The following is a 65,720-nucleotide window of genomic DNA, read 5'->3' as shown; positions in this document are numbered from 1 at the left end:
CCATGCGACAAGTCAAAAAAAAATTTTTTTTAAAATTTCTATCATGTCATAAGGACTCAATTAAACAAAAATATATAGTATAAAGATTAAATTGAACAAAATTGAGATGTTGAGGGACTAAATTGAAAAAAATATTTGAAAAATATAAATTTTTAGGTAGATTATTGATATGCTTATTAATAAGCTAAATATTTTCTTACATGATTATTTGATTCTAGAATATGTAAATTAATGTATATTTTTTACAAAAATTAAGTTTAAATACTCCTTCTATAAAAAAATTTTGAAAAAAATTTCATACTTGAAGTCAAATTTAGATGAAAAACTTATATTACATTAACATAAAATAATATAAAATGACTAAATAATTTTTTTCTTTTATTTATAATAGTATAAAAATTAAAATTTATTTGATTTAGTTTTTAATTTGAGCTAAAGTCAAATTAGCAAAATATGTTGATTTAGTTTTTTCGTTTAAAAAAAATGAAGAACGGAGATATAGAGTTAGCGATAATTATAAAAATAATTCTTCATTTTGACTTGCTTAAGTTGGACATAACAAATCTCTTATTACAACCATAGAATTTGAGCTCTACTTTTTAATTTTTTATTTATTTTTTATGTTTTTATTTTGTTTAATATTTCAAGTTATATTTTTTAAATTGAAATTTCTTATATTAAACACTGCATTTATGGTTGATAAAGTTAAATATAACTGTAAATATTTGTACCATTTTATTTTATTAAAAAAATTTTGTAGATCCAAATTATAATTTAAATTTAAATTTAGCATAATTTGATTGTGATATTGAATTTCAATAAAATCATTTTATTAGAAATTTTGAGTAAATTTAAATAAAAGGTAAATTAGATGAGAGTTAAATAATTGCATAAGAATGAGTATTTGTAAATTGTAAAAGTTGCAATTAAATCAACATATTTTGCTAATTTGAGTAAATTTAAATAAAAGATAAATTGGGTAAGAGTTAAATAATTTCAAAAGAATGTGTTTTCGAAAATTGTGAAAGTTGTAACTAAATCAACATATTTAGTCATTTTATATTATTTTATTTTAACGTAATGCAAGTTATTCATCTAAATTTGACTTTAGGTATAAAAATTTTTTAATTTTTTTTTATAGAAGGAGAATTCAAACTTAATTTTTGTAAGAAAGATAAATTAATTTACATATTTTAGAATCAAATAATCAAGTAAGAAAATATATATATTTTTTAACACTATAAATCTTTTACACTTAAATATTTGACTTATTAATAAGCATATCAATAATCTACTTAAAGATTTGTACTTTTCAAATTTTTTTTTAATTTATCCCTCAACATTTCAGATTTGTTCAATTTAATCCACGTACTATATATTTTTATTCAATTTAGTCCTTATGATGTGACATAATTTTTAAAATTTTTTTTTTTAATTTGTCGCATAGCACTAACATGTCAGCATTATCATATCATCATATAGTGCCAAGTCGTATTGCCACGTTATCACTTGGTAACACGTGGCATGCCGCATCATTATCTCAAAGCCACATCATCAAAATGTGATATGATAATGCTGACATCATCCTTTAATGGTAAAATTGGATGCTGTTAGGAGGGAGGGACTAAATTAACATAATTCTCAAAATTAAGAGACTAAATTACTTTAATTTTAAATATAGGGACTAAATTGAACAAAATTGAAAAGTATAGAAACTAGAGGGGTTTTTGACCATATATATAAAAAATAGTAATCATATTCCTTGTAATATGATATTATTTAAACTTGAGTAATAATTTAAAAGTTTTATTATGTAAATATATTAATGACATATCATTAATAATTTAAATAACAATAATATATTATAAATAAAAAGTTTGATTCCTAACGTTAACAAAATTTTACATATTTAATTATATATTATATACTATATAATATATAATCGGGTTCGGATATTGGGTACCTAAGGGCTGCTACCCGAACCTGACACGAGTAGTAAAATTGCTATCTGAACTCACCTTAAACACAAATATAAGGTACCCTAACTTTATATAATCGGGTTGGGTACTCGTGGGTACCTTGTTATGGGGTACCCATTACTATCCCCAGGGGCGGAGGGTAAGTCGACAATGGGGGGTCCATTAAAATTTTTAAAAATATTTATTTCTTATATATATTTTATTAATGGCTCCTTCAAATTTTTTAGAAATTTTTATTTATTATATATTATTAATGGTCCACTCAAAATAAATTTTTTATTTAATAATTAATAAAAATAAAAAAATAAAACAACCTCACAAACTTGTATAATTTTACCTTAATTTAAGTTTCTCTACACCTCTTTCTCTTTTTCTTTTTCTTTTTCTTTTTCTCTTCTTTTTTTTTTTTTGTATTTTATTTCTTTTCTAGTAACTCACCATAGAAACACACCTTATTCTTAAAAAGAGATTTATGATCTTATGAGTTTGGAAAAAGAAAGACAGAAATCACTCACCATCATTGTGTAAAATTAAGATGAGGTAAAGTTTTCTTTTACCTTTTTCTTTCTATTTATATTATTTAACTATTATGTGAAATCTTGTATTTCATATTTAATTATTTATATTTTATTCTTTATAGTTTTATGTTTTATTTTTAAGTTTAAATATAAATAAATAAGAGTATTGAATGATGAATTTGAGGTAGGTATCTATACTTAGCATTCAGAAGCATTTTGTGTAAAATTTACTGATACCCAAGCTAAGGTACTGATGCTTATAGCTTAAAACATTGAAAATGCTTCTTTTTTAACTTAATTTGATGCCAAATACTCAGACATTTCAAAAGTAAATGCAAGGGAGGTTTAAAACTTATTTAAACAAGTTCAAAAACAATTCAAACAAGTTCAAAAACTATTCAAATAAGTTCAAAACTCATTTAAACAATATCAAACTCATTCAAGCAATTTTGAAACTTTTCACATGGAAACACTTAGGCACTTCAAAAGCAAATATATAAGAGTTTTTAACATTAATAAATTAAGTTCAAAAACTCATTCAAACCATTTCAAAAATTATTAAAACAAGTTCAAAGATCATTCAAACAATTTTGATAATTTTTTCACATGGAAATACTTCGTACTTAAAAAGCAAATATATAGAATTTTTTAACATTAATAAATTAAGTTCAAAAACTCATTTAAACCACTTCAAAAATTATTTAAATAAGTTTAAAGATTATTCAAGCAATTTTGATAATTTTTATCATTTTAAAAGTATAATCGTTATAAACCTAATAAAGCTAACACATTGGTTATGGTTACACTTTTTAGAGTGCACCCTTAACTTAAAGCAATAGATTTTTCACCTCTATCTGTAATTTTTTTACAACCAAAGATAAAAAACGTTGTAGTGGGATGATTTGTCGTAGAAGCTTAGAAAGAAACCTAAACATGTATAATAAAAAAAATTGAACAAATCTTATTATAAATTAAAAATAATAATATAGGCAACATGAAAAAATATATATATATCAAAATCATGAAAATGACAATGTGTTATGATCCTACATAGTAGGGGTTGCATTATTAAATAATTATTTCTTTAATTTCTTAGCTTTATCAATTTTGATGTTTTATCTTTAAGATTAGATTTCATTTTGTTTCTATTTTAGGCTTTGGTGATACGATAGGAGTAGTACTTGTCTTATTTTTTTATGAAGTCTATAAATGCAAAACTTACAATTTGATGTAATTCAAGTTGAATGCAAATAAAATTATCTAATGTTGAGTTCCTTTATTTAAGAACACTTTTGCTATTCCAATGTTTTTACTTTGTGTAAGTCCTTTGCACAGTTTCACCATAGCTATTGTTAAGAAGCCTAAAAGAGGTAAAATGTTAGGAAAAAGTAGACAACATATAGACCATATTAAGTTGGTATCATTGCTAGGTTAATGCGTCATGGGATTGAAACTTTAGCATAAATCTGTGTCGTACTTAAGGCTTGTGTATGAAAGCCTAAGCAAGCCTAATTGTAATTCTAATACGAAAGCATAAATTAAAGAAAAAGATATGTGAGAAATACAGTATTATTCCCAACGGCCCAATAGCTTAATTCCTAGAGTAACTTAACTACCCAAGTTGGTAGTATTACACAAGAGGTCCAACACAAGTAGACAAACTCATACCTGCACAGCCCACAAGGGCACGGGCCTTGCGTGCCAAGCTCACTCATCTGCCTCACTCTGCATAGCCTATTATTTTGGGCCTCATGCTATCCAATCCTTCTAGCATCTTATGCACATAGCAAGCCTTATTCGCTATTGGCTTGATGATGTCCTAGGTTATGCTTGTCACTGATTTGTGAGCAGTGACAAATGAAAGATCAATGAATCAACAAACTCAAAGAAGGCATGGTCAAATTTATAAGAGATGTGAAAGAGATGTTTATTGATAACTCTATGATGTAGAGTTTTTTTATCTTAATTTTGGAGATTGATTTGCTATACTTCGTGAGTTTTATCATAAATTTTAAGAGTTTGTAAGTATACATTTAATTTTAGTTAATTATATTGGATAAATTGAATTTAGAATAATTTAGGCTAAAGCTAGTAGTTAAATTGCTTAAGAAACCTACCATTAATTAAATTATGCTTTTGTAGGTGTGCCTTGAATAAGGTTGTCTAACTAAAGTAAGAGAATGCATTCTTAGTTCAGACTTTTATTGCCAATGTTGAGGTATTTCAAACATATCTCCCATTACAAAAGTTCATATGATATGATTCTTAGACCATCGAAAAGCTAAGAGTTAGATTTATAAACTCATATTTACCACTTAACCCAGTTCTACATGTAAAAGGGTCAAAATTCATGTTGAAGTCAGATTTAGCACATCTGAGCCTAAGAATTCAAGGAAAAGTCTTCGAGTTATGGCCCCCATCTTCTAGGTCGTAGCCTACTAGCATCCAGAAGATGCTTTAGCATCTCGAGCTGTAGCCCCCAATAAGAAAAATTAAAAAAAAATTATTAAGGCTTGACGTTACGACCCCCAATATAGAGCCAAGATTTTTAGTAAATTTTGACTTTTATTTCGACTTGGTTTCCAGGCCTATTTAAGCACTCTTTTAGAGCACAAGTTAGAATGACTTAAGCAAGATTTTTTTGAAGAAAAAGAGGCATTGAAGCTAACAAGAAAACAAGGAATTAAAGGAAAAAGAATTATGGATCATCAATCTTTAAATCATTAGAGTTTTTTTTTCCTTTCATTTTATTTTTACTTTCTTGTTTAGATTTGATGTTTATTATTTTTTGGATGATGTTTTTAGACATTATAGTTAACTAAAATTTTAATCTAGAATCATAATTGAACCCAATGCATAATTTGAGTTTTTAATATTCTTTCTTACTTATGATTGATAATGTTTGAGTTGTTTATTTCAATCCTATTGTTAATTCTTTTAATTGAACTGGCTACCAATTAGATTGATTTAGAAACCTAAATGAAACTAGAAAAGAAAGTTTAGTGTAAGCTTAGATGAAATAACATATGATAAATATCAATTGTATGAGATGATTGATTTGATTTGCATGTAGGTTAGAAATGCACTTATAAGCCATATGTAACCAAGATTAGAGTCGGTACTTAATAAGTCTTTCTTAATTTCAATTTGCATAGGAATAAAGTAAATTGGTTAAGTTAGGTATTTTTATAAAAACATCGAAAAAGACTTATAAAAGATTTAAAACTCTAGGTTAATAACTTAGACTTATCTAGTAAGTGAATGAAGAATAAAAAAAATTCAAAAGAAACGTTGATGGGATATTGTGGTTCTAGGCTTATGATTTATTTATTTTAATTAGTTTTTTTGCAAGTTTTATTTTAGCTTAGTTTAGTTTTAGTTCTTTAATTTTCTACATCCGTATATGTGTCTGAATAAAATTAAGGTGTGACAAGTTTAGTACTTAACTAATTAAAAATTAAAACAAATTCTCTATGGGAATGATACCCTACTTCATCATTATATGACTTATTTGCGATATGTGTATTTGTGTGAAAAATCAAACAGCAAGTTATTGGCACCATTGCTAAGAAGTTTGATTTTTAATTCTTTTTTGTTAATATTAATACCAAGTATCTTTAATCTTACTTCAAACTTTTTCTTTGTTTGTAGGTACTTTTAGTCGTTATATATGAAGAGCCTAAAATTTGGTAATATTTTTTTATCCAAAAATCAAAAAGACTTTTAAATATCTTAAGAGGGAAAACCACAAACTTCAACTTAAATCAACATCATGACTGACCAATAAGGGGAAGAGACCAAGTCCTTGAGGGAATACACTATCTTGCTTGTAAAAGTTCTCCACCGCAATATCCAAAGACCTACCATTCAAACTAAAAACTTTGAAATTAAGCTAGCAATTATTCAAATGAATTAGACTTTTGTTCAATTTGGGGGACTACTAAATGACAATCCTAATGCCCATATTGTGAATTTTTTAGAGATTTGTGATAATTTTAAAGCTAATAATGTTACTGATGATGCCATATGATTGAGGCTTTTCCCATTTTCATTCAGAGATATTGTGAAAAGTTGGTTGAATTCACTTCTAATTAGTGTTATCATTATCTAGGATGATTTGGCTTAGAATTCTTGACAAAATTCTTTCCAGCAACTCTGGCAGCAAATATACGAAATGACATCACATCTTTTGTGCAACAAGATTCTGAATCACTAAACGAGTCTTGGGAGAGATACAAAGATTTGCTTAAAAAGCGTTCTCACCATGGATTACCAAAATGGTTGCAAGTTCAGATTTTTTATAATGGTTTGTTAGGACCAATTAGAACCATCATTGATGCCGAAGCTGAAGGAGCAGTTATGAGTAAATCCATTGATAAGGCTTAAAATTTGCTTGAAGAGATGGCTTCAAATAACTATTGGTGGCGATCCGAAAAATTGGGTATAAGAAAAGTTGTTGGAATTCATAAGCTTGATGCAATAAATACGATTACTGCACAATTGGCCACTATCACAAAGAAAATTGATAATTTGAGCGTTAATGTTGTTTAGGACCTTCTTGTGACTTGTGAGCTTTATGGAGAAAGACATTCTATTGATAGGTGCCCCATCTATACTGAATCTGTTCAATTTGTTGAAAATAGGCAGTGGAAAAATAATCTTTATTCCAACCATCATAATCCTGGTTGAAGGAATAGTCTTAATTTCTCATGAAGTAACAACCAAGGATCTTCATCAGTATCTAAACCAAATTTTCCTTATAGATCTCCCCCTAGAGCTCCTATGCCAAATAAAGAGCTTACTATGGAAGAGATGTTCATGCAATTCATGGCAAAGAATGATTCTTACATGGCAAAGAATGATGCCATCATTCAAAGTCAAGCAACCAGCATTCAAAGTCAAGCGGAACCAATCCAAAATCTAAGACACAAATGAGTCAACTTGCTACTGCCATCAATTATAGACTTCAGGATATTCTTCCTTGCAGTACTAACCCTAATTCAATAAGAGAAGGAAAAAAACATTGTAAGGCAATAACTCTTCATAGTGGTAAAGAGGTAAGTGGTAAGGATTTAAATTCTAAAATATTAATTAATCTACTAAAACAAAAATTGAAAAGCTACTGCAAAAGAAGTTTTCATTGAAAATTCTGTTAAAAAATTTAAGGAAAAATCACAAATAAAACTTGCACCAACACCTCAACCACCTTTTCTTCAACGTTTGTCAAAAGCAAAAACTTGACAAACAATTCTAGAGATTTATTACTGTATTGAAAAAGTTGCACATTAATATTCCTTTTGTTAAAGGTCTGGAACAAATACCAAGTTATGTGAAATGTTTGAAAAACATTTTGTCTAAAAAGAGGAAATTGGGTGAGTTTAAAACTGTTACATTTACTGAGGAGTGTTGTGTCATAATTTAGAATAAGCTTCCATCAAGGCTTAATGATCCAAGTAGTTTTACTATTCCTTGCACAATTGGTGCTTTTTGTTTTATTAAAAGTTTTGCGATATGGGTGCAAGTATAAATTTGATACCGCTGTCCCTTTATCGAAAACTTGGTTTTAGAGAGATTAAGCTAACTTTTGTGACTTTATAACTTGCCAATAGATCCTTACGTACCCTTGTGGTATTATGAAAGATGTTTTGATAAAAGTTGGTAAGTTTATTTTTTTAGTACATTTTATTATACTTGACATGGAAGAAGATCATGAAATATTGATCATTTTTGGGAGACCATTCTTACACACTGCTAGAGCTCTTATTGAAGTGGAAAAAGGTAAGTTTTTCTTAACATTTAATTTTTTTAGGGCTTTAAAATTTTCCAATGAGCATGATAAGTGTTTTTCAATTAATGTGGTGGAAAGTATTACTAATAATGTGTTTATTAAGAATTGTTCTAATAATCCACTTGAAACATCTTTGATTTTTCTTATGATATTATTGATGAAAAAGTTCTTGAATATGCTAATTATTTGGATGCTATATCACAGTTCCCAAAATCTTAATTTGAGTCTTTGGAATTATCTACTTTAACTTCTCCAGCCAAGTCTTCCATTGAAAAAACTTGCACACTTGAGCTCAAGCCATTACTTAATCATCTAAGGTATATAGTTTTAGGAAATTCATCTATATTACCAATTTTTTTCCTTTTTCTAATGTGCAAGAAAACAAACTTTGTCACGTTTTGAGAGAATACAGGAAAGCAATTAGGTGGACCATTATCGACATCAAAAGAATTAGTCCATCGATTTGCATGCGCAAAATTCTTTTGAAAGAAAACCACGAGGCAACCATTGAACATCAACGTCGGTTAAATTTGATAATGAAAGAGGTGGTAAAGAAAAAAATTATCAAGTGGCTAGATGCAGGTATTATCTATCCTATTTCTGATAATTCATGGGTAAGTCTACTCCAATATGTGCCAAAAAAAGTGATATGACTGTAATTTCTAATCAAAATAATGAGCTTATTCCTATTAGAACTATGACTGGTTGGAGGGTATGTATGGACTATAGAATATTAAACAAAGCCATTAAAAAAGATAACTTTTCACTACCTTTTATTGATAAAATGCTTGATAGACTAGTAGGTATGGATTTTTTTACTTTTTGGATGGTTATTCTAGTTATAATTGAATGGTCATTGCTCTTGCAAACCAAGAAAAAACCACCTTTACTTTCCCTTATGGCATTTTTCTTTCTGGAGAATGCCTTTGGGGTTTTGTAATGCGCCAGCCACTTTCAGAGATGTATGATGGCAATTTTCTCTAATATGGTTGAAAAATGCTTAGAAGTATTTATGCATGATTTTTCAGTTTTGGTGATAATTTTGATGATTGTTTATTTAATCTTGTTAGAATACTTAAAAGATATAAAGAAACTAATTTAGTTTTAAATTGAGAAAAATGCTACTTTATGGTGCAAGAAGGCATAGTCCTTGGACACTGAGTTTCTAACAAAGGTTCGAAAGTAGACAAAGCAAAAATTGGGAAAAGGTATTCATAGTTTTTTGGGACATGCTAGATTTTATAAGAAATTTATTAGAGATTTTTGTAAAATTTTTAAACTACTTTGCAATTTGTTGGAAAAGATACTCCTTTTAATTTTAATGATGTTGGCCATGATGCTTTTGTGGAATTGAAAAAGAGATTAATTTTTGCTCTTATTATCATTGTTCCAAATTGGAATCTTTCTTTTGAATTACTAAAATAATTGAGCATTCCTTTCTTGTATAATACTTCTTCATTCTTGGAATTTTTGCATCTTCTTAGAAATATTTTTTCACTTTTACATCGTGGGACAAGACTCATGTTCTCCATTAAAATATTTTGAAATATATGATTGTCCTTTGATGCTTCAAGAAAAGCCTTGCAAGTTAGTTTAGCATTGTTGAAATCATTAACTAAATCGGAGGTCACATGTGTAAGAATCTTTACCAACACCTCCATTGGAAGATATTGAATATTACTGCATTTTTTGTTCATTGAGAGCAATGCAAAAAGTGATAAATGAAGCTAAGAAGAAAGTAATGCAAAAACATTATTCTTTGTGCATTGAACTTACTTCAACCTTTGGACTTCCTAATTTGACATTTTTTAAAAGATGGGGACATTTTAGATTCAGATTTTAAAAGTTCTGTCTTTTCAATTATAAACATTTCATAGTCTTTTAATTAGACACAATTAACATGTCATTTATTGCAATTATAAGTTCCAAAAGCCAAATAAAATAAGAAGCAAATTGTGAGAAATGTTTAACCTCATAAACCCATTTCAAAACTAATCTTCAATATAAAGTTAACTATTTTTAAAAGTAAAGCTTTTTTCAGAAATAACCTTTTACCTCATGAACACCCAAACGTTCAAATAAAAGAACTAAGTAATTCGAAAACCCAAACAAAATAAATTTAATTAAAGCAAAATAGGAATAAGTAGTCAAAGTTCACACTTCATAGGTTTAGAACTCACTCGATTTCATTTTGTACTCATTCTTCTTGAATTTTGTTTCTCTTAGCTTTATTTTACCTGCAAAACTTATTGCTAGTTGATTTTTTCTATCCAAATTTCTGTGGATGATTTTTTTATTCTAAGCAATAAAAGGGAAGAACAAATAACCAATGCTTCATTTTTGAAACAGGACCAATATAGAATAACGTGTAATAACAGTGTTTATTCAGGCCTGGTGTGTAACAACCTTAGTTGTTGGCATGGTGTGTAGCGACATTTGGTATTATACGTGTGTCGTGTAACAACTGAACTCAACTTGTAACAATGCATTATATAGGCATGGCATGTAACAACACATTAAATTGGGATTGCATATAGCAACAATTGCCTATCAAGGCATGGTATGTAACAACTGTTTATAAAACTTTTAGAGCTTGCTTGGGCTAATAATATTGAGAAACAATACTTAATTTTGTCTTACATATTACCCTTCGTTTATTTACCCTATAAGCAAAAGGATTTTAGTTGCAATGAGAAACTAGAAAAACAAGCAGATGAAAAATCAAGTCACTCAATTACTAGATAACAAACAAAAAATTTGCACGTAAGAAATTGCATGACATACCATTCCTTTTTAATTAAACATTTTTACTAGTTCTATACAAAACTACTCTAAGATATTTGCATATTTTGAGGAGAAGTTCACACAAATTAAAATACTATGAACGAGTTAAGTTTTATTAATCATTAACAAGTTAACATAATGGACATGGCTCACACATTTAGTTAAGTGGAGCCACTGTCTTCATCTATAAGACACCCTATGTTCTTAAACATTGTCTTTTGTATTAGACAAGTACTGAGTATGTGATCGGTTTGTCTACAAGTTGAACATGCTTTTAGTTGTTGTCATCGAGGAGGCATTGATTGACTTAAAAATGGTGCCAGATTTGTGGATGGAACAATAAATGTCATTGGGCAATGTTGTTTATTATGACCGTAGCTTTTGCATTGTGAACATCTTCGTGGTCGATTGGCTTCCATAATCGATGAAATCCTTCTCCTCCTAGGTCGTCCCTGCTTGGCCTTATCAAGGTGGTGGGAAAATGATGATTTCTTTCACATTAAGGGGGATATCCCAATCATTAGAATGCCCAATAAGGCAAATGGACACAACATAACTCTTCACCAAATAGGTAGTCTTGTAGTAGTCCAAGCAGAAATCAATAACTTGACGTTTGCACTTACAGTGCAGCAATGAAGTCACAGTTGAAGCACAATGTAAAATTTAAGTTCATTACAAATTAAATAAGAAACATGGAAGTTTGTACCTTATTGTCGCAATGACATGGCTATAGAGCAATAGATCGATCTGGAACTCACAACATGAACACGTCTTCATGGACAAGTTTACTAGTCCATCATCCCTTCCACTTTTAACTTCAAACTCCAATTGATCAATAAGTTTAACTAGAAAGTGATGTGCTTCATTGAAACGTGTGCTTAACTATTTGGTAGCCCAAGGGCTAAAAGGCGTGGTCACCTTGATGGCCTCCTTATATCGGACATGGATCCAACATTGGACCATGTCTTTAATGAACTTGATTAGAATGGTGATTATCATTTTTCTTTCATGCTTTAAGCACAAGTTAACACATTCTGTAATGTTGCATGTCATGAGTTGGTATCATCTTATTGGTACCATCTCTTAGGGCCTATTCTCATAAGACCGAAGTGGGCTCCAATATGAATCTACTTCAATTGGTTCATATGTTTGTTGAACTTGGATACCTTGTAGCAATTTCGAGCAAAGGTGAAAATTGTTGAAACGTCATCATGCTTGAACTTGTTTTTGAAGTTTTTCTTCAAGCAGTAGCCTCATAGACCGTAGTACGCATCTGGGTGCGTGTTTTGGATTGCCTTCTTAATGCCAAGATGCTAATTAGAAATGAACATTATGTTTTCGGGACAACTAACCACATGACATGGTTTGGTTAAAAACCACGTCTATAAGTCTTCATCCTTAATGTTGGCCCAATGCCAAATGCAACAAAGTATACGCACTTGTTCACATCCTTATAGATAACAACAAACAGAACACCATTGAACCTGCCTTTCAGATGTGTGGCATCAATACCAATTACAAATTATATTACAGCCCGTACAACTAAAAATAATACTTGAATCATTGTGCCTCATCAATAGCCATAATCGTAACTATACTAGAATTTTTACATTCCAACATATAAAAATATGAGGGCAGGAGTTGGAATGACTTTTTTGAGAGATCTAAAACAAGCATTTTTGCATACACCTTCATTTACCAAGCCTTTCCATACAAACATTCCAATCCCCATTGAACCCTCATCTCACCAATTATGACCTTAGGTTTCAATGCTACTTTATTAGCTTGAAGCTTGGGAGACATAAGTTCATCAATTATTCTCATACTTGTTGTTCAAAACTACCTTGCAAACCATCGATAGTACATGTGTGTACCTTGTGGAAAGTACGAACTATAATTGTCAATTAGAATTCTACTACACAAGTATACATATCGAATAGATAGTTTATAAGCAAGCAAAGTATTGATCTCACAGAGAATTGATCTAAAATTTTACTAAGCACTAAAATTAGAACAATTTAGATTTATTCAAATAATTAAAATTTGAATTCTAATTAAACTAAAAAGTACTTAACTAAGACTAATTTAATTAAAAATTAAAGCAACAAGATAATTGGGTAAAAAGCAAATCAAGTAAGCCTAGGATTACAATATCCCTCACACTTTATCTAAATCTTACATTTCTTCCTTAACTTATTTCAATGGGTTGAATTGCCAACTTAGAATTTTTAATTATTTATAAGGGTCTCCCGACTCGTCTTATAAAAATATCTATTTTAACCAAAACATTATATCCCTATGTAAATTGAAATTAAAAACAAATTTATTGAGTTCAGGCTCTCATCTAGCTACATATAGCATATAGGTATATTTCTATCCTATACACAAATCAATTAATATGATTATATGCTATCCCAATTTTAGTCTACACTAAACTCTCTTTCCCAAGTTTGTTTAAGTTCCTAAATCAATTTAATTGGTGGCCAAGCAATTAAAAGCATTAAGAACATTTGGGAATAAACAATTCAATTCCATTGAAAATAAACAAGAAAGAGATTAAAAATTCAGATTACATGTGAGTTTAGTTGCAATCTTAGAAATATAGTTTAGTTTATAATATCAAATAAAACTTCATCTAAAGAAAATTAGCCATTAATCCAAATTAAAGAAAATAAAAAAAATAAAGCAGAAAGAGAAAACTAATAACTGAAGCTTTGTGATCTTCATTCTCTTTTTAATTCTCTTACTTTTCTTACTTTGTTTTTGGCTCTTTTTCTCCACAGAAATTGCTTACTATCTTTTCCCAGAAACCTCTTAAAAAAGGCCCCTTAAATAGCCTCCAAAAGCCCTAGCTTCAAAAATCCTATAAACTTGTTATTTTTTAAAAATATGTTGAGCCCTATGGCTCTCGTTTCCCAGAGCCACGGCTTTCAAAGATTCTGTCTCAATTCTATGCTTCTGGTGCAATACTTTCAATTTAACAAAGATTTCGGCCACTTTTCAATTAGAACTGGAAAAAGTGATAAACATAAAAGTTGTAGCCTTACCTCTTAACTTTCTAATAATCTAAAAGTCATGTCATTTGGACTTTTTTTATGGGAGATATGCTTGAAAAACCAAAATATATGCAAACAAAACACTAGCCCATTATGCACCTTTCTTCACCAATTGAAAATTTTTTTTATCCTACTCTTACAAAAACATAAAAATAAATATAAATATCATAAAACTAACATTATTAACTTAAAATAAATATTCAAACATAAATTAAATTAAACTAATAAAATAACTAAAAGCACCTAAATCCAATCTTAAATCTAGTTTAACTTATTTTAATTAGGATTTAATCTCCCATTCAATATATGTATTTGATGCACACATCAATAATCTCTTTCAAGTAACTTGGCTACACACACAACGAACTTGCATGCCTTGTCTTTATAAGTAACCTCAAAATGAGCGTAACATGATCTTTTAACTATTATCTTGAACTAGTCTTTTAGCGCTAACATGTTCAAAGCTTGTTTCAATTCAACCTTGGAAGAAAACATTTTTCCTTGGTACAAGCAATCATCGTTGATGTGGACTCCTCAATGGTAATTGTTTGGAAGGAGAACATATCTGCACCCGAAATAAGTCATGTACGATATACCCTTACATTTACCTTTTCCTGATTATTATCATCAGGTAATGTCTCAAGCGAACGAATCTCATTGTCACCAACGATGGGGCTATTGTATATGTGATCATTACATCGAAAATCTCCTAAATCTACAACTCTAGTATGTTTTGTATCACCTTTAACATGATTGCAACATGAAATGTCACTATCGTCACCCTAGTTATCCTTTAAACTTTCATCATACTTGCCATCAGGCCTACCATCAGAATCGTCATCAAAGTTATCTTCACTAACGAGAAACCGATCGTTTTCACCTTGATCAGATGTAGTGTCGTCCTCGAACATCGCAATGTCATTTGAAAATGGCATTAGACCCTTTACAGTATCACTCGACGATTGCATTGGTTGAATAGAAGCAAGTAATTGGTTTGATGTACATGTTTAGTAGACTTGTGTAGCCAATTGTTGTCAAAATGTCATGTGTGTACTAAGTTACATGAACTCTTGTGAATACATCCATGGTTATTGCCATTGTTGTGGGTTAGGGACGAGATAGTGTGGTATATATGAAGTAGTGTAAATCTGAATCTAATTGAGGTGATTATCATGTTCGGTAGCTTGTTCATGTGGCATAACATTTGTATGTCATTCCTTAACAGTGACATACACTACTGAAACATTCTTCTGCTTTAGCAAAATTAATGTAACATCCTCGTTATCCTTGATAACTAGGTGTGATAACTCTCCGAGTATACTGATCAATGCATGTAGCTCGATTTCATGATTCTGTAAGTTTACCTTAACAGCATCTTCAACCAGTTTTGTCAAGCTCGTAAACAACAAATCACTCCTAACCCCTCACATTCATGACTCACCATCCTTGTAAATGCCATTGACCCAATAATCATTGTGTCTTATCATAAGTCACACACGTCGTTAAAGTTTTTAAAAAATAAATGTCAAAATCAATTTATCAAAAAGTTGTTACATACCACGTTCTAAAATTTTGGTACATGCCATGTTGAAAACATGTTGTTCTTACACGTTATGTTCAAAGAAATTTTGTAGGTTGGTCGTTGATACTACCATTTGCCACCTTACAAAATTTGATTTTTATCTCATGTTGGATTCCAGGTAAACTAAGCTTGCCTTTTAATATTATGATATGTTTTTTCTATCTAATACTAGTTTTTTCATCGTCATACAAGATATGGTAATGAATGGGTTGGCTTTTCCTTATATAACAAAAAAATTTATTTTCAAACCCATTCATTGCCAAGTATTGTATGATGAAAACAAGTTTATTACAAACAGTTTGCAAGTACTTACAAACAATTTATGTTACATGTAATTGGTTTACATCTTTCTCTATAATTTGCAAAATCAAATCAATTTATCAACAAGTTGCTATACGTCATGTTGGAAAAAAGTTGTTATATGTTATGTTGAAAAAAAAAGTTATTACACATATATTGAAAGAAAAGTTGTTACATTTACATGTTATGTTCAAAACAATTTTGCTACACGTCATGTTCATAAACAACTTGCTACACGCTGTTTTGAAAAAAAAAATTCTATACGCCATTTTCAAACAAAAATTTATACGCATCAAGTTCAAATATTTTGCTACATGCCATGTATAAACAAATTTTACTACGCGCCACGTACTAAAACATTTTGTTACATGTCATGCCATGTTCAATAGATTTTTACATGCCAACTGCATTAAAGTTGTTACATGCAAGCATGGCGTGTAACAACTTTGAGTAGTGCTCTAATTCACAGACAACGTTCAGAAATAAATAGAGTAAGTTTTCCATCAATTTTGGAGTTTTGAGAATGTAAAATAATAAACTCAAAAATATTCCTTAATATCATCTCTACTCTTTGGTTTATAAATCGATGGCAATATGACGAGATGGCCAGAGATAGACTAGAAAGCGATGGTAATGGTGATAAAATTATAGAGAGCTAAGGAAGCTGAGAGACTTAGATGGTGAGAGAAAGTTGAGAAAGCATTTAATTTGTTTGGATAACGAGAAAGAGAAATTAGGAACTTAATTTGTCTGAAACAGTTTTAATGACATTTTTGTTATCTAATGGTTAAAATTGGATAAAAACAAGTAACTTTATATTAAACACTATTTTTGAAGTGGATTTACAAAGTTAACTATTTTCTCACAATTTGTTCTTGCTTCTATTTGTAAACTTGTATTGGAGCATCTAAGAAAGTGATTTTCTATGTCAAACATGCTCAAGCTCAGCTTGTTTTCTTTCAAGTGTGTTTTCATAAACAAAAGCATTCATATGGTTTCACAAAGATTTAAAGAACATTTGGAGGTTTAGCTATTTCTTAAAAAGACGAGTGTTACAGTGGACTGGAACAACCTTGTAGCTTAAGGTAACAATTAACAGATGAAGTAGAATTATATGCTTCGTGGCCATTCCCTGGCCCTACAAAGCGCTTTTCCACTTTTAAGCTCCAATTAGCCATCAAGATTCAAGAACAGCTCATGGTATCCTTGTTTATTTGCCTTTGCCCATTACATAGTTTCATATATTTTTTAAGGCATTTTTAGTTATATTCCGGTGGCTTTTGGTTAGCTCAAAAATTTGAATTACTAATTAAGTGTGCCACCCAAGGTACCGCACACAATAAATTTGGTCTGTTGTTGCTTTGTACCCACACCACAAAAACCCAATGTTGTTTTTAATTGAACTTTTACCCTAAACTTAACGAAAAAGAGTAAAGAGCAAGCATTTCAGCCATTTTATACTATAATATCACATTTAATCAAAATTTTATATTTTTAATTTTAAATTAAATAAATTTTTATAATTAATAATTAATTATTATTAATTAAAATATTACTTAATATTTTATATCATGTAATGTTAACGTAATATGTTGACATATAATAATGATAAGATGTAGCTTGTTGAGAATGACATGTCCATACATAATTTTTCATGATCTATGCCAGTGCTACATCATCTTTATATGGTATAAAATAATAAATGATATTTTAGTTAATAATAATAATAATAATTAATCTATTATTATTCATAAAGAGTTTATTTGATTTAAAATAAAAATAAAAAAATTTAATTACAAATTACTATTTTTAAAAAAAATTTCAAATAGTTTAAAATTTTTATAAATATTATATTTTATTTTCAACTAAAAATAATGTTTACATAAAACTAATTATAAATTTCACTCAATTGTGAATTTATATATGAGACTGTCAAACAACTCTTCCATATAATTTATTTAATTTGTAGAAAGGAGAAACCAAAATTTCCTTTATTTAACATAACTGATACCCCTAAAAAAAATTGCACTATAAAACCCTAAACCTCCATAACAGAAGAAAATAAAGAAAGAAGCCTAAAAAAAGAACGGATCCCTTTGTATTCTATGCTATGCACTCTCTTTTCTACTCTCCGCCGTTCCATTTCTTCCTCTTCTTCTCAGCCAGCTCTCTGCCTCCTCTCTAAACCCTCCTCCTCCTCTCTCCGCCTCTTCTCCGCCTTGACCATGGCTTCTTCTCATCCCAAAGACGAAGCCTATCTCAACCTAGTCATCGAGAAGCGCATCAAAATCTTCCAATCCCTCCAGTCTCAACAGCAATCTCATCTTCAGTCCCTTCCGCACGAACTAATCAAGATCACTTTGCGTGATGGGTCAGTTAAGGAAGGGAAGAAATGGGTTTCATCCCCTATGGATATTGCCCAGGGAATTTCCAAGAGTTTGGCTGCCAATGCCTTGATTTCTTCGGTCAATGGCGTTTTGTGGGATATGAATAGGCCTTTGGAAGGTGACTGTGAGCTTAAGATTTTCACTTTTGATAGCGATGAAGGTCGTGATACTTTTTGGCACTCTAGCGCTCACATTCTTGGTCAGGTAAAATGGGAATTTTTTATCTGTTTGTTTTCATTTCATTCTTTGGTTGTTTGGTTTTTTTTGGGGGATAACTTGCTTATTTGGATTGCTGGTTATGCAGTCTCTTGAGAGCATATATGGTTGCAAACTATGCATTGGGCCTTGTACCACAAGAGGGGAGGTATGTTAGTAGCTTGAGTCTTTGTTATGTTGGAAAAATGCTTCTTTGTACACAACTTTGTCTCTTAGAATTATATGATATTTATAAAAATTTGCACATCCGATAACATTTTTGTTCCCTGCACGCATTTGATACCTTTGTGGTGTAGCATATGCTAGTATGATATTTTTTAAAAAAAACAAGATTTTCTCTGTCTTGGTATGCGAATTTTGGAGAATTGGCGAAGAGATTCAATGATATTTCATATAGTTGGCTTTAGTAGGGATGAAGCATTAAGGATTGTCATCATTGAAAATACTGTGTTTATTAGCTTGTATGTTCCATATCAGTTTGATTATTCACTTAAGCAGGCATTTGAAGATAATTTTGTGGTTTTAATTACCATTTGTTTTTTAGTTCTTTTCATCTTGATCCTCATGTTGGTTACCAATATTTATTAGTTATGAATTTACCTTCTTACAAGATGGTAATGTGGTGTTACAGGGTTTCTATTATGATTCATTTTATGGTGAATTGGGCTTGAATGAGGATCACTTCAAGCAAATTGAAGCTAGGGCATTGAAAGCTGTTGCGGTATTATTAATCTTCCTAAATGAGCGACTTCTTGCTTCTGATTGTTTTATCTATGATCACATTAAACCCGTATCCATGTTCATTTGGTGTTTATACAGTGATTTTATTTTCTATGTTCCACTGCTTCATGTTGAGTTAGTGCATATTGTAACACTTTTGGACTAGTCAGCTCATACCTGTTTCAAGGAAAAGCCAGAAGTTTTAAAATCATATTATGAATGTTGAGCCGTGGTTGTTTATGTTATTTTTCATGCTCCTATTAATTGGGAATTTTGCTAGTGGTAAAACTCTTATTTCATGGTAGATTCGTTTTTTCTTTTTGGTATCTTGATGCAGGAAAAACAACCTTTTGAGCGCATCGAAGTGACAAGGGAACAAGCCATTGAGATCTTTTCTGAGAATAATTTTAAGGCAAGTTGAGTGGTGTTATTTTCAATTTTTCATATTAATTGAACTGATTCCTTTGTATGCATATGTTTTCCCATTGTACTAATCTCTGCATTGATATTTTTATGATCAGGTTGAGATTATCAATGATTTGCCTGCAGACAAAACTATTACAATATACAGATGTGGACCCTTGGTTGATCTGTGTCGTGGGCCTCATATTCCCAATACATCCTTTGTGAAGGCATTTGCATGTTTGAAGGTGAATACGTGATATATCAAAGTTATGTTTTGGAGATATATGGATTAATCTTCACCACCATTTCCTGGTTTACTCACGAATTTTAATCTTCAGGCTTCATCAGCTTACTGGAGGGGAAACAAAGATCGTGAGAGTTTACAAAGAGTTTATGGGATATCTTATCCTGATCAGAAACGTTTAAAGGTGAAAAGATTTTTTCCTCCTTTGTTTTGATTCTGGCTGTTGGCTTTGTTATTGTACTTGCGCTAGTTTTGCAATATTTCTTTGGTTTTAAATTTGCTTCATTTGTGGCTGTCGAAGCAATGATATAAGAGTATGATGCATAGAGAAATATATATATTTCTTTTATTATGATGCAAAGAATACAAAAATCTGGTATAATAGCAAAAATTTCTTTAAGAAGTCAATTGCTTGTATTAGGTTTACTTTAACATACTTAGACAAAAACCAGAGAGTTTAGGTACTTTTACAATAAGAGGAGATGTTCTCTAGTTTCATAGTATATTGATTGTCCTTGCATAACATTTTTAGTTCTCATGAATTTTAATATTTTTCCCAGGAATATATCCTTCAGCTTGAAGAAGCAAAGAAGTATGACCATAGATTGCTGGGTACAAAGCAGGAACTTTTCTTTTGTCACCCCCTCAGGTATGGCATAACTTAATATGCTCAACACAAGCGTGTTCAAGAATGTTTCTGATGTTGGTTTTTGGCATCTTTGGTAACTTTCAGCCCAGGAAGTTGGTTCTTTCTTCCTCATGGAACTCGAATATACAACAAACTAATGGAATTTATACGAAATCAATATTGGGAAAGGGGATACCAAGAGGCTAGAAGTCTTCTCTCTCTCTTTCTTTTAGTATATCAAACTATATCACCTGAATAATGAGTTAATAAAGTTGCATAATTTTTTTCAGGTTAAGTCACCAAACATGTATAATATGAATCTCTGGGAAACATCTGGTCATGCTGCAAATTATAGGGAGAATATGTTTTTGTTTGAGGTGAGATTTTGTGTAATTATAGAAAAAAAAAGTAACTGATTTGTGTGGTTTTAATTGTAGAGTCAAACTTTATGTGCATTTCCTAGGAATCTAAAATGATATGTGTTAAAAGGATATCTTGAGCATTTAGTTCTCCTGTTATGTTCCTTTTTAATGATGTTCTGTTCCTTACACAGATTGAAAAACAAGAGTTTGGACTGAAACCTATGAATTGCCCAGGCCACTGCTTAATGTTCCAGCACAGAGTTCGTTCTTATAGAGGTCAGTTGCATCTGTATGTTTCTTTAAAAATATCTCCTAATTCTTTGCCAGAAAATGATGGTACTGCTTCCTAGGGAAACACGCTTCCCCTTGTTTTTTTCTCTCATTGTTTAATATGTGAACAAACATTAGCCTTAAGAATGTGCTTATTTAACTTGTAATTTTTTTGAAAGAGGTTTTTGAGTCATATGGTTGTCAGCTGTGGTTAATGCTGATTAAGGTGATTCATTTTGTCATCTCTGGCTTCACAGCAATGTTCTCATATTGATTAATTTATGCAGAACTACCTCTTCGCCTGGCTGATTTTGGGGTCTTGCATCGTAACGAGGCTAGTGGGGCGCTGACCGGGTTAACTCGTGTCAGGAGGTTTCAGCAGGTACCCTATAGTTAGGTGTAAACTTTTGAGATCATGCTCCTTGCTATCTCTCTGTACCTTTGTTTTCGCTAAATGTCAAATGTCAATTTTGGTCTACCATAATTAACTGCAGTGTGGAAACTTCTTTGTTATTTTTTGGACTTAAGTTTGAAGAAGCCTTTATTCTGATCTTATACATTTTGGTTGCTTAGTCATGCTAGTTAAGCAAGCCTCTTTGGCTACCTCATGAACTGTATTTGGTTAAAGGTGGATGTTCTTCTTTTCCCCCCCTTCTGTGACATTAGTCTTCATATTGTTTCAGGATGATGCTCACATTTTCTGCAGGGAATCTCAGGTGAGGTGGCTTTAAATTGTAAGTTACAGAATTGGTAAATATTTTAGCTCCCTATTTCCTTTATAACACATGTTTTACCTTTTTTCAGATAAAGAAAGAAGTAAAAGATGGCCTGGAGTTCATTGACTATGCTTACACTGTGTTTGGGTTTACTTATGAGCTGAAGTTATCTACGGTATGATAAGCTCTATTTACTTCAAATTTTAGAGATTGGAATTAGTTTTTTCAAATATCCAGGGAATCTCAGTTCAAGATAATAATCAAAGTTGGAATAAGTGTTGGTGAACTGGAAATCTGACTTGGTGTATCATTGGTGTATATCTTGAGATGCTATACTTATAAAACCATTTATGGTATGTAGAATTTGCAATGAATTTTTTTCTTTTAACATTTTAAGTATGTTAATATATTTTGGTAAAAATGGTTTTCAAATAGAGACCTAATATTCCTACATGTATCATAGTTATATTCTTCAATTCATATTGTATCATTAGGACTTGAAGACTCATGATGACTTATTTATGTTGTACTCATGCGTGGGTGTATTCTAGCATGAAATTTTTTATTTAGTGTGTTACAAATATTTGAATTGTAGAGGCCAGAGAAATACCTTGGCGATTTGGCAACTTGGGAGAGAGCTGAAGCTGCTCTTACAGAAGCCTTGAATGAGTCTGGGAAGCCATGGCAGGTCAGTTTTCTATCGATCACGTTCATATAGTCAATATTTATGGTTATTCACCCCATAGATTGGTTCCGAACTAATTGCTGTGGATAACAAATAAGAAATTTTGCTTCAGCTTACAACCACCGTTAAGCATACAGTCTATATTTGTTTTCTTAAGAATAGGGCATGACTATGGCAATATAAATGCACATAAAAATGCAGAGTTTCAGCAATTTTTTGGCCTTAATGGGTTATTGCTTAAGTCAAATATTAGTTCAAGCTTAAGACTAAATGGGATTTCAAATTGTGACCAGCTACTTGGCTGGAATGTTTGTGAGCCAAAATGGAGAGTACACCATGTGAGTTTGTTGTGCTGCTCCGTATTCTTCTCTTGTATTTGACATCTTTTTATGAGAAAAGCTGGTTTCATGATTTTGTGTATTTCATTCACACTGCATTGTTTTCTGTTTGAAGAATGTGATCTTAAATTATTTTTCTCAAATGAGAAGTCAATTTGAATAAAATTTTGCAAGTTGAAAATTCGAAGTGCTCTTATTGAGGTAGACTGATTTGTCTAATTAAACAGTGGAATTCTCTATTGCTAAGAGAAGAGAAAATCTTGCATGTTTGGCTTGCATGTTGTGATCTATTTGTTGTGCTTTGTTTTCTCCGTTTTATATTTAAGGACTATTTTATGTTGCCATCCATTTTACCAGGCTATTGTCTAGATGCTTATGCTCAAGAGTCATGTTGTACAGATTAATGAAGGAGATGGGGCTTTTTATGGTCCGAAGATAGATATTAGTGTATCTGATGCTTTGAATAGGAAATTTCAATGTGCAACATTACAGGTTTGTGATGTTCTATTGTGTTTCATCTTCTTCTTTATCTCCACTCTCTAATTTGTTGTATTTTTATAATAATTATCACTTATTAGTTGATGCCCTTTTTTGCAGCTTGACTTCCAACTTCCTGATCGCTTCAAGTTGGAGTACTCAGCAGAGGATGAAGCCAAGAGGGAGAAACCTGTTATGATACATAGAGCTATCCTGGGTTCTGTTGAGCGTATGTTTGCTATATTGTTGGAGCACTACAAAGGAAAATGGCCCTTCTGGCTTAGTCCACGCCAAGCTATTGTTTGCCCGGTGTCAGCAAAGTCCCAGGATTATGCAAGAGAGGTAGACTACCCTAGCAGTATGCTCCTTAGCTTGTTTGTTGACCTCTATTTTGTCTTCATTTTGTCATTTTTCGTTGCCAACCTTATGGAAGTTATTGGTGCGTCTACATGTAATCATATATATATGATATCTTAAAATTCTATGGATTTTCCTCTGCATTCTGGCATGGTGGTTTCCCCTGTATTGGATCAGAATTTTATTTTTGCGTGGTTGCATGCTACTGGTTCTTAAAATTGTCAAGGTAAACTTGGCGTAGCGTATACCTTATTTCCCTCATTTTACAATTTCAAATCATGACGATGATGGTAATTTTTGTCTCTTGCTTTGATATGTTTGTTGTTTGCAATTAAATGTCTTTATATCTAATCTCGAGTATCAGTTTTTCTGTTATTTTCTTATTTTTGATGTTTGACTTCATTATGTCATGACTCAGGAAGCATTATTTATGTTGTTCTGAAGTCTTCATATGAACTTGCCAAAGTAGAGAATTGATTACGTACTTGAGGAAATTTCTGAGAGCAAAGTTGTATATCATAGATGTGGGTGAAAACTATTTAAAACAGGACCTTGCATTTTTTTATCTTACTAAGGATATGGTTGCCAAGTAGGGCACAATGTCATAATAGGATATTAGGATCTGTTTAGCTGACCCACCGAGTGGGAGAAGGCTTGTTTGTTGTTTATTAGTGAATACGTTGTTATGCTTGAGTCATTGATGCCAAAGTCATCTCTTGTTTCATTTTCATAGGTTCAGGAGCAGATTCATGGGGCTGGTTATTATGTAGATGTTGATTTGACTGATAGAAAGATCCAGAAAAAGGTGCAACGACTGGCATCCTCAATTATATCGAATTTCAATGATTTAGCAGTCTTATCATAAGCTCTCTCAGTTTTTACATGCAGTTAGGCTTCAGAATGAAGCCACAGTGTCATTGATGACTATCGTACATTATCAATCTCGTTTTCTGCCTTTCAGTCTCCTATGAGCTTGCTCTGAAGTTTTGGACTGAATTATTTGCACTTGTTTGACCTTTTCACATTGCAGGTACGAGAAGCTCAGTTGGCACAATACAACTATATATTGGTTGTTGGGGAAGGGGAAATGAATACTAAACAGGTTTGTCTACCCGAAGTTATTGAATAGACTTGGGTACCTTTTTGCATTGTGAATGCAAATTTCTTTTCATTCCTCACTGTTCATTTTCGTTCTTTAATTAGACCTATGCTTGGTTAACCGTAAATTATCATGTCTCCCTCCCTTAATTGTCATGTATGCCTGAAATGTTTTCAGGTGAGTGTACGGGTGAGGGATAAGGGAGATCTCACTTCAATGAGCATAGAAGGCCTACTCCAACACTTCAAGGATGAAATTGCAGCCTTTCATTAGGACGGACGTGTTGTTGGATTCTATCATTGCACCCTGATATGTGCTTTGGTGCATATCTCATTGATGGTGACCATGGTTTCCATGATCAATACCATTTTTGTAATTGTATTCTTTTTAAATTTAACATAGTACAACAAATTGTTATTGATGGATCACCTGCGCAGTGGGTTTTTATTTTTGATAAAATTATTGTTTGGTCAACTGTTGAAATACTTGTGTTTTTTGTGGGCAGCTAGCTAGGCCTCTGCCCCTCCCTCCCTTTTTTATTGTGAGAGTAACAGGATAACTATCACCTGCTGCGTTTTGAAGGCAAATCATGCATTTAATTAAGAACCATTGGATGATAAAATGCATGCAATGTAAATTCAAGCTCTTACATTAAATTCTAATGCATCCTCCTCAGTAAGACCTGTTGTGTTTTGTGCTTTACATCTTTATTTATAGTTTGGAAATTTGGTCGTTTATTTATAGAATTCTACGCCTGTTTTCTTCTGGTTAGGCATCGGATATGAGCCATATTTATTACCACAAAAAAGGACAAAATCGCCTTATATGCTTTTCTGCCTTACTCGGGCATTATCATCTCCCTTCTGTCTCTCCTCCGCTAGCAGGGCAGGATTTTAATATCTGGAAACCTGATCATCATAAACAGGATTTTTGCTCACTATACCTTAGGTTTCTATTTTATTCCTGTTTTTGCAAATTTCTATTTTTGGCCTTTGTAAGCAAAAAAATGCATTAAAATATGAATTCAAATACTTTCTAAGGATTATGTTAAAACTGTTTTTTTTTGTAAAAAAAAATTTCAACAAAGTTTGAAAATATTTAAAATGCAAGAAATTTGATTTTTGTACGGTGCAAGAATGTATGATTTTACTATGTATAATGTATGTTTGAAAAAAATTTATGAACTATAAAAAAAAATTTATATAAATCTTTGTTCTTTTATTAAGTTCAATCAAGTTTTTAATACTTTTTAAAACCAATAAATTCTTATGATTAACAATATTAATTGCAATTAGTTAAAATTTCATTTATCATTTTATATTCATGTGGTATTAATATGGCACGGATTATGTGACAATATTGAAGTTAAGGGTAAAAATGTTATCTAATTATGCTATTATATCAAATCAACCTGATACATTATCATTCATTATGATATTTTAGTATGCTACATTAACATCATATAATATAAAATGACAAGTGATATTTTGATAAATAATAGTTAATTAACTATTAATTATAAAAATTTGTTTAGTTTAAAATAAAATATAATAATTTAATTAAAAATAATAAAAAATAAAAATTACTTAAAGTTTATAATAAGCTTTATAAGATAAGGTTGAAGAAAGAAAGAAGAAAATGAATGCAATCATCCGGAGGGGAACCTTATACTTTTCTTCCAAATGAATAAAGCACATGAATCTTGGCATCCTGGATATTTTCAAAGCAGTTAGCCCTCATCATTAGGAAACTAATGCAGTCTTTTGCTTCATTTTCTAATTAGAAGTTGGTTAGTTACCACTCTTTTGACATGTGATTTACCAGAAGGCAGTGCATATGAGTGTCTGTCGTAAGCGATTCTCCATAGCCAACAGTCTCCTACTCCTACCTCTCTTGTCAAAGCTGCGTTACATGTCCTTGAGTAAGCTATGCGTTGCAGTGCAAAAGTAAAATCCACTTAACAATCATGTAACATGGAGGTTCATATATATGAATGGCTGCAAGGTTATAGATCAATGATATTATATACTTACTAGGAATCTAGGGCTAAAGCCAGCTGCATCATCTATCTAACAAAGCTGCTAACTTAAAGCTTAACTTAGTAGAAACACCCAATGAGACAGAAAGCAAAAAAGCTGGCTAACTGAAACGTTAGAGAAATCAATGCGCTGATCCCTGCACAATCTAATTGTAGGACTAGGCTATATGTGATATATCTCTCATACATCAAAATCCACTGTTGGGCCTGCCGCTTGTTACATTCAGATCTTGGTGATGATGAAAATGCTGTTGACGACGGTAAGCAGAAATGGAGCTGCTACTTTCACCCATATCCTGTTCAGGCCTACACTCTTCATCGATTTCTTCTTTGGCCACTTTCTCCATCCCAATGTATTCTACAGGCCTTTGTGATGATAAGAACTGTGACTCTGACAGTGGCTGTGATTCGCAGTACCCGGAAGATTGCGGCGGTACGACTGATGGGAGCTTGGAGAGAAGGGCCTCAAGGCTGCTCATGGAGGGGGTTATCTTCATTGGCTGATTGAAGTGGTCATAGAATTCAGTTGGTGGTGCAATTGTCGCTGGGAAGTGCCATGCTTCTGGCGTGCCATACCCATCTACTTTAAAAGGGTAAGCAGATGATGATGGGTGGGGCAAGAGTACTCCGGGAATGCTTTCTATGTAGCTGAATTTCTTTCTTAGTAGAACTACATAACTCAGGTCTTCAATTACCTTTTGCATAATGAGAAAAAAAATGGAAATATATGGGACTGTCAGTGAAACATTACAGCAAAGCAAGTTGTGTGTGAACTTCATAGAGAGAGAGAGAGAGGACCTTGTTAACAGCTCCTAATTGGACAACACCTTCTCTAACCGCAATCAAGGCTATGGTCTGCAGCAAAGATGATCAAGTCAAAGCAAGTAAGTAGATCTACCCAAACTCTTCAGAGTTTTGTAATGTTTATGATGTTATATACCTTTATACCGGCCTGGAACTGTGCCTCCCATGTCCTAGGATGCTTCAGGAAAGAATTTAGTGAGAAATAGACATATATTTTTCGGCTAACAGATGGAACGTGAGATGACCAACTGGTGTAAGCATGGATGGGAAAACATTTATGCTTACTGAGTCTGCCGAGTTATGCCATGCTGACAAGAAGTTGATTTCCTGGTCATTTGGTTCTTTGTATATCCACTTGTGACTATGATCTGCAGCCACTTTTCCTATCAAACTGCCCATGTTAAAAAAAAATTTCAGTTTGCTTGAAATGTTATCTACAGTTAATTGAATTACCTCACAAAAATTTCAACATCAGAGTGATCAGAGTTCAAGGCACATCAATTTCTCACCCTTCTCCATAGTTGTAGATTTCGTGGGACATCTTGAAGAAAAGCTCTGGTTGCAGTCCTTGATAGTGTTGAAACTCACAACTGCCATAGACTGAGGACCCCGTACAGTCTCCGGAGTTGATTTCAGCTGCTGAGGCAGCAAAGTTGCAGAAACCATCTTCCCAAACTAATATCCTGCGATTTTTAGTATGATAGCGTTACCAAAATAAGGATCACATATGCATGGCATATCGTCCTTGACACTATAAAAAAACTGAAAAAATTGTACCAGTTTCTCCTGTTTCCTCTTGACCTGTCATAAGCTGCTTGACCATCCCATCTATCATCAAGTAAAACAATTATATTACGAAAGGCATAATAACTTATAAATTGGTAAGAGATTATGACATTTGTATTCTTTATCTACGGAATGAGTCAAGACATATTAGATCCTTTCTCTTGGAAGAAAAGGAAGCCTACTATTAACGAGAAAGAAAAGGAAGCCTATAGTGCTTTCTTAGTTGGCTTTATGCTTCCTTACTTGGGTGGTGGATAATTTCTAGGTAAGATCCTCCAGAAGACCGCATAAACCCACTGAGAGTTCTCATGAATGCACAAGCTTCTTAGTGTGTGTTGAAGGAGATGAGTAACAGCTAACGGGCTGAGATGTTCCTCCATCAATTCTTCACAGTTTTCAGACCCTCTCTTTCCTTCTTTTTCCCTCTCTTCTCCCCTCTATTGTTATCTTTCCTTAAAAGAAGGGAAACCCCAACATCTTAACCTCCTTTATATAAGCAAACCAACATGGAAATGTCACATTTATACCTCTCTCTCTCTCTATTACTGTATTGTATTTAATCATGCTTTAAATTTTACCAAAATGATTTTGAGGGCCCACGCTTTTGCCTGCTCGGTTCCCAACGGTCTCTTTATCAATCCTCCGTTCAAAACTGCTGTCCAGTACTTTTTTTTCCCTCTCTTTCTCTCTCTTTCTACCCTTATCCCAATAATGAAATACTACTATCACAGACAGACCAAACCTTATTATTCTTAGGCTACATCATGAGTTTGCTCCGTTTCTCCGAGGACCCGTATCTTTCTCTTCAACCCCAATGTACATTTTCTTTTCTTACCTTTCTGACACATCAAGGTATTACCACTCATTTCAGTCCCAGGAAAACTTATTTCCACCTTCTCTATTTATTCACTCTCAATGTCAAGCTGCTACTCCATTGAATTTTAGCAGAGCATGTTTAATTGTTCATGTAGGTTAGTTCTCTCTCCCTCTCCATTTTTATCACCATCATTTTGGTACGTCCAAGTGTCCGTCTATATGGGGCATATCAACAACCAAATGCTATCACACTTTATTACTTTTTCTACTACAAGTATGAATGCAAGATTAAATGGTTTCGTGATTTGCGTGAGGTTTGTGCGCGCGCGCGTATATATATATATATATATATATATGTCTTAATTAGCTTGTATTGGTAACTTTTATGCTTTCAGATTCATGAATGCAAAGAGGGAATGAGCTGGGAAGAAGTGTGACTGTGATTGACGCGGTTTTCGGTTGTGTGATTGTGATATTTTATACGAGAAACGTCAAATTTTGCTGCTACTCTCAGTACTTTGTAACGCACATAAATAAGAATACGCATGGCGAGAAGAGATGATATATTTATATTGCTGCACGCCTGCATGACTTCACAAATTGTCAATTGTATGCCATTTATCTGCCACATTCTTATAACATGAAAGTATGCATAGATTGTAAGCCTGAAAACAAAGGACCCCACCCTCGGAAGTGCTAGAGCACAAAAATCACATGATTCTATTGATTTCTTGACAGATCCAATAAGTGGTCTGTTTGACTAGCATTGGATGGAGCCATTTTATTGTAATGTTGATAGATGGACCTTTGAGCTACCACTCAAGAAGAGTTCCTATTGATAGGAAATTCAGATAATGAAGACCTCTGAATGGTTTACGATAAATCGATGTTAGAAATAAAGCAAATCAGGGTTTGAAATGTTGAGTTGCAGTAATACGGTCATTGATCATCAGGCTGCTTCGCAAACAGTTTTGTACGCTTGCACATACACGAACATTGACGCAAAGATGCACGAGACCCAGTGTACTTTCTAGTAGTAGATTTCATCCTCAGGTAGAAAAGATTTTCATTAGTTTGGGATCTATCTTTCCCTTTCTTTCTCTCTCTCGTCTGCAGTTACATGATGACTAAAAGGAGCTTTCAGTGCTTTCATTTCACCTTCCTGACACCAAGAAAGTTTTGACAGACAATTATACTCTTGTCTTTGACCGTCTGTTTATGAGAAAGTGAGATCATTAGCCTTGTAATCAGCCTATAATTCACCACATTATCATCAACCAGCTAGCATTTGTCACCCCTTCATTTCTTGATAGCGATAGGCATTGCTATCTACTTGTATATATTGATTGATACTCCTATGGGCTTTGCCCTCTGGCTCCTTCGAGGGCAAACCTGTTAGTGTTAAAGGTGGGGTTATAAATAGGTTCTGTTATTGTTTTTGTTTAAAGTTTTGTAGTGCATAAATGTACGGTCCCTTTGCAAGGTAAAAACAGCAGAGTTGGGGACAGCCTCTGCTGGCTTGGTGGCAGCAAAAGCGATATGCCGGGGCTCCCAAGTGAAACTAGCTTTGGATTTTACTGATGAGGGGTGATTGTTCTAGTGCTATATTATATTGGTTCTTTCTCTTACTTTATACTCGTATATGATTTTCTTTTCTTTTTTTATTTTGTGTGTGTGTGTGGAATATAATTGGGGAGAAGCTAGTATGGGAGAAAAGAGTGGCACAAGAGCCTTGGGTCAAGATAACAGGTGTTGAAATGCCCCATCCCTTCTTCCATGAAGGAAGTGGAATCTCTGCTCTTCCCATCCTTCCCAATGTCCCAATTGGTATTAAAAAAGTCTTTTAAAAGCTAACAAAGAACCAAAACAATCAATAAAGAAAGACTGTAAGAGTGTTTATATATATATATATATATATATACAGTATAGATGTTTGTCTGATGAAGATTAATTATCAGACAATGAAACACAATCCAATAATGCATACTTGGAAGCAGGCAAATATCCCCATCCTCCCACAACTCTTGCCTTGTTGTTTGTGAAATGAAGTTGGTATAGGATCAAAGAAGGGCAAAGGAGAGTCTAATTTAATTTGATATTGATTTGGAATGTTTGATGGTATATTATATAATAGATTACAGGTAGGGCTAGATTTCCTTTTCTTGCTTTTGAGAAACAGAGATGCAAAGTTGAACTCACTTCCTTGGGTTTTGATATCGATGGTGTCCAAAGATCTATGTTTCAGTGTTTCTTGAAGTGATGAAATATCTTATGATCTAAACAAAACACTTTGTTTTCTACCTTTGTTGATTGATATAATAATATATTACTGTATAAAATGTAATCCACATTTCCCGACAAACCTGCTAGCTCTTCCCAATCACTTGTGTATGCATGCATCTTCATGCATACCATGCTTATGTGCCCACTGGATATGGCATGTTGTCCTGAGTAATGCGGGCATTTTCCCTTTCCCAAAAAACGCAACTAATGCAATGGCTCGAGCATTAGAAGGCTTGGACAAGTTGATAAATCTGTGTATATCTATATATATATATACTTCTTTAGGTTATGAGAGTGCTCACCCTCCGCCCCACCAAAGCAAGTGCTCAAGTGCCTAACCTTTACCTTTATTAGCTTCCTGGTCTTTTCACCTAGTGAAAAAAAATGGCTCAAACTAAACTTCATTAATGCTTAATGTTTGGTCAGCAGATGTACAGCTCCGGTCATCGATCTGTAACAACCACTATTAGTGGAACACCAATTTTGAAGCAGCTGTATGCCATGAAATCTAAATGTTTTTTTCATGGATCTAGCTAGCCCTCACCATTTGTATACACTTAACTCAAAGAGTCCAACATGCACGTTTTACATGATTAGGGATGCCCTACAGCAAAGATGTATGGGTGGGACAGGAAATTTTAAAGGGCGAGAGAGGTCTCCCAGAAGATGGTGAGTTGGAAGGGTAAAGAGGAAAATACGTAGAGATGTAATTTTCTAAAGAGGGAGCTAAACCTGGTCAAATGCATCAAAACAACTGGGAATTCTAACTTTCCAACACAGAGAAAAACTCCAAGACATCACGTGAAGCATCGTGGTCACTATCTAGGACCTAGAAAAGCTTGTGTATCCCACCCAAAAACACTAAAGAAAAATTTTGAAAAAAAAAAAAACGATAAGAGAGAAGAGACTGAAAAAAAGACAGTCCTTTTTAGGCACTTTCTCTAACCTTTTCATCACTGTAAAACCAGTGTTTACTTCAAAAAAGAAAAGAGCAAAAACTTCAGTAGCCCTTGACTTCCTGCCCACACCCAACTTTTCCTTATCATCAATGTAGGAAAAAGACCACCTTATACAATATTGTACCACAAGGCGGAGCATAGCCTGCATGCTCCCATCACAATAGGAAGCTGCCATTTAAATCCAGGCCATACGATAGGGTGACATGTAACCTGGTGGACTATTTATGCACGTTTGATCAATCACTAGATATTCTCACCTCAAAGTCGGGAGCAAATATTTCCATTTCTTTTGTCTGCTTTCATGCTGATAATAAAATGGAAAGTGATCCATCGACTTTCAAGATCTCCCGCTTGAGTAGTCAATCTATTGAACGATGCAGATGATGGTCCACCTACCCTTATTGTGGATACAGATGTTCAAATCAAGATCTTCTCATTGAGAGCTTGCAAAGGTTTGGCCATTCCCTCCCTATGGACCCTATCACCATCCACTTCACTATCATCATCCATCAACATCACCAAAATAAAGTAGCTATACCAAACAAGAAGAAGAAAAAGAAATAAATCAAATCTTATGTTGTAATCACAATTCTTAAACATATATAACCCTTTTGTTTAGATCACATTCTTGTCACAAACATTAGAGGGAAAGTGAACCTTGGAAATGTAAAGTAGATCCTAATGACAATATTGACGGAGGCATGCATGCAAATGTGTGCTTGATCAGATTATGGAGGGTTAGCAGCCAATTAAACTAGTGGTAATCATCAGAAAGCATAATTTGAGTGAAGTGAGAAAGGTATATGATTGCACCACTTGGGTGTGGGCTAGCTTTTGATGATGCTATCTTCTTTAACCAACAGAGTACTGAAAGGGACTCACAATCATAGAGAGATGGAATAGGCATCTAAAGCCCCTTGGTTGAGGACAACATGACTGAGATATGTGGGGGCTATAGAGACAGGGACATTTGATCAATCAGCCAGAGAGTGACCCCGTCTCCCTTTTTCCTCTAAATGACCCCTCTCCATGCATGATACATAATGCACATCCTCTCTCTTTCTTTCACGAGCACGCGTAAATGAGTATGTGTATGTATGTATGCATGTATGTAAATACAGCACACCCGTTTGAGAAGCCTCGAAAGGATTAACAAAACTGTGACGCCATATTGCATTTTCTCCCTAACTACCAACCATAGTATGTCTACAAATTATTCATTATTTTTCACCCTTAAGATGTCCCCAACAATGTCATTTCAATGCCAAACAATCGCACTTACCTCCTTTGCCATTTTTCTCCTTTGATTTCTTTAAAGAAGGGATTGCACATGGGGGCATGGCCGCAGTGTAGGCAAGATGCTCTTTGCTCTCTCGTCTCAAAAGAAAATTTTTTTTTGGAATATATTGGAATTGGGTATTGGATTTTCCCTGTTCATACCCATTTTAATTTCTATCGGATGATGGTTCTGATTAGATTCTTTTCTGCCTTCCATCAAAGAAATCAGGCCCACCAGTTTTCTTGGGGTCCACAAAAATTGGTTATTGCTGATTATGATGACGTCTCTCCACTCTTATTTATGTGTTGTAAACATGGTACCCGATTACAGGAATTCTCGAGTACGTACCTGCATATGTGCTTATCCAATTGAGTCGGTAAGTCGGAGGGCCATGGCCCAAAGGGACCCCACAATCCTTTCTTCTAAGCCCTAAGTCCCTAACCCTTCCTTCATTTTCCAAATTATGGGCCTGTTAATGGCCGTAATTCAATGGTAGGTAACAGTCAATTTTACAATGGTTTGGAGGCCATATTTTTCCTGCCTTTTTTTTTTCTTTGTTTTCTCAATGTAATATCATTCACATTGAATTTTATTCTATTTTCTGCTTCCAGCACATTCATGTTAAAGAAACATCCTAGTTTAGGACTTTGGTGCTCTTATTTAAAATTTTTAAAGCTAGTTAGTTTGAACCTAGGGACAATACTATCAAAAGAAGACAAAAAAAAAAAAAAACACAGACACATTCTTTTTATTTAGAACACAAGATAAGTGACTATTCATCTCTATTGATTATTTATTTAGGTATTAAAAGAGTTATACGTAGTAAATTCAATGATTAATTACGTTTTACATTGACGAAACTAATCTACCGAATACTCATAATATATGACAAAGTTATCAAATTTTTGTAAAGTTTTTCTACGGCAAAATAGGATAGAAGCAATTTAAGAAAAAAGTGGAGAGACATAATTGTTTTAACAAATATATAATTAATTTTTTGAACAAATATACCTATTTGAACAAACGTAATTATTTAATAGACTTTTGTTTTTCTTTTAATTTTTTTTGCAATGTGAGAATATATTCCTCGCCATATATTATTATTGAAAGTGTCAGACACTTTTGGCCTTCAAAGGTAAACAAAAAATTATTTTGGTAAACAATTTTCACCGTAGAGCAAGAGCTACAGTGTTAAGTAACTTAACATCCATACCGTTGAATGTACGTTTTGGATAATTTTTCCAGCTCAGCTTAGGATCAGCATATGTAGTTTGAACAAAAAAATAAAATTCCAATTGAGGGCTCAAGTTTTTAAGCTAATGCATGGTTAGAAAGCCATTTCCATGCAATGGAAAGCATGTAGGTCTTTATGGCAAGAATATCCGGTGGTTTTTAAGTAAAGATTAAGAAACAAGGGTTATCTTTCATGGGTGGGTTAGAAAAAAAGAGTTACTTAATTATATTCATATCATGGAAGGATACATATTGAAATAGAGAATTATATAACGGAGTGTGCGAGAGTTAGGCAAATACCAATGTTAAAAAAGGGCCTACAACAGCAGCGAGGAGGACCATGGCGAAGAAAAGCAGAAGGGGACCCCCACCCCCCGCTTTAGTGCAGACTACCCAGGGTCTCTTTTCTCTGTTTCTTTATTTGCGTCAGTCAGTGAAGGCAAGGCAAGAGGGAAAACGTACCGGGTACTAGCAGCCAACGGGCTGCACCGAGCAGTCTGTGTCCCATTGCTAGCGACCTCAAAAAAGGAGGTGGATCAACTCACGTTGTACTTCCCTTGAGCGCCAGCGACAGCACCCATCTCCAATTCATTCCTCACTACTTGGCATGTGACTTCCACGTGTTTGATTGAGACCCCCGGCATGTGGCAATGTCTCATCGATAAACCCTATTGCAGTTTTGATGTTAATTTGAGCCTACCAGGCTACGACCAAGGATTAAAAAACCAACAAAGTCGATTTAATGGGCTACGACATGGGTCAGCATCGCAAAAGGCAGCAGCTTGATTGGACACTATGATTTTCATCCGTATACTTCACAGTTTCTTTTGATTTCTACCCACTACTCTGCCAACTTGGCAGTTTAAACATGCTTATCTTATTCTCTAATGCCAGCTAATAGTATATAGCAATCTTCCTTAGTGCTATAGTTGCTCTAATCATTTTTTTGCCATGTTAAACAATTAAAAATCTCATACCTGAAAAAAAGAGTACATATCCATCAGCACAGTGTTGCAATATAGGTTGAACAATCAGTTAAAATGATTGAATACATATCATGCCCACATTAATTTTAATAATGAATCCCATAATTTGATCCAACACTCGCAAGTGGATTGCTTATCTATGTTAAAATTATTAAAAAAGGTTGCAGATGATTGGTTTCAGCATAGGTTCATACTTATAAACAACCATGATATTAACTTGATACAATCTTAATTTGGGGAAGTTAATAAAATTCAGATTTGTAAGTATATATATGTATATATGCTTTGGCATTCATTTCTAGTTGTCTGTTTGCACCAAGTTATGTATGTATTAATGATACCTGTCAATTTTACTTTCCATTCTCTCGGTAGACAACAACATCAAGGAATCACCAACTTTTTGGTAAACTTAATTAATTAAGGGCATGCAATCTCATTTGCAAAGCTACGGAAAGAACAGTGAATTTCGGATGGCCAGAATGGGCCATACCTGACCTACGTTCCTATATGCATTAAGGGCTTCGCTGTTTAGTACTGGTAAAGCTCTAATAGGCAGTATAATTCATTTCTGATTTGTCTCTGCTAGTAATGGTACTGCTCTCTGGATGTTTCTCGCAACCCCTTAGCATCAGTACCGATGTATTAGCTAGCATGAAAAGACCGTTGCATCCAAATCATCCAAGGATAGAGAATCAAATGTTCATGAGAGTGTCATTCTGAACATGCATGTCCCAGATTCAATTCTGTTTGTCCACACATTTCCACTAGTTTTCTTACACCCAAAGTGGTATGCTGGCTGATGTCTTGAATTCGTTTTGTTTTCTTCTTCTTTTTTTTTTTTGGGTGAATGTCACTGTTCACGATCTTAAGCTAAACTCAGGCTTAGGCAACCAGATCTGGTTCAAACTTCAACTTGTCCAGCAAACCAAGCCAAGTCTGCTTTTTCCAGATAATCCTCCTTGGATAACTATTCAGTATTGACCACTTGAGAATTAAGGAGAAAGGAAGCGGGGTACTGGAATAAATTGTTGGTAATATTCATCATGAATAAAGGAGAACAATTTAATTATTCCATTAATGTTTGCTGTGGACAGAGGTCAAAGACTGAGGCCAAGCAATCAGTGGTTTCCTTTCTTCTGTAAGTGTTCATTACTTGGTTTGATTTTTGCAGTACCATTAAAGGCCCCATAATACGGATCCAACCAACTAACTTTACGAAATTAATTACCAATATCAATTATGCAACATCCAGTATGCATGGCTAACACCAAGGCCGTACCCCCACCCCCCCTTCACACCTTTTCCTTTTCCCATTCAACTATACATGGAGTGATATAGTACCTAATTAGCTGATTTTACCTGCTATATATAGGATGAGCTAAAATATCTAATGATATTCGTTTGTATATATGCATATATCTGTATGTGCTATTAAGTGGGATAGGTAACTAGACTTTACACCCTTGCTCTGGATCTTGTCTATGGGGACATGAGGACTGATTTGGAACCCTTCAAGCTTCATTACTTTTGTCATCACATATAAGGCAAAATAACGTAGTCTTAAAATTTAAATCTTCATATTCGGATTCCAATGTTTAATAGAAGAAAAAAAACAGAAAAGATATGTTCAGTCCAGATAACAGAGATGTCATGAGTAGGGAATCATGTTTAAGAACATATAATTAAGATAGGCCACATGCAAATGCCAAACAGCTGCTGAGTATCTATTTGGAGCAAATTCCGAGTAATCCTAAACAACATGCTTTTTTGTTAGAATTTTGAGATTATATTGAAAATATTTTTGAAAATAAAAATTGTTTTTTGAAAGTGATATACATTAGAGATGAAATATAAAGTTATGTTTACAACAGACTTAGTGAATGATATAGTCTTCTTTTATGTAAGAGCCACGTGGCTCTCATATCTTAGGACAAATCTAAACAGATTATGTTGTATTAAAAAATCCCTCTTTATAATGATGATGGCTGTACATGTATGTATTGTAATCTGGTTTTGAAATGGAAAATCCTCAATTCTCTCTGTTTTTTGCGAGTAAATATTAGACAGCTATTACTTTGATCAAAATATTATTCACTTACTCCTTTTTTCTAATTTAGTTTAACCACTAGTTATGTTGTGTGCATCCGATTCCTACCAAAAATTCCAACATCGTTCCATTATATTTCTAAATTGTAGAACCAAGTTGCCAGCCAAGTTTCAAGTCGCGTAGCATGGAACCACGCACAAATATAATAAACATGTCACAACTCACAAGCATCTTGAGAAAAGGGTATCATCAATATTCGATTGCTCAAGTCAATCATGACTCATGAGCGGAAATGCGAAGTCAAATTTGGATCAAAGAGTACCATTTTGGCAACACAAGACCATTAATCCACAACATCGCCTGTTAACTCGTCAAGAACTGATGATAGACAGTAAACTCCAGAAACATTAACTTTTTCATTTTCTGATGCAAATTGGTTTTCTGCAACTGTTTCTAGAGCTATGAATGACACCCAGAAAAGGAACATAAGTAATAAGGAAAATAAAAACAGCCAACTTGCCTGATGTGTTAAGTTAGAAGACAAACTTCAAATAATTGAGCCCTTTTAACCTATGCTGGATTGTTGTCTTCGTCTTAATCACGGGGCAGAGGGAGCTAATAGGGTGCCAAAATTTTGAAGTACTGTCTAATGTCACATTCCTTTGACTAGAAAAGTAAACCATTTTAATTTGATAAAAAAAAGAAAGAAGAAAAAGAAGCAAGATAGAAAGAGGAGCTATGCCAATGGGGACTTGTACCTTTTGTCACAGCCGCTGATCTGGAAACACAATTGAGCAGGAATTTCTTTAGTGACGTCCTGAAAGAGGCTTGTAGAATTCAAACATTTGGACCACTAAAAAATTGAAAAACGCTACGATTTTGGTCTAGCGCCTGAGTGCCTAAAAAGGTTTGAGCATTCAAAAGCTAACACAGGACTAACAACTGTGACCTACATCCACCCTATATTCATTTAAATATCTATTTCAAATATTTTAAAACTTCCATAAGTTGCACTTCAAAGGTGAAGTCATATGAACGTCTTGTTTCTTTTACAGCAGTAGCACTTGCACATGGTCTTAGCAAGTGTACTGATGCATGAACATAAATGCAACTGCGAGATTTGCTGTCGAGGGTAAAATTATATATATGTATAGATCGGAATAGAAATCCATAATTCTCAATTATTGAGCAAAAAAGTGTGCTTCGAGATTTGATTACTTGCTCTTATAATAACTCATTTGCATCTGCACCTAACATCTATCTCATCTTATGCTTACAGTGTTAAAATAAAATTAGTAAAGTAGTTTACAACCAAATTAGTATGTTAAAAGTTAATTGTATTGCCACAATATTGCCCTCGTTGCCTAGCTAGGGCTATGTAGAGAAAATATCCAGCATTAACATTTATTTATAAGCAATCTAGACACTTTTGTTCATAATTGCTTTCTTGAATTTCTCTCGACATGTTGCTCATATGTTATACCAAACAGCTGCTGCTCTATTTCTGCAGGATCATTACCGGGAGGGGCTCATATGTGCTTAGGTGCATTGAATCTTGGAAATGCTAGCTTCACACGTCTAAATGTAATAAATTTCTTCAAGAATGAATGCAATTCCAAACTGGAAGTCGAGCTAGACAATATTCGTAAATGTTCAACTGGCAGTTTGAAATTCGACTTATTTCGAAGCTTGAGCAATGAAGCTATTCTGTCGGCTTTGACGAAGTTCCTGACCATGTTTGTGGTGGAGGATTCTGTAACTAGTAAACTGGCATTTTTGGTTTCCCCATTTTCAAAACCAGCTAACTTGTACAACTACAGCATCTATATCGTCTATTGTCACAATCAAGGTTTCTCAACACCGCACTCAGGGCCTTTCTCTAGGAAAGAAAATCAATCAAGTAATGAGGCAAAAAAACTTTCTGTTTTCTTTATTAGCTCATTCTTCATCGGCCATCAAGTTGCATTTGACTAATGATTGAGAACATTCATTGCATCCATGTTACCTCAACAACTCCACTAACTTGACAAAGTCATACCACAACCTTTTGGTGCTGGCTATGCAACACAATTCATAATGCTTTAGCCGAATTTCTACGCTGGCTACATCTACCTAACGGTAACATACTTTCCAGTTTCTGTGCGAGTTATCAGTGCGTCATCATTAGCTGAAGCTTTCCTCTGGAGAAGGTCCCAAATGATCAAGATTGGTAACTGCTATTAGCATGTGACAAGAATGTTAAGCTTTGGAATGCCTCAAGTGTTTGCCCCGTGTTTCTTAATTTGAAGATGTTAGTTAGTCCTTACTGCCTTACAGGCAACAATATCAATGTACTGTTACGCGCTCCAATATGCAATAGACTCTTTTGCAAGCCTTAGCTGTCCCATTCTTGGAGGATATGATCTTAGAGAATCTAAACAGGCATATTTCAGTCTCTTCATTCTCCATCTCAGGTGGCTCAAGTCTCCCCTCCAAACCAATATAGCTCTCACATCTTCCATTCTCCAGCATACCCAATTATCATCCTCATCTATGTCCTAAAAATCCCATAAATTAACTGAGACAAATAAAAAACACCAATGCAAACATGAAATATTGAAACCCCCAGATGGTGGGGGAGAGAATAAGGGTGGTAAAGAGAGGAGATTCAAGTTTATGACTTTAGGGTTTGTGTAGCCGATCCTAAACAGGTGAAGCAAAGGTTGTTGTTTGATCACTTATTCCATGGACAATCAAAAAGATCATAGCTATACACTTCACTTTACTGGTTTTACATATCTATCAAGGCACAATATCTATTTCCTTAAAGTTATAGACTTAGCACCCTCAAAATTATCAAATTAGCAACCTTCTGCCAGAATTCTTATAATTTCCCCCCCAAAAAGCAAGATTACTCAACAAATTTTAATTATAAAATATTTATTCATAGTTGAGAAATTATGAACATCTATGAAGACCACGATTGATTTGGTATTATCAAACTCTTTAAAATTCCTGATTGTGGTCTTTTCAGATAAGGTTAGGGACTGAAACTGTTGAAATAATTAGCTTAACTACTGATATATGGTGTAACCCAAAAAGGTTGTCCCTCTTTTGCGAGGCAAATTTCATTCTATTCTCCTTTTTTCCCATGCTTATAAGTGAAATTGTCCACTTGTCAAGCTCTCTCCTAATTAGAGATGACTGAACAAGAATTGATTTAATTGTTTTTATCTTTTCTCAAAAGATTGGAGTCTAAAGTTCTAATCTCATTGTTAAATAATCGAGTGTTAATATGGATTGCTAAGGAATAGCAAGTGAAGAAAAAAAGGAAAAGCGAAAGTGGAGTACAGTACATATATATAGGCTGGTTCGTGGCCCAAGAAAACACGAATCTCAACTGATCTTGGTTGTTTATTTTTTTATCCTTTTTCCCCAATTTTTAACGATCAAGGAAAGTGCCAAATTCCAAACGATGAACATGCCCCATCGAGATTTTTTGGTGCATATTTTGCAACTTTAGGAGGGGAATACTGAAAACAAGATCCGTTGGATCCAAGCAAAAGTTATCCCCTATTAGGGCTAGTCTCATAAGGAGATGTTGCAGATTCTGGAACAGCCCATATTTAGATCTGGCAATGCAATTAGAAGAACGCTTCTCCTGATTGGGCCATGGACTGCCTAATCCCTTTGTAAGAATGTATTGGGTTTTCGACGCAAGTAGATAGCAGCTCCTCATCCTCCAGTGAGACGGTGACCCTGATTAGGCTTTTCCTTTGAACAAGACTTTTCATCTCCACTTTAATTGTGCAGCCGCTTGACATTTGTCTCAGTCATCTTTCGATGTCCCAATCCCATTAAGACGTCACAATTCCCAATCCCACATTCAGAAAAAGGACATATATTAACAAGCGAATAACAAGGACAAGAAGACTCATATGAAGAATTAAGGTAAACAGCGTTGAGAATGAGATAATGTCCTCTCTGATGCATTCTTTTGTACTTTATTCTCAATTTAAAAGTTAATGTGAAAAGATAATACTATTGAGATAAACTTTTTGAATTTAATTTGAATCTAAGACTTCTTTGATCTTGTCTATGGCATCCTCAAATTTTGATGGTTGATGGTATTACCAGCCCTTCAATAATTTCTTCCAACCCTAGCTTTCTTTGCTCAGATGAACAAACACCTCTTAAAACTATCAAAGCAGCAGCCACCTCTTTATCAAGCTTATCCCTCTTCAATTTTAGTTTGGTAAACGCACTTCAAAATCTAACCTAAAAGGTTACAAGCTATTTGGATAAGATCCACGATTAGTGCAAAGGTCTAATGGAGACGTCCCGCTTGATCTAAGCAAGCCTTAAAACAAAAAAAAAAAAATCAATTACTTAGTTACATTATGGGATGCATCTCCATGGGAACATATATAATATTTATGTATATCAAATATCAAAGTATTTTAGTTTGCACGATCTCGATCTCAAAATGTGGAAGCAAAAAATTCCAAACATCAAAGTATGAGTCACCTCGTGGCATTTCCAAAGTATAGCATTTATTACAAATGTAAAATAGAGTTCAATATCATAGTAGCAAACATGACTAGACAAGTAAAGTACAATTCGAATGAAAAGGGTAGACGTTTATTGGATGTCTTATAAATCACCTACCAATACCAATCGTAATAGTTTTTCTCGAAGGATTTTGATCCAAGCAGTTTACTGATCTAAAAACAAAAATAAGGAAAATTAATGTGTGGGTTATAAAGACACTGTAAGCAAATACATGGAGGGAGAATAAGCTTAAACGAAAGAATGTTTATCAGAAACATTTTCAAATTCAATTCAAATAAGCAAATCTTCCAAATATTTCCAAGTTTCACTTCCTAAGAGTAAGCTAAATGTTTTAGAGGGTTTCCAATAAAATCAAAGTATTTATAAAGTTTAGTAGTTAAAACAAACCCATTTGTCTTTAAAATCCTTTTTAAAACTGTGAAAAATTGAAAATAAGCCTTATAAGTATCGATAAATTGCTCAGATGTACCAATATATATTCCAAACAAGATGTTTTTCAAGACTTGCTGGACTCAAGGTGTTGTACTTTTGTTCAAAGTATCAATACTTTTCAAACATAATAAAATTTTGGGAATTTCTAAAGAACAAGTATCGATACTTTATCTTGAAGTATTAATACTTCCTTCACTAAACCCAATTTTTTAGCCTTGAACACAATTCCAAGTTCACAAACAAGTCTTTAATCAATCCAATTCAAAGTCTTCAAAATTCACATGCTAAAATCAAGTTAATTAAGTTGTGGAACACCAATGTAAGAAGAACTAATAAACAAAGTGAAGTTCGGGCATATAGCCATTGACTGAATAACAAAGGTTAAGATCGCATCAACTACTGAATAAGACAAAGTTGTACCATAGCATGAGAATGATTTGATTCATATAGTCACCGATTGCAAAGGAGACAAAGCATTGTGAACAATGGTTAACGTCTACTGTCGCTAGTTATAGGTTTCTAACTTAATAGGCTCCATTAAAACATTTTCCAAGTTTTAAAGATAACCAAAGTTCATTTCAAAACAAAAGGGTGAATCTATTCACCCACAAAATCAAAAGAGTTGAGACAAGATTATTCCATTGTCATAAACCTATTCCATTATCTCAAATACTAAGTGACCTAATGTTATGGTCTATTCAAGGAAATCATTTGTCATTTCAAATATCAAAGTCATAAAATCAATCAATCCATAGACAAATATTTATAATTTTAAGGTATCAAAACATTGAAGGTGTTTGTTCCATATGCGTAAAACTAAATACATAATAGACATATTTATATAGTGTATATAGCTTTCATCAAACATACTTTTGAAGCCATTGTTCATATCACAATCCTTATAGAAATTCATACTTCGGTAAAAATACATTGCAATGTGAGGTTATAGGTAAAACATGCTTAATTATATCAAAATAATTAAAAACGCAATATTTACCCACCTCATTGAAGTGTGCCTTTCCTTTTAGCACCTTTCATTGAAAGCTAGACCTCACTAAAAATACCAACTTGTTCAACAATATCTGTCACAAAGTTTCCATCATAAATACATTGTTCTTTAATCATATCTTTAACTAATAACCATTTATCTTCCATAAACTCCTTTGCTTAATCTTTAATCCAAAATTAGTAGCTAAATTTAATCCTAACTAAAAGATTAAACTTCAACTAGCTAGGGTTTAAAGTAACTTTACCTTATTGAGCTTGAGAGTACCAAAATCAATCCAAACCCTAGGTTTTAGAGAGAGAAATTTTTTTTTAATGAATCGAATGTTTCAGAAATTGAAACCCAAAGTTCAAATGTTTTAAAAAATGAAACCTTACCATTAAGAATATCTAAAACAAAAATTTGAGCTTGAATCTTGTTTTAATCGGTTGACAATGCTTTTAAATGGAGAGAGAGAGAACAAAGATGGATGATCAAAGTATCTAGGCAATATTTATACTATAGAGTTTTGTTCAATTAGTCCCTTTATCCAAAATCTGGTTAATTTAATCTGTGTACTTTGATACTGTGTGCAATTTAGTCTAGGTAATTACACCATGTTTTGATTTGAAAAAAATCATATGTTTTCTTGAACTTAATGTCAAGCATTTAAAATTGTCTCAAATACATTTTTAATCCTCTAAGGTTATGTATTTGTTTGAAAAGCTATACTTTATTAGAAAACATCTTATAAGCTTTCAAACAATGTATATTCAATTAAAGAGGCAAGAGCAAACATGCCTTGTAATGTTATTTGAATGTAGGAACAAGACAGGGAGGAAATAGCTAGAAAGAAACACCAAAAAACTAAGGAAACCTCAAAAGACAAGCTAAAAGTCAATCCTAGATAAGCTCGAGTTGATCCAAAGTTGAAATAGTGCAACGCTTGATGATTATAAAGCCATAATCAACCTTGAAGTGTTTATAGTCGACCTTGCTCTAGAAGTCGACCTTGCTCTAGAAAGCTTAAGAAAATCATGTTTTGTATAGACATAATCGACCCTAAACCAAGCATAGTTGACCGTAACAAGTTAAAGGCAAGGAAAAGTGAAGTTTACATAGACATAGTCAACTATAAAGGAAGCATAGTCAACTATAATAGCTTAGATTTGCAAGAAACACGCTCCTGGGATATGGTTAGACAAGAGAAAAATTATGCTCAATTATGGAAGCCCTAATTTGAGAAATTTTAAAAACATAGTAGACCGTAGGAGCGATGTAGTCGACCTTTAAGCTTTCAGCAATGATGAGATTTGATTCAAACTTGTGTCTAATGGCTCCAAACATTGCCTAACTAGCAATAGACACATTTGAGCTATTTTGAGGAAGAAAAGAATTGAACTAAAGCTTCCAACCTTGTAAAGACTACCAAAAGCTCATTTGCCCTCTCTAGCATCCTTTTAGTATTTCATCAAGCTTACAACTTTAAATCCTTACTTCATTCAAGCTAATTTTCTTTTTTTACTACACCCAATCTAAAATCTCTAACATCCAACCTTTGTAAGGCAAATCTTTGTTATTAGTCCTTTGTACACATATATTGTAAAGGTTTTAGCTTAACCTTAAAAGGCTATCCTGTAAGGGTTATCGCTTCTCATTAAAAAGAAAAAATCCCTTTGTGGATTGTGTGTGGGTTATCACTTGATCCCATCAAAAAGTAAGAATCACTCTTTGGATTGTTTGAGGTTTATTGCCTGATCCCATGAAAAAGCCATTGTAAGAGTTATCGCTTGATCATGTCAAAAAGTAAAAATCTTTTTGTGGATTGTGTAAAGGTTATCGCTTGATCCTATTAAAACGTAAGAATCTTTTTGTAGATTATGAGAGGGTTATTACTTGATCTCATTAAAAAGCAAGAATCCTTGATAATTGATTGAAATTCCTTAGTTACTAAGGGAGTGGGTGTAGGCATCAAAAAAGTCAAATCACTATAAATTGCTTATGTCTTTTTTTAACTCATCACATTATTAGTTGTTTATATTTGCTTTAGGGAAATAGTTTTATATTGATTTATATACTTAGAAAATTATATTTTCCTTTACTCTTCATAGTTAACATTTAACTTAGGAAAAATATTTATCTTAATATATTGTTTTTGTGCTAAAGTGATTTATTGTTGAAAATTGTTTTTGATGCTAGAAAATATTTTTGTGTAAAAAAGTTTGGATCTTGATAAATAGATTTTCAAAGAAATTTTTATAAATACCAATTCACCCCACTCTTGATATACTTTGCTTTGAGACTTCTACACTAATAATTGGTATCACATCTTGGTTTTAAATTTTGTAGGTATGATCACTTTTAAGTGATCCACTGTAGAAGCTCAAAACGACGAAAATAGAGGTGACGGTTTTCGTACTTGGAGCAAGGGCAATCGATTCAAAGACCTCCCCTTTTTGTAGGTATAAATTATCTTTATTGGAAGAAATATATGAAAATGTTTATTCAATCTATGGACTTAGATGTTTGGAATGTCATATTAAATGGTTCACATGTTCCAACTAAGAAGATATATAGTAAAGTGTTCATTAAGACTAAGAAAAAATGGGATGACAAAGATAAGAAATTATTTCAAATAAATTGCAAAGTTTATAATACTTTTCTTTGTGCCTTAAGAACTGGCGAGTTTAATAAAGTGTCTATGTGTGAAAATAAAAAACAAACTTGGGATACCTTAGAAACCACTTATAAAGGAAACAACCAAGTCAAGGAACCCAAGATTGGATTGCTTACTTATGACTATGAACCTTTTTGGATGAAAGAAGATGAGTCCATAATGAGATGTGTGAGAGGTTTATTAACATTGTTGTAGGCCTAAAAGCTTTAGGAAAAGAATTTCAAAATGCCCAAGTTGTGAAAAAAATTTTGTATAGCCTACTTAAGTCTTGGATACCTAAAGTCGCGACTATAGAGGAAGCTAGAAACCTTAATGATTTTAAGTTACAGGAATTAATAAGATTCTTACTCACTTAAGAAATGCTACTTAGACATGAAAATGAAAGAAAGGAACCTAAGAAAAAAAGTTAAACAAAAAGGAATATCCCTTAAGTTTATAGTTAAGGAAGAAAAAAGAAGCACTGAGAATGAGAGTGAGAATGAAGAGGACATGGCAATATTAGTTAGGAAATTTATAGGTACATGAAGAAAAATTTTAAAGTTAGGAAACCAACAAGAAGGGATGTGCCTAAGGAAGAGCATTCAAGAAACCACTGGATATGTTTTGATTCCAAAAGGCCTAGTCACACCAAATACGAATGCTCTGACAACAACATAAGTGAGACTTCAATAAGATTCAAGAAGAAAGGAATGATAGCAACTTATAGCAATATTGATGACTCATAAAATGAGGAAGATGATGATGTTACAAATTTTTGTCTCATGGCACTTGATAATTGCAAGATGCAAAAAGGATCATTACATCATGAACCTCTATATTCAATGGAGAAGACTTTCATATTCGAAGATATAAAATGAGACACTTTCAATGAAATTCATATGCTTTTAAGAAAAAAAAAAAGAATGAGACACTTCATTATTGTAAATGATTATCAAACATGGAAGCAAATTGAAGATGGTCCATACAGAATAAAAAAAATATGTGACAAATTAGAATTCACATGATCTTGATTTGATTGAACTCAATGCCAAAACCATGCATTCTATCCTTAATGCTCTCGGAGAAAAGCAATACAATCAAGTTCAACACTGTGGAAATGCCAAGGAGATATGGGACAAAAACTTACCTCATAGTTTGGTTTTGAAGTTCAAAATTTGTTATTTTCTTCATTATCACTTAATGAGCTTTCATTCAAGAGATCATCCTCTTCTAGTTTTCTTTCAAGTGTTTGCCCATATAGCTCGTCATCCTCCTTAAGGATCCAAAGCAATTGGGATACCTAATATATAGTGAAAGCAATTTTTGTAGGAATAAATTAAAAAGGAAGAGCAATTTGAAGATTGAACATTAAATGAAAAATGGATGATATCTATTTCCTTTCTCTTTTAAATTTTGAAAAATACTTAAGTAATAAAATTTGGTTGTTTATGAATTGTATGAATGTTGAGTGTTGTTCATGTTGCATTTGCTTGGAAATATATATGATTGTTATTGAGTGTGAAAATTGTTGATTGTAAGATATGATAGCAAGAGATGCATTTACACTTGAACATAAACAACTTGATAAGGATGATATGATAATAATATGAGCATATTTGATAACTTGCTCTCGTACTCATTCTAATAGTCTAAAGAAGGAATTTGAGCCTAAAAGTTAAACCTTTTGAACAACATTGCTTTGAAAATTTAAAATCAAATTAATATGTTCAAAATGGTTAAAACAATGCTTAAATTGATGTCGTCAATATGAACTTATAGGAGAAAATCATTTACCATGCTTGAGCTTATATTGATATATAGCTTGAATAAGTTTGTCACATGTTGAAAATGCTGTTATGACTTATTCTTGATGAAAATGAATGCCTGAGTAAATGCTTGAATTTGTTGATCTTATGTGCTTGCATAGATGACATTAGTTCCTCAGAATGAAATGTTTTATATGGTCATATTTGATTGAATCATTTCTTGAGATATTGAAATGTTAAAATGTTTGGTCTAAAATTAATTTTTAGAAGCTAGGGTCGACTAAGTCTGTTCAAATCTTCATTTTCTTGAGCTTTCTAGAATAGGGTCAGCTATAGGCACCCTAAGGTTGACTATGGCTTTATAAATTTTGCACTCTTTCTACCTTTGGATCGACTTGAGTTTTTTTAGGATCGACTTAAGCTTATTTAGAATTGACTCTTGACTTGTGTCTTAAGGTTTTCTTAGTTTCTTGCTCTTTTCTTCAGCTATTTCTTCATTGCCTTGTTCTTACAGTCAAATGGCATTTCAAGGCATGTTTGCTCTTTCTGAATATGCATTGTTTGAAAGTTTTTATGATGTTTTCTAATGATGCATGGCTTTTCAAATGATTATATGACCTTAAGGGATCAAAAATATATTTAAGATAATTTCAAATGCTTGACAATAAGTTTAAGATAACATGTGTTTTTTGTTAAATCAAAACATGATATAACTTAAGGTTTACAATTGTAATGTTCCAATTGTTGTGAATCTTAAGCTTGGACAAAAAGCTTAAGATATTGAACCTTGCAAGTTTGCTTATTTCTCATATAGTATATTCTTATCTAATTTACCTCATGATTTTTTCCTTTACACTGGAGGGTTTTTTTACATCTAGTTCATAGTCTTTATTTTTTGCTGACACTTACGACATTTGTCAATTTATTTTTCATTTGTTGATTGTCTTCGATTTATTATCTTGTGATTATTGTTGACTAGATAAATTTGTGTTGTCTATTTATTGTAGGTATTATGGTATTATGTTATTTTTTGCTTGAGAACCAACATCTCTTCTAGGAGATGTTTTTGTTTTACTATTTTCTTTGTGTTCTATATAATTAGCCTTGTTGCAAGATTTTTAGTACTAATACAACATAGAAGGCTATATAAATTTTTTTACTTAAGTTTTTTTTTTTTTACCTCTTTGTGATTCCACCTCTATAAAAGCATTTTGTAAGAGGTCAAGGATATTTTTTTTTGTTTGTTGCTGTGATGGATTCCTAAATATTTTATAAAGTTTTTTTTTATCTTTATTTATATATGTAAAAAACCTTAAGAGACATGTCATGCCAATAAGATCCTTTCTTTTGATAAATGGCTTCCAATTACTATAGTGCTCATGAGTCAAGCAGATGAATATGATGGCCGTTTCATTGTTTGCATCTAGTAAACACCAACATTAGACGTGCAGGGTATCATAAATACGAAAATTTAAGTTACCTTATATGGATGCCAACAACATATTAATGTTCAGTCATAAATTAAACGTTAACATGCCTTATTGATAGTTATAAAGGAATGGCACGCCGTTGGGATAGGAATAGGATTCAAAGAAAAGAAAAAAAGAAGGGAAAACAATATAAAGTGCTGGTTTTGATCAGAATCAGAATAGATTCTGACAACTTTCAATTTGCTAAATTCAAAATGAAACTAAGACAAAATATTTCTATATAAGAAAAAATTTCTTTTCCAAAAAGAGAAGGGGAATCATATTTTAAAATGCTAGTATTAGGAAAATAAATTAAGGCTTTGATCGACATTCAGTTACCTCATAAAGCTTTTGTTTATGAATAGTTCAAACTAATAAAACTTCGTTTTTTCCCTCACAAGTAACTATTGATTTTAGTTTTTGGTGCCATCAGAATGGAAAAACTAAAGTTGGGAATAGAAAATAGTTAAGTTAAGTCTTTAGGAACTAATGTATTGATTGCAGGAGCATTATTCGTTTTGTACAAAGACCATCTCGTTTTATTTACTTCATTGACAATAATATACCTAATGAGCTTCACTTATCATTGTGATCAAATTGGATAATTTAAGGCATCTTACTCCTTGCTTGCGCATTTTTCCTAGCATTATTAATGTATGTTGTTTAGGAAAACGCTGTTGAAACCTTCCAATGTATTTGTCTAAGCCTTCACTTTCATGGAAATAATTTTAAAGTAGGATTTTCATGGTCAGACTTGGATAATTAAAGAATACCTTAAAGAACTGATGGTAATAATCGTTTGTTGCATCTTTGTAATTGTTCAATCTGTTGCACTTACCCTAGTTGTAGAGAGAGATCCAAATGCTTGGAGATTGAAACTTGATATGGAGCTACTACTTATTGGTTGCTCGGTAAGTATAGAGTTCGTTATTTACTCTAAGATGATATTTTGTTTAATTCTATAATAACTTAAATGTGCTGCTCAATCTATAGGAAGTTTTTGTAATAGTAATTCGAAGTGTTATATGCATACATGGGGGATTTCCTTTATTGGGGATATTTTTCATCTTGGAAGGTAAACTTCTTTGTAAGTTATCATATATGTGTGTAAAGTAAGCATTGAAATTTTGGGCATTTTGATAAAATAATCCAAAGATTGACTTTTATTTGGGTAATTCAATTAATAAAAGATAAAGAATAAAGGAAAAGTGTGGAAAGAAAGAAGAGAATTTATGACAACTTTATCCTAATGGTGAGAAACATGAGAAAGAACATAATCTAAAACATGTCTAGTAAGAGAAAAGGCACTTTACATCAGTTAAGAGTAACCCTCGGTAAGATTTATCGCTTATAATAACCGTTGACCAATTGTAAGTATTTTTGTGGTCTTTTTAAGATTGAAGGAAGTAACTGATTGCAGTTTGATCATATTAAAATCACTTGGTTGGAGAATAGGTTTGTCAAAGGGTAAGGTTCTCGTCAACATGAGGTACCCTATGTTAAACCCTATTTAATAGGGTACCCAAGCCTTATAAGGAAATCTGAACCTGAACTTGATCCCTAATACTTTCACAATATCCGTTATGTACCCAAACCTTTTATAATAATAGATTCATGTATTTTTACTTTAAAAATTTCTCAATCAATTATGCATTTTCCTAGAAACACAATGTGGTAAGGATCAACATAGAGCCAAATGATTATTTTGATGCAAAGAAAACTACTTTGACAATTCAAGTTCTTGCTTTTCTTGTAACTTCAGGACAATAATCTTTTTCTCTTTTTGTGTATTCTAGTGCATAGCAACACCAGATCACATAAATAAGAATTTTTTCTTCATAAATCAATAGAAACATCGAATGAAAAAAAAAGACCATGAAATTAAGATATAAGTAAAGATATTGCACTCTAGATGCACAAACCTAATAATAAATAATCTAATTAACAAAAAACACAAAAACTACCATTAATAATTGTAGATAGTTGATTTTGATCAGTGCCTATTCTCTTTAGAGTTGTTTTATAGTGTAATGCTGTAAAGAAAATAATGAGAACAACTAAGAAGTGAAACACTACTTCACATAAAACAACTAAAATAAATAAAACACTACATGCAGAACAACTAAAACAAGTGAAACACTACTTTATGGAAGAACAACAGAAATAAATGAAACATTATTCCATGCGAAACTATTAATACTAAGTGGAACAACTACTATGCACATAATACCCATTCCACACAAATAGTAGTGAAAGTAACTCAGAATAAATAATAGGGTTCACAAGTTACTTTCATCTTAGGGTGTTCTGGAGAGTTTGGCTTAGTAGCTCAAATATAGAGGTAGTTAAAAGGTCATCCTCTCAACATTTTCTTGAAATACAAGTGTTTCTGTCTCTCACCGTTACTTTAATTTATTATACTTGTTCACGTACAGCTTCTTCTCTTGTACCTATTCACCTTTTTCTCTTAACTTATTTTTGTATAGTTTTTTTCATATACCTTTTTCCTTTACCTTCTACTCAAGAGTAAATCTTAACCAACATTAAAACTAAGCTACGATCACCAATATTAAAGCTCTTCTTAATGACGTTATTTAATATGTGCATTAAAGTTTATTCTTGAGTAATCGCTATTTCTGGCACCATATATATAACCTTCACAATTCATTTAAAGGAATTTCACTTTCCAGAGCTATAACATTCTCACATAGAGCTTCTCTCTTTAACACACTTCAACTTAGTGCTTCACAGCTTCACTTTACTGCTCACCTATTCTTTATCTATTTTTTGTCTTACTTTACTACTTTGATAATATGGTTATTCTACCACTTGCCTATTCTTTACTTATCTTTAATCATTACTTAACTTTTCATCTATTATTTTTTCACTTGTCATAACACTCAGTACTTTAGGAATTACTCCAATCTTCCTCTCTTCTGTTTCTAGTACTTCCTTTTTACTTGTTTGCAACATTTTCTTTCCTTTTCTCAAAGAACTCCTTTTACATTTTTTCGTGGTGTTGTTCATGCCAAGGTTTCATTGTTTGGCAGTAGAGTAGGCACGGTAAATAAAAGAGAAATGGAAAGGAGAAGAGAAAAGGCTAGATTGAAGAGATTTTGGGAAAGAAAACAACTTAACAACTCAAGGTTAGCAGGTTAGCTTAAAATTGATTTGAGTTTTGGGTGGAGTAATAATAAATAATTGACTATCAATTAATTACAAATTGAATAGTTGGTTGGCAAGGACTTACAATATGTTTCGTAAGGGGAATGGCTTAATAAAGCATTTGCTTGGTTACCTTTAACTATTGAGACCAGAAAATAAGCTTAGCCATTCCCCTTTCCCCGTTATTAACTATTCCATGGTTGATGAAATAGGATAAAAGTTTCATTAGACATAAATGTCCTTGTTTATTAGAATCCACAATTCAAGTATTAAAAATTTTAGATAACAATACATATATATATATATATATATATCTTTGCACAAGATGCAAATGTACGGTCTTCATCCAATTGAGGCAATTGTTATGCCATCAAGATTCTTTAGTCAAAAGGCTCTTAAGACTTGAAGTGGCAAGTTGATGGCTGGCTTGATAAAATACCGCTTTTCAAAATATATTGTATGAGTAGAGAGCATTTTTGTTTTTTGATAAAATTTTTAATAAAGTATAATAAAATGGTATTTTGTATTCTTATGAAAATATTACTAAAATATAGTCAAGGATAATTTTGTCTTTTGGTATAAATATGTGATTAAATTATAATCAAGGGTAATTTTATCTTTTAGTATAAATATGTGATTAAATTATACTTAAGGGTATTTGGTCTTTTAGAATACGTATTTTCATCTTTTGATAAAAATAAATCAAATATTATAATAGAGGATAGTTTTGTCATTTCATCATTTATTCCTCAGTAATTCCAAAGCTATTCTTACCAACTAAACATTAGAATGAGTCGTAGTAGCAATTCCTACTTTATTTCATTTTATGAGTCAAACCACATAATAATCATTTCATTCTATTAATTTCTATCTTATTTTATTACTACATAATAACTATTCTATTACATGAACTAAATGTACCATTAGAGTGCTTCCTTTTCTCACACAAGTTCAGGTCATCGGGTTGATACCCGAAACCAATATAGGTACAAAATATCGACCCTAACTTTATGTTGTGATCTGGAGCAAAGCAAAAGAAAAAACGTTGTTGAAGAAAAGAAAAGCTATTGTCTTGATTCATCCTCAAGCAGTGTTCCTCTTCTACCAAAATAGGAGCATAGAAGTGTAACACATTTTTCTTTCATAAAGAAAGTTGTGCTGATTCCACAAGCCCAATGTATTATGGTTAGTTATAAACTCAAAATTATGTGATATTGTAATTAATAAAATTTTAAAAAAATAAAAAATTAATTGGTAAATTTTAAAATAATAATATTTTGTTTGATTGATACTTTTTTAATTTGGCTTTTATTTTTTATTTTTTCATTTTTTTTCTTATAAAAAAAATCAATCAAAAGAAGAGCACATGTCAAGATAAACTCCAATTTAGCTAGGAAAGAGGCAAAGGTATTTAATTCTTGGCATAAATGGATTTGTGAATTGGCCACATGAGAAGTGATTCCTTACTAGCTATGTGAATTTTAGCATATAAATATTGTAGTTTTTATATGAAAGCGTGGGCAAGCTTAAAACCCACAAAAACGTACGACATGTTTGGTAGTCATTCCCTTTTTATTCTGAAAAATATTTTTTCCATCTGTTTGGTTTGTTATTAGAGAAAAGAATAGCATATTTGGAATGGTTATTTCGCAAAATCTAAGAAAATCTAGAAATGACTATTATTATCTCACTCATGATATTAGCTATTCCACATTCATAAGAGTAGAGTCCACAACATTTTGGATTAAAATGTCCTTACTTTCAATAATTACAAATCTATTCCTACAAAATTAATATTTTAAATCAGAAAGTTAAAAATATTATTATTTTAATATTTTAATCATAATAATGTTTAAATTATAATAAAATATTAATATTTTAAAATACTAATGTTTAATTTATTAAATGAAAATAAAAATGAAAAAGCAAGCAAAAAAATTTTTAAAATAAAAAATTATACTAATATTTTAATAATAAATTATTAAATTTTAAAAATTTTAAAATTTTAATGAAATGAAAAATTGAATGATTAGAAAAGAAAAAATTTGCTTAATTTTGTCTTTTGGTATAAATTTTACTAAATTATATAAAGAGTATTTTTTTGATGAAAATAAATCTTATTATAATAAAGAGTTTAAGTTATTAATTATATATTATAAAAAATTTAATAATTTAAATTTAAAAATTAATTAAAATTATTAATATTTTAGTAATAATATTTAAATTATAAATAAATTATTTCTTTTAAATTATTAATATTTTAAATAAATTATAAATTATTAATTTTAAAAAATAGAACAAAATAAAAATAAATAATCATATATTATAATAAAAAGTATAGTTATTTTTTTCACCTATTCTTTTGTTATTTTAAAATTATATTTACCAACCAAACATTAAAATAAATCATAATAGTAATTACTATCTTATCTCATTCCGTTCACTAAACTACAGAATAATATTTCTATTATATGCTTAACCTAGTCTATTCTCACATAATACCTATTTCATTCTATTTTATTTTATTTTACAAACCAAACATGCAATCAGAGGCGGAGGGCTGCTACCCCTTAGTTTTTAATATTTTAATTTTAAGTTTATAAAATTAAAAATATATAATTTCAGCAATGATTTAAATGAATTACTTTAGAGTAATGGTAAAAAGTTTAAACTATATTTTGAAAGACCCAGATTCAATCCATTATAGGCCCAAATTTTGAAAATTTGTTTTCCTATTTTTCTTATCTTTTTATTTGATAAAAACCTTCAAACTGTTTCCCTTTTTCCCTTTTTTCTTTCTTTTTCAACCCTTCAAGCCATCCCTCCCCTTTTTTTTTCTCAGGTTTTTTTTAAACCCTACCCTTTAACTCATACAATTCTTTTTTCTTTTTTTCCTTAATAGAAACCTTTACTTTTTTTTTCTTAAACTGTTCCCCTCATTTTTTGTTGATTTTTTTTTAAACCCTACCTTTAACTCATACAAATTTGAAATCCCTTTCTGCTTTCCAAACCAAATAATTATACTAAGTTTTTTAACTCACACAAATTTTGAAATTCCTAACATCTAATATGAATCTGTTGTAATTCACAAGTAATGTTTCTTTAGTTTCCAATTTCCAATTCAATTTCAGTTTTTACATTTTTTTATATTAGTAATTTTTGAATTTATAAAGGATATTGTAGATCAATTATTGTTTTATATTTTAATTTAATGGATATACTTTTATTCTTTTATAGGTAAAGGTGACTGATCAAAAAGCCCAAAATATAATCTTTAAGTTAAGTTTTGTTATCATTGCTAGGATGAGTTTCTTCAAGTATTAATATGCATTGTTCATTATTGATTACAATTTGGAGGATTTGGCTTAAACTTGAACAAGAATGTGATTAAAATATTTAAAAAATTTTAATAATTTTATCTTACTTGTTCAAAGTAAATAGGTACAAAGCCATGATTAATTCAAAATTTGATTCTAACTTCAAGAAAAAATCTTGGCAAGACAATGTTGACTTTCCCGTTCCTAAAACGTCAACTGTGAATATCCATAATCCTCATCCAAAAGTTTCCAATCCTTCAAAAAATGAATCTCCTTATCTAAAATCTTACCTTACTAAGTTTACCATTACCGAACCTAAAGAATTTGATAATCTTTCTTTAGAGCGAGATCTAAGATTACATAAGGTAATAAGTGATTACCTAGTAGACTAAAGAGATGCAATACGCAAAGGTTATCTTAGGCTTGGTCCATATAAAGGGATTCCACAAAAAGGTGTTTATTTAGTAGATGAAAAGAATGGTTGATGGTTTGTTTATGCTTGGTTTAAGTTGTATCTTGATTGGTTGGAATATTCTCCAACAAAAGGTAGAGCATATTGTCTTTCATGCTTTCTATTTGCTAAGTCATTTGGTCATTTTGAATCAACTACTTTTATAGTTGAGGGTTTTTTACATTAAAGGAAAGTCAACATGGGGAATGATTGTCCTTTCTTAAACCATGAAGGAAAGGGTCCAAAGTCTGCACATAAGAAAGCTAAGGAGTGTTGTCATGATTTAATGAATTCATTTTCAAATACTCAAAAGGTTGTTGACAAATAAAAGTTGAAAAAAGTTTTGAAACATCGATTGCTACTCAAAGGTTCAATTGATGCTGCTAAGTTGTGTGAATTTCAAGCTATTGCCTTTAGAGTTCACAATGAACATAAGGATTCAATTAATTGTGGCAATTTTATTGAAATCATAAAACAAAATGCTTCTTATAGTGAGGAAGTAGCTTCAGTTGTCTTGAATAATGCCCCTCAAATTGCCTTTTATATATCTCCTATGATTCAAAAGGAGATTTTGGCCCTTTATGCAAGCAAAATCCAAAGTTTCATTCAAGAAGAAATTGGTGATTCAAAATTTTGTATTCTTGTAGATGAATCACGAGATGATGCAAAAAGAGAGCAAATGGTTATTGTCTTAAGATTTGTTGATAAAGAAAGCTTTATTCAAGAGAGGTTTCTTGATTTGTTTCATGTGGAGGAAACTAATGCTTTTACTCTGAAGGAGAAAATTTGTACTGTGTTTGCTTTTCATAATCTAAGCATCCAAAATATCTGGGGACAAGGATATGATGGTGCTAGTAATATGCGAGGTAAATGGAATGGATTACGAGCATTATTTTTGAAAAAGTGCCTATTTGCTTATTATATTCATTGTTTTGCTCGTCGACTACAACTAATATTGGTAGTAGCATGCATAGATGTTATCCGTGAGAGCATTTTTTCTCCCATTTGGCCCTCATTATTAATGTTGTTGATTCCTGTGTAGAAATAAAGGATCATTTGCAAATTGTTTGCACAATTGAGATTGTAGAGTTGGTTTCTACTGATGAGCTTGAAATTGAAGAAGGAAAAAATTCAAGTTGGCTCATTAAAAAGGGCATGTGATACACAATGGGGCTCTCATTTAAGGTCTCTTCGTAGCTTACTTGATTTATGGAATTTGACTCTCAAAGTTCTGAGTGAGATAATTAATGAAGGTGGCACTTCATCTCAAAAGGCCTAAGCTAATAGAGCTTATGATTTGATGACTATGCTTGAATTTGTTTTTATTTTGCATTTTATGATACAGATTTTGGAAAGGGTAGATAATGTATGTGGACTTCTTCAGTGTAAATCACAAGACATTATTAATGCAATGAATTTAGTAACTACAACAAAGAAAGTTATTCAAAACTTTAAAGATAATGGGTGGGATGTTTTGTTTCAAGAAGTCAAGTCTTTTGTGAGAAACATGGATTGAATTCTTGATATGAATGGTCCTCATAAATCAAGTAGAGGCCGAGTGCTAAAAGGTGAGCAAATTCTGATGATGCATCGTTATAGGATTGATTTATTCATTAGTACTATAGATTCAATGCTATAGGAGATGAATAGTAGAATATTGAAGATGCAATGAAGTTAAATTTAGCTCATCTTTGGATCCTAAAAATGGATAAATTATTCAAGATTGATGGCATCTACAAGCTTGCTTAAAAGTTCTATCCTTATGACTTCACTCATCAAGAAAAAACTGCATATGAAATATGAATTGGAGTATTTGAACCTGATATTAGGCGAGATCTATGTTTGCAAAGTGTTACAAATCTCTCAAAACTAAGCCAACTAATGTCCAAGATAGAAAAAATCAGTTGTGTATCCTCTCCTAAATCATTTGGTTAGACTTATCTTAAGTTTTTCAATTTCTATAGCAACTACAGAACGTGCATTTTCAACCATGAAAATTGTAAAGATGAGATTGCGTAATAAGATGAAAAATGATTTTCTTGCTAGTTCACTTATCCTTTACATTGAGAAAAAGATTGCTAAGACAATTGACATAGATTTAGTCATCGATGAATTTACAAATATGAAAGCATTTCAAGCATAACTTACTATGCCTAATGTGAAAATTTAATATTATTTTTTTTTGTTTTATGTCTATTTATTTTGGTGTCTGAAAATTTATATTTAAATTGTTAATAAATTTTATATTATAATTTAGTTTTATTTTAAAAGTTATTAATTTTTTATTTTGAATTGAAGCATTGACCTGATCTATGACCTTGAATGATTACTCAACACCTCTCATATAAAATATTTGATTTGCCATTGCGTGCAATTAATGTTACTTCAAGGAAGCTGGCGAACTGTGAAGGTATTGTTAGTACTGTCCCTAATCTGGAATCCATCATGCGGTACAAAATTGTCATCATATTATTTCATAGGTATGGTATCTTTGCAAAATCCAAATAAGGCCCCCCTTCCTCCCTTTTTCTACCCTCTTCTTTTCTATATCTTAGGAAGGTGACCGGTTTATCATCTGCCTCGAACATAGAATAGCATCACCCGTAAAGCTAAAGGCACATAAAGAGAGGGAAGAAGATGTGGGGAACAACTGTAACTGCTGTAATGGTTTCAACAGAGTTCTTGGAGGTGGGCTTAAACACTGTAAATAAGACTGCCATGAACAGAGGACTCAGTGATTTTGTCCTAGTTTTGTACTCAAACATCCTTGCCATCTTCATTCTTGCTCCGTGCATCTTCATCTTCTATAGGTAACTCTATATACATTCAGCATCTTCTATTCAAATTCAAATTCAAATTCCAATTCAATTTTATTTTATATTTTTGGCATATGACAGAAAAAGAACCCCCCCTCTTCTTACATGGTCCAGCATCTGCAAAATTTTCCTTCTAGGCGTGCTCAGGTACTTTTTCCCTGTGACTTTTAACGAAAATATCTAGGGAGACATGACTCTGCATCTGGTGATGGCAACTTGGGTGTTTCCAATTCGATTGCAGTTATGCTGGACAGATATGCACATATATTGGACTACGATATGGCTCTCCAACTCTGGCCTCGGCCATGGCTGATCTCTCTCCAGCCTTCACTTTCATATTTTCCATCATTTCTAGGTGCGTTCCGGTTTCTGTTTATTTTCAGTGCCTAACTACTTTCAGGACAGTGGCCGAAAACAAACCTAGATTCAGAACCTTTTCGTTTCGCATGTATCATTGTCTCTGGACATTGTTAATGGCTGGTGATTGATTTCAGCATCATTCATCTGTGATCTGTCTATACCGTTTCCTCACCCCTTAATGGCCGGCGATTGATTCAACATCATTCATCTGTGACCTGTCTATATCGTTTCCTCACCCTTTAATGGCCGCTGATTGATTCAGCATTATTCATCTGTGATCTGTCTACATCATTTCCTCACCCTTTGGCCCCTTGGGAGCCTAGTGCGCACCCAAGTGGCGCAAGCAAACAAGAATACTTGCACTGAAGGTTAATGTAGGAAATAACCCCCAGAAGACCAAAAGCAAGGGGTTTCATCCTAGTACAATGTTTACCCGTCATTTACATCCATCCTACAGAAATGCTAACTCGTCTCCATAAGGATCACATTTTAACTTTTGTTAGTAAAAAATTTTCACCTTTAACCTCCTATTATTTTATACATATAATTGATAGAAGCATGATTTTTTTTTAAAAAAAATATTGGATGAAATAATTTTTGGATGTATGTTTTATAAGATTTGATTAATTAAAATGTTTAAAGTGATAGAGGTCAAATTTAAAAAATTTTGATTAAAAAAAAGAAATCAATTGTGACAATTTTATTGGGACAAAGAGAGCATTGAAGAAGATATGAGGAGGCATTGAAGAATTTAAGTGGCATCCTCAGTTAAAAGGTTCGAAACAAGGGCGCTGAGCAAGGGGAATCTCAATAAAACATGCTACATGTGAAGTAGAAAGCAAAGCAAACCAACTCCTTCCCTTACTGTCCAAAACAGTACAAAGATGCACCGCCTCACCCTCAAGCCCAAAGCGACCCTTTGATCAACTATAAACCTTCAGGTGGAAAACATTGCTCAAATAATCACACAGGACCATTTAAAAATTATTTGTTTCTATTCTTAAAGCCAGCATCTAAACAAAAATGGGAAAAGTGCGGTTCTTTATGTTAGGGGTTGCATTTTGGCTTTCATACTTTGCAAATACTGAATTGTAATATGATTTAAAGTTGAGCGAATAAATAAGTAAGCTTTAAGGGAGGTTGGTTTGCAATCAGCATCATGTCATTTTATTTAAATTTTTAATAAATACTATACTACAGAAGAAAAACAGGTAGAATATTTACAAAAAGAAAGTGGTGCAGAGAATTTTCTAAAATCTTCTGCTACGTAAGTACCCCCAGAAAAAGGTCTGCTCATAGATAGGTAAGTTGTTAATTAAGGAGTAGCTTTTGGTGTATGACAAATTCTCTTAAATAATAATTTCTATATTGTTGCTCAGTAAGGTTAAAGTTTGTTAGCTACAAAAGGTGACCATAGTGCTTGTAATTGTTTAACTAGGGTATATAACAGAGTATAGAAAACAAGGCTTACTTGTATATGTTCCTTGTGGAGATTCTATTTTTGGAGTAAGATGTTAGAACAACATTTACCTAGTCCCAAAGTCATACAAGAAAGATTATACGATCCGTACTCCAAAAGCCTACATTATATTGTTTATAGTGTCAATAGCAACAGACTTGAATCAAATATTGGTTTGTTCAGGATGGAAAAGCTGGACTTGGGAATCAAAAGCAGTCAGGCAAAGTCTTTGGGCACTCTGGTATCAATCTCGGGGGCATTGGTTGTGACTTTATACAAAGGCCTGCCACTTACCAGTGCTCCATCCACTAATAGATTGCTTGACGAACTTCTTCTGATTCCTCAATCAAACTGGATTATTGGAGGCCTTTTCCTTGCATCTCATAGTGTTATCTTTGCAATTATACTCAATGTTCAGGTACATCCCCGATGAATGTACAATAAACACGTTTGTTTTCATGCAAAATTTGCTGCAATTGTGCCCTCTAAGATTGACCTGAAAAAACATGTAGTAATTTCCTTTTTTACTCTCTAAAACCACAGACTTGGATTATAAGGGGCTACCCTGCGGAGATGATTGTAACACTCATTTGTAGCATCTTTGTCTCCATACTATCCTCGCTTGTCTCGCTGATTGTAGAGAAGGACCCAAATGCTTGGAGACTTGGGTTAAATATGGAGTTAATAGCTGTTGTCTACACAGTAAGTTCACACACAAAACCAAATCCTTTCGTTCTGTCCTAAATCATCTCTCCTCGTTTCGAATTTTGAATTAACTCGAGGCACCCTCTTGATCTCTAGGCAGCTTTCGCGGTAGCATTTCGAAGTGTTGTTCACAAATGGGCATTGCGCAGGAAAGGGCCTATCTATGTTGCCATGTTTAAGCCACTTGGGATGGTCATTGCTCTTGCTATGGGGGTTACCCTTCTTGGTGACACACTTTATCTTGGGAGGTAAAATTTTTCCGTGTATAATAAACTATTACCGATGAAGTTTGATTCTGTCTGCTTGACTTGAAAGTTTGGAGGAGATAACGAATATGATTTTCAATTCAAAATATATCTGCAGTTTACTTGGAGCAGCCATTATAGCTATTGGATTTTATGCTGTGATTTGGGGGCAATCCCAGGAAGAGAGACTGGTTGAAGATGCAGAAATTTATGACTCTGAACGATCCTCAGCTAAAGATCCTCTACTCCCAGACCGGGGCTTGGTGGTGTAGTTTATTGATTTTCACAAAACATAAAAAAGGAGAGCTACTGAGAAATCCCGAGGCAAAAATGGAATAAGCTCTTCAAGATGCCCTTTTGTACACCGGAAATTCTCCAAATAAAATTGTGATTCAGATGGTTGACCGTAGTGCATTGCCTCCCATGACTTCATTTTCCGTTAACAAAATTATGAGGTTAGGGTTCTCAATCGGGACAAAACTTTTGTAAGGTTGTTTTATTTATATTGAATTCCTAGGATTAAATAAATTTGAAAATAGTATCTACCGAAAATTTGATAAATAAAGAATTTATTTATTGCAAAGACGCTAAAACTTTTCCCTTGATAATACAAAGTGTGAACTACATCGCATTGAGAAACAGGCAACCATGGTTGACCCTGGATTTTGTGCTGAAATGTGGGGAAAGGCTGAAGAAGAGAAGGCAGGGGAGGAGCAATGGAGGGGGAGGGGCGGAAGCGGTGATGCTTGGACTCGAAAAGAAAAATAAGAGGAAATTTTGGAAGGGAAAATCAGAGATAAAAACTTATGTGTGCTGAGAGGAAAATAATAGGAGAATAAAGTTGAAGGTAATCAACTAAGCGTGGGAGGAAAAGAAATATGATCATTTGAAAGCTAAATGTGCAATAAATAAAGATAAATAAAAGGAGAAAAAAACACTTGACGGTGGTTTCATTGGAATTGTTTGTTTACTGTGAATATTGTGGTATGGTGTCGTTTATTGCTTGTTTGGTTACAAGGAAATCAGTTGAAGGAACAGGTTGTCTCTTTTAAACAGCAAAATTATGTAAATATACACGGTTGGAAAACAGTTCAAGCATTTTCCTATCCTGTTGAGCTGGCTCAGTTAGTTTTTGTGAGATTGGCATCTCATTTGCTACTTGGAAACAAGCACAAGGTTGTACTGCAATTCATTTCTGTTTATACAGGAATGTGTGTCCTTCACCAATACAATGGAGGCATACGGGGTGGGTCCAGGTAAAGCAGAGAGTGCATGGTGATGAGATCTTTGATTAATGGGTCGCGAAGATAGACTCTGATATTGCCATTATTTTTAGTTGGAAAAAGAGCAATGGTTGATTTGGAGTGCGCCCCTTAATGCAATCAATTATTTGGATATTTGTACAAGAAGTAACTCTTCTGGCATCGCCTTAATTTCTTAATAATTCTTAGGATTATCAATCCTGAAGGCTGTTCCGTGGATATTTTCCCTGCTTTAATTACTTCATTGACTAGAATATTACATATCAGGGCTCAGGCCCTAAATTTTGTTAATTGATCATTGAACAAGGTTAACATGATACAGGAATATACATCCTGATGGAAATTTGCTTGTACTACATTTATGCATATATTCATCCAGTGCTGGAAAGCATCCTACAAGAGCCCCTTCTTGCCACAGAAAAGAAGTGTATCTTTTAAAATCAATAAAAGCGAAATCAGCATAAGGACCGCATTTTAATTTGCAGATAGGTGTCTCTTGCGGTCGTGATTCCTCAAAATGGAGACAGCCATGTGTGTATGTTCAGAAAACAATGATGGTAACACTAGTGGTACCTTTCACTCAATATAACAGTTACGGTCCTAATATGCATCATGAAGCGTTTTGGATTGATGCAACATCACCAAAAATATTCATCCATAATACAAATGCCCTGCCCCTTGCTGGTGCCTTTTTCTAATTTAATGCCAAGTGTCCTCCACCCCGTTAACACTGAGATAATGGTAAGTAACGGTGTTCAGAGGGGTATCAGCAGAAGGATTCTACGGTCCCTTTTCAATCTTGGGTTTTGATTTGCTGCTGTTTTCTTTATATATATATATATATATATATATATATATATATATATATTTCATCTTTCCTATCTTCTTCATAGAAGTGTTGATATGAGTTGAAAAAATGTGAGCTGAGCCGGGTCAGCTTATGTTCTACATGAGCCATCAAAATCTCAATTCAGTCCATGAGTTAAATTAGGTCAACCAATTTTTTTTTATTTTTAAGTAATTTTTATAATTTTACCTAACAAGTTTCTTACCAATAAAATTATTTCAAAATTTAATAGATAAATTAAACAATAAAAGTATGTTACAAATAAATAAATTATGTCTAATATAAATAAGTAAATAAATTATATCAAATATAAATAAAATTTTAATATTTAACACAAATTACAATATCATAAACATAATTACATAATCAAATAAATTGAAGTTTTAAGACTCATTTATGTCTTCAATTCTCATCCTCAAACAAAATATTTGAATATTTTTTAAACAGTAATGATATCTCAAAGTTTAAATTATTATTATTTAATATTCTTTGTTATAAAACAAAAAAAATAATGAATTTCAATCTTAGTTAAAATTATTAATTTGATAAGGGAAAGTTAAAGATATTAAAATATATAAAATAAATAATATTATTGTAATTAAATTATTAATTATATATATTTAAATATATAAAATTATTAAATTAACTAAGATCTTTAATTTAATTTTTCTTCTTCTGATCCACATCAATTTGAGATAATCCACTGATGAAATAAACTGATCCATTATCAATCCGGAATAACCCCACTGATCAAATAAACTGACCGATCCAATGAACAGATCTACTTTTCCATCTCCCAGCCTCCATGTAAAGTTTTCTTCTTACTTTTTTACTTGACTTCAACTATTCAAACAGAAACCGGTAGGGACAATCAACAGTCACTCCACAAACATCTCATCAAGCAGACATTCACAACACCAAACAGCCAAAAGAGTAATCAAATCAATTAGCAGGACTCAGAAAAAATCCAAAATCAAACAGAGACCAGCAAGACCCAAGCAGCAAGCTAGAAATTCAAATCAAATCGGAAGAACTCGAACAGTAGAGCCCAAAAAGAAGCCAGGGATGCGAATAGAGGAAAAAAAATCCACA

The 65,720-nt window shown here is 32.5% G+C and overlaps 3 protein-coding genes and 1 non-coding gene across 4 annotated transcripts; 3 read left to right on the top strand and 1 right to left on the bottom strand.

Annotated features, from left to right (window-relative positions):
* The first annotated feature begins 500 nt into the window (after positions 1 to 500).
* On the top strand, positions 501 to 594 carry LOC149526761 (small nucleolar RNA snoR8a). The gene has a single exon (XR_016351726.1). It is a non-coding gene; the product is annotated as a small nucleolar RNA snoR8a (small nucleolar RNA).
* A 17,467-nt stretch (positions 595 to 18,061) lies between these two features.
* LOC110422998 (Threonyl-tRNA synthetase) lies at positions 18,062 to 25,394 on the top strand. The gene is made up of 19 exons (XM_021437077.2): positions 18,062 to 18,598; positions 18,699 to 18,758; positions 19,242 to 19,331; positions 19,668 to 19,742; positions 19,852 to 19,980; positions 20,074 to 20,163; positions 20,540 to 20,628; positions 20,713 to 20,809; positions 20,898 to 20,984; positions 21,161 to 21,245; positions 21,527 to 21,621; positions 21,923 to 21,955; positions 22,044 to 22,130; positions 22,551 to 22,643; positions 23,378 to 23,470; positions 23,576 to 23,797; positions 24,546 to 24,617; positions 24,843 to 24,914; positions 25,089 to 25,394. Exons 1-19 carry the CDS (start codon positions 18,113 to 18,115, stop codon positions 25,182 to 25,184), a joined length of 2,151 nt encoding a protein of 716 aa, XP_021292752.1. The 5' UTR covers positions 18,062 to 18,112; the 3' UTR covers positions 25,185 to 25,394.
* A 1,469-nt stretch (positions 25,395 to 26,863) lies between these two features.
* On the bottom strand, positions 26,864 to 29,013 carry LOC110423186 (Serine/threonine-protein kinase WNK (With No Lysine)-like protein). Its single transcript, XM_021437342.1, has 7 exons — positions 28,783 to 29,013; positions 28,531 to 28,581; positions 28,263 to 28,436; positions 28,039 to 28,144; positions 27,890 to 27,931; positions 27,748 to 27,804; positions 26,864 to 27,644 (listed from the first exon to the last, which is right to left on the bottom strand). Exons 1-7 carry the CDS (start codon positions 28,917 to 28,919, stop codon positions 27,138 to 27,140), a joined length of 1,074 nt encoding a protein of 357 aa, XP_021293017.1. The 5' UTR covers positions 28,920 to 29,013; the 3' UTR covers positions 26,864 to 27,137.
* A 30,399-nt stretch (positions 29,014 to 59,412) lies between these two features.
* LOC110423185 (WAT1-related protein At5g40210-like) lies at positions 59,413 to 63,118 on the top strand. Its single transcript, XM_021437341.2, has 7 exons — positions 59,413 to 59,744; positions 59,832 to 59,897; positions 59,992 to 60,105; positions 61,753 to 61,987; positions 62,113 to 62,271; positions 62,371 to 62,522; positions 62,638 to 63,118. The coding sequence occupies exons 1-7, from the start codon at positions 59,572 to 59,574 to the stop codon at positions 62,789 to 62,791; spliced, it is 1,053 nt and encodes a 350-aa protein (XP_021293016.1). The 5' UTR covers positions 59,413 to 59,571; the 3' UTR covers positions 62,792 to 63,118.
* Positions 63,119 to 65,720: the final 2,602 nt, after the last annotated feature.

This window comes from Theobroma umbraticum, unplaced genomic scaffold, assembly GCF_002168275.2.
Source record: "Theobroma umbraticum cultivar Fairchild unplaced genomic scaffold, ASM216827v3 scaffold_20.0, whole genome shotgun sequence".
In the NCBI taxonomy this organism is placed as follows: Eukaryota; Viridiplantae; Streptophyta; class Magnoliopsida; order Malvales; family Malvaceae; genus Theobroma; species Theobroma umbraticum.
This window is presented reverse-complemented; position numbering and strand designations above follow the sequence as displayed.

Coding starts and splice junctions, on each gene's coding strand:
- LOC110423185 (XM_021437341.2), top strand. CDS start 59,572: ATGTGGGGAACAACTGTAACTGCTGTAATGGTTTCAACAGAGTTCTTG. Junction 59,898..59,991: donor TTCCTTCTAGGCGTGCTCAG/GTACTTTTTCCC, acceptor ATTCGATTGCAG/TTATGCTGGACAGATATGCA. Junction 61,988..62,112: donor CAATTATACTCAATGTTCAG/GTACATCCCCGA, acceptor CTAAAACCACAG/ACTTGGATTATAAGGGGCTA.
- LOC110423186 (XM_021437342.1), bottom strand. CDS start 28,919: ATGGAGGAACATCTCAGCCCGTTAGCTGTTACTCATCTCCTTCAACAC. Junction 28,145..28,262: donor ATCTACAACTATGGAGAAGG/GTGAGAAATTGA, acceptor TAACATGGGCAG/TTTGATAGGAAAAGTGGCTG. Junction 27,645..27,747: donor AATTAGGAGCTGTTAACAAG/GTCCTCTCTCTC, acceptor ATTATGCAAAAG/GTAATTGAAGACCTGAGTTA.
- LOC110422998 (XM_021437077.2), top strand. CDS start 18,113: ATGCTATGCACTCTCTTTTCTACTCTCCGCCGTTCCATTTCTTCCTCT. Junction 20,810..20,897: donor GGGAAAGGGGATACCAAGAG/GCTAGAAGTCTT, acceptor AATTTTTTTCAG/GTTAAGTCACCAAACATGTA. Junction 24,915..25,088: donor GGGAAATGAATACTAAACAG/GTTTGTCTACCC, acceptor AAATGTTTTCAG/GTGAGTGTACGGGTGAGGGA.